The following is a 72,089-nucleotide window of genomic DNA, read 5'->3' as shown; positions in this document are numbered from 1 at the left end:
AGGCGGATCCAGAGATTCCAGGACCGTGGGACAAGGTGGCACTGGGGCTAGAGGCCGGTGGCTTCCGCACCAACGGTGACAACGAGACACACACAGAGGGTTGAACAAACGGCTGTCTTCATCCTGAGGTTAAGGCGGAACGCAAGGTTAAGGCGGAACGCAACAGAACGCAAGGTCATGAGTGTCCAAGACATACGACCGCAGGTCAGATGAGACGACAACAAAGTCGATCATCGACCTACGGCCTAGGGTGTCCTGGTGCCACGTGCACTGATGGACACCCTTATGCTTTAACATGGTGTTCGTTATGGACAAACTGTGACTAGCACAGAACTCCAATAACTGAACACCACTCGGGTTCAGATCAGGGGGGCCGTTCCTCCCAATCACACCCCTCCAGGTGTCACTGTCGTTGCCCACGTGGGCGTTGAAGTCCCCCAGTAGAACAATAGAGTCCCCAGTCGGAAGCACTTTCCAGCACCCCTCCCAGAGACTCCAAGAAGGTCGGGTACTCTGCACTGCCGTTCGGCCCGTAGGCACAAACAACAGTGAGAGACCTATCCCCGACCCGTAGGCGCAGGGAAACGACCCTCTCGTTCACCGGGGTAAACTCCAACACATGGCGGCAGAGCTGGGGAGCTATGAGCAAACCCACACCAGCCCGCCGCCTCTCACCATGGGCAACTCCAGAGTGGTGAAGAGTCCATCCTCTCTCAAGGAGTGTGGTTCCAGAGCCCAAGCCGTGCGTAGAGGTGATCCCGACTACCTCTAATCGGAACCTCTCAACCTCACGCACTAACTCAGGCTCCTTCCCCGCCAGCGAGGTGACATTCCACATCCCTAGAGCTAGTTTCCATGTCCAGAGATCGGGTTGCCTAGGCCCATGCCTTCGACTGCCGCCCGATCCTCTTCGCACCGGCCCCTTATGGTCCCTCCTGTGGTAGGTGAGCCCACGGGAGGGCGGCCCCACGTCGCCCGTTCGGGCTGAGCCCGGCCGGGCCCCATGGAAGGCGCTCGCATACGAGCCCCAACCCCGGGCCTGGCTCCAGGGTGGGGCCCCGGCTGCATCATACCGGGCGACGTCACGGTACTCATAATGTTGTTCTTCATTAAGGGGGGTTTGAACCGCTCTTAGTCTGACCCGTCGCCTAAGACCTGTTTGCCTTGGGAGACCCTACCCGGGGCATATAGCCCCAGACAACATAGCTCCTAGGGTCACTCGAAAAATAAAACATCATTTCGACAGTATTTATTACATAGAAAAAGGGGTGTGGTAAGATGCTGCCATCTGTCACATGTCAATCAAACACATTCCCTTTGTTCTTATCACACAAGTCAAATGCTATCTTCCCCCACCTTATACTTCCTGCCATAATGTTTACTGTTGTGTTTACCCAAAGGGGCCAACTGACCTCACTGCCCCCTGTTGTGTATCTTCTCCTATCCTGTCCTAAAACCCATTGATCTGCATCTACCCCCATCCTGCTGGAGCTTCATGTTTACCTCAACACCTCATACTTCCTTTCCCACAGCACAACCAACATTCCTTTTCTCATTTAAACAGTTGGTCAGTCGTCTAATCAGTTAGAATACATTATTAAAGAAATTTCCACAACAGAACGCAAGGTCATGAGTTACATTTCTGGGCTGCTCATTCTGGTGCATGTGTGCTTTAGTGGCACCTCCCTGTGCAACAGTGTGGTTTAAGTTAGTGTTCTGGGTAGGTGTCATGCACTGGCAAATTTTTCTGCCAATTTCTTTGTATTCTGCAAGCATTTTATGCATGTCTGTGTTTGCTCCAGGTACAGTCCCCTAAACACCCCCGGGGTCAGGTGCAACATGTGAAGCCTGATCAGTGTTATCAGTAGTGGGTGGATGAAACACATGTGTTGTAAGGTGAGTGTCTGTATCACCATCAGATGTACATACAGCAATGCAAATCTGTTTTGCTGATTTTACAGTCTCTTGTAATGACAACAGTTCACCCATACCTTGGTCCTCAGCCTCGAACAAAGATTTATTTAACATGAATGCGTTGATGTACTCGAAACAAACCTCACTGTCCTCCATGTCGAGTTCAGATGAGTCTTTTCCTCGTACTGGCCCTATGACTTTGGCGATGCGAAACAGTTCATCAGCAGGTAGCGTGATCAGGTCTTTTCTGATGTCCCACACCAAGTGTTTCCTCGTACAATCAGCCATGACGTCGCTCTCTGACCGAAGCCGCCTTAACCTCAGGATGAAGACAGCCGTTTGTTCAACCCTCTGTGTGTGTCTCGTTGTCACCGTTGGTGCGGAAGCCACCGGCCTCTAGCCCCAGTGCCACCTTGTCCCACGGTCCTGGAATCTCTGGATCCGCCTCCTAGCGTCACGTGGAGTGGATCCCGGAACGAGCCCCCAAGAATCTGTTGCAGGCCCCGGCTCAGGAGACCCAGCTGACAGATTACTGTTATCTGTAAAACAGGATTCAAAGAAAAGGAATGAGAGTCGCGTCTGCTCTTTCACAGCTCCGCTGCAGATATGAGAGAGCATGCGCAGTTCATTGTTCCGTTCGCGACTCTCCAGTCAGAATGTCAAAATAAAAGTCCAATTTTTTTGTATCTATACATTCGTTAATTTGCGTTTCAACATTGAATAAAGAAAGTAGTGTAATTATTTACCTTGACAATTTACATACTGAGAAAAGGGGAAAAAAACACAATTGTATACATACTTTGTGTGTATCACAATAACGTGACCAGAAGTGTTTCACATCACATCACAACATTGTTCTGAAGCAGTGAGTGTCGAACAGATCAGAACAGTATTGAGTGTGAGTGCTGAGCAGTTCATCATTAAGTTTTGCTAATTGTTTCTTGTTTTGCTTTTATCTGACCCTTTAATTTACTAAGTAAACTTTTACTCAGAACTGCACTTGCTTCCTGTGCAACTGACTGACATTTATTCCCGGTGCTGAGCTAGGTATCACAGTTCTGTTGAGTGCGGAATTGTAGCTAATTTCAGGAGAGAGGAACCAATACTAATAACCAAAATGTTTTTGTTTGCTGGATTTCAGCTCACTTTTTGACTCCAGATTTCTCTGGGTAATGTTGTTGTTACACTACAGTATTTAAGAATGAGAACAAGAGCAGTTATCGCACATCACCACTTAAAACCGATATTCCCCATGCCTACTGAGGTCTAAAGATGACATCTCTCTCAGTGTATTTGAGGGAAATTAGTGATGTAGGAAGTCAGGTTTTCCATGAACAGAATCAGAATTTTTTATGTTGGATAGCAACTACAAACACCGCACACTGAAACCAAAACATTTCCTCCAACACTAGCAACATTACTTGTTCAACAGCGTCATGTTAGATACAATGGTCAGTGAGTTTATACACCTACTGGCCAGTGGTCTAGCCAAAGCGCATCATGTTTATAGGTGCAGTGAAGTCCAAGCAACAGTCGGAAACAGTTGGAATCTGTGTAATATAATATATGCCTCATGAAAACAGCACCTGAATCCTATTTAGCATAACTTCACATGCTGAAGGCAATACTGAAGGGTAGATCTGGAAATAACCTGAAACTGAAGATGGCTGCAGTACATGTATTTTAATGTATTTATTTCTTTATACAGGGGAAACCAGCTGAGATCAAGGTCTCAAACCAACAATAAAAACATGAATACGATTTGAAAACTGAAATAAAAACAATAAAAAATTGCAAGTACAATTCACTGACACTTTTTCTAAATGTGCTATGGACACAGATATCCTTCAGCCTAAGGTCATCCTGTAGATCATTCCAAGTTTGAGGGGCAATGAAGGACAATGATGTTGTCAAGTCAAATGTATTTATAAAGCACATTTAAAAACAACTTATGTCGACCAAAGTGCTGTACAGTCAAAACATATAGCCAACTAAACATATTTTTAGAACATGACAAACATAAACAGAACTTCCTACCCATTGGCAGACTCAAATGCTTGTACCTATCATAGACTTGTTGCGATTGTGTTTGATAAGAGCTGTTTTTTAATTTAAGCACATTGAATTCCTTCGATGTAGGAATTGTGCTATATAAATAAACTTGCTTGCTTAATTTTGGAGGTAAGATTCTGCAGGATGGCTTTATAAACAATAACAGTGTCTTGCCATCCTGGAATGCTTGGAATCCCTACAAACAGCAGTGTACAAAAGACAGTGGTGTGTATAAAATCTTGCCCCAATTATAAAACGTAGAGCAACATGATTTAATGTATATCACCATAATCTAACACTGACATAAAAGTGACATGAACAATTTCATTTCTATGTTGAGATGACAAGCATGCTTAATTTATATAAAAGAACCCAATTCTTACAAAACTTACATTTTTTTACCAACTCAGTAATGTGGGTTTTAGAAGAGAGTTTATCTAACCAATACTTTTTGGTAAGATAAGATATTTTTCAATGGGTTGCAGACTTTTCAATTATTGAATGCAAAGGATATGTGAACAAGTGCTAAACATGCTTTATTGTACGTAATTTGTATCTGTCCAAATATCGAGAATGTGTACAAAGCTTGCTGTCATTGCTGAATCTGACCTTCAAATTAAGCTGTCAGTTGGCATTTTAACCACATAATTTTATGATTCTTGGACTTCACTGATTTTAACTTGTGATGCATGTTGTTGAATGTGATGTTCCTTTGTTTTAAAGATGGTGTTAACACAAATATTTAGATATAGTCTGATCTGTCAAGTCAAGTCCTAATTTTAATGCCATATATTTTTGAATGCAAACATTCTGTAGTTAAACAGTAAAGGATAGGAGTCTTATCTTTGCTCAACTAGCTTGTGACAGTATCATCACCCTGTAGTTAGAGTGAATCATTGTCTTTGTGTGACCACTGCACAGAAACAGAAACAGGTAGGGGCTAAACACAGGTGAAAGGAATATACTGATTAACTGAAACAAGAACAGGAAAGACCATACAAGGACAAGATAAGTCAAGGACAAACAGAAAACACAAAGTGGAACGGTCCCCTCAGGCTGGGACCGTTACAAAAATGTGCATACCTGAGCATACCAGACCTGGGGACAAAGACATTCCCAATCAAAATCAATTATAAAAGGGGCAGGGGGCTTTTGGGTGGTGTATGTTCTAAGAATGTGTACACTTGAAATGCATCAGCTTTTAATGCATTTAAAAGCTTATTCATTTCAAGTTTTAATGTAGCATGTCATTACAAAAGTGACCATGTTATAAAGTGATTAGTGATTGAAAAAAAACATCTTGGTGGTTTAAGCTTTTAAAAAAGAAAGTATGTAATGTGCATGTGCAAACTTGCAAACCCTTGAAAAGCAAACTACAGACACTGTGGGTGAAGCAACAGGTCATTACAAGTCACACTGTCATTTATACTTTTCATTAACACATTTCCAGATCAGCTGCACAACCAGGTGGACAGGAAAAGCCAGGTGGTCTGTGGGCAGTGAAAGCAGGAACACAAACGGTCCATGCGCAACTAGTCCAAGGGCTCAGGTCTTCCTAGGTTTCAACAAGACACAAGAACATTTAGAGAGAGCATTTCTTGGATCCAAAAGGATACCTCAGTATATTATTTTTGTATAGTGGTTGAAATAATTATCGCAAACCCGGTTGTCAAGGGAGAGACTAATTCAATTATTTATGCAGCATTAGATAGGGTTGTTCATGAGGTTAAGGACCTGGTCTTCCTTACACAACCTCAATGTCATCTCACTCAATCACTTCTCACTGTAATGCCAGTTACAAGCTGATATATACATTGAAGGGTGTGCCTACCTAGCAAAGATCAGGTTTCAAAGACAGTAACCCCCATGCCAAATGGTCAATGTAAACATTCCTGTGGTTATCAGAGCGCAACCTACAGAGAGATAATCTAAACAGAGAGGTTTATGTTGTTCTCATTATCTAGGCAAATTCACTTCCAATGAAATGTACATTCATGTAATTGTTAATGCTCAGATTCACTCCCCCATATCAAATGTTTAAAGAAAAACATTACATGTTTTGATAGTACAATTAAATTCCTAATGAAAAGAAAAGGCCCATACACGTATGTTACAAATGACTAAGATGAAACACAAAAGGAGTATCTGACCAATCAGGTCTTATTGTTCCTCAAATGAAAATGAATGAACAAGACAATTGACACACCACACTCCGCCACATAACCCAATGTATGACAATCATCAATCCCGTCCCCACCTCAGATTATAATGGTCAAGAAATATTTTATCAGTGTTAATGGTGTGCACCAGAAAATCAGACTGAACATGACATCATGATTAAAACATTTCCCCCAAAGTCCATTGAACAATCTAAACCGCACCTTGTCTGTATCATGATCCATGCAACAATATCATACAAAAGACTTATGCATATCCTGTTGTACCTGTGAAAGATTCTACCTTTAAAATAGGGAAAACATCTACCTTTGACAGGGACCACCTATAATAGGGAACAATTCACTGTCCAAACATACTATGATAGTCGTCATAATGTAGATCAGTAAGCATCATCACAAAATACGCAGAAGTCCCAATATTGGGATTGTCATCGTACAGCGTTTCCCACCTGTCTTGCGAGGAACAAACCTTCATACATATGAAATCACCATATCAGTTCATTTAGGAAAATCTTAGATTGTAAGTAAAGATGTTAGTTTCCAATCAAGTGTTCTTAAGTTCTTGTCTTCAGTTTTCTTTGTCTTGTATCAGTGATGAAAGTTCCAAAATCAGTTATTGCAGTCAGTGTGATGTGGACCCAGCAAATTGCCTGGTTGTCCTAACAAGTCAGTGTAGGTGTATAATGGAACAGTGAGTTTCCAACACTTCACTAATTCAAGATTAACACCACAACAGTGTCTTCCTCTGTGTTGAGACCATGTGACCTTTACTCTGACTGGTAGTATGTGGAGCCCTTCAGGACTCAGGTGGATTCTCCTCGAATCACACTGTCGATGATTCCTCTAGAAATAGAGTTTGAAGCCAAGTGATCTGACCCTGGCATCGTTCTGCGAGTGGTCAGGAGGATTTGGAACAGATTCAACCAGTTTAGTTGTAGAAATCCTTCTTGAACATGTTGCTGGTACTCACACACTCAGTTGTCTGTGTCCAGTCAGTGACGTGATGTATTATCAGAAAAGGGGTTATGATGTCCTGATCTGTTGAAAGTATAACTGCAAAACAACGATTAGTGTGGTTCAACAGTCCATCAGACTTTCATCCACTGTGTATGGTTCCGTCAACTCCCAACAATGAAAACAATAGATCAGTCCTGAAAACGTGTGCATCTCAGAGGTTCCATCATCAGAGTAAAGCATACACCCTATTCAGACAAGTTTCTATAAAAGTCTATGTCCAAGTTCCTTTTCCATCCAGAACTGGCTTGGTTGATGTTTGACTCCTTGTGCAATATTAATGCCCAATAGCAGCTAGCAGTGGAATAAGATTGTCAGACTTGACTTTGCTTAGCCAAATCAGAAATGGTTAGATCTAATCTATTCAACAATTAAAATGTTAGACCTTAAATCAAACAAAACAATTTCCAAATAAACCAATTATAAACATCCTTTAATTGGAGAATGTAAAACATAACAGGTGCCAATGCTCCGTTATAACAATGTTAACAGGAAAAAGTAATTTTTTTACGTAACTCCTTACAAAGCATGTGAGCGGAGTTGAGCGGGAGCGGGCGGATTTTAGACAGAGCGCAGAGCGGCATTTTTAAAAGGCCGGAGCGAGCGCCCTATTTCCCAATCTGCTCAAACGCGAGTCTAAGCATGCTCAGTCGGGCCTGACCCAGAATCCATCTGTTTCTTGTAAAGTCATCAACACACAGTACAGTAGACAGTAGACATAATGGAGTTCAAAAAGTACTTTAAAAAAGAAAATGAGAAGTCATACAGGTGTAGTATTAAAATAAAACGAACTAACAATGATAATGTGGTACAAGAAAACAAATGTGGAGACATCGTTTTTGTAAGTAAAGATTCATTTTGGAATCTGAAAAGACACATCTCTCGAAAACACGAAAGTGTGCTACGTGAACACACTTGGAAGACAGCAAAAGGTTAGCAAATTGAATACTTAACTTGTAACAAAGTTTAAATTAAATATAGTGTAATATTCAAACAAATTTGTTTTGTCATTCAAGTAGGCCTAATGGCCTAATGGCGAAGCAAATGCGTTGAGCGCTGAGCGATAATGAGCGGAGTGGCCTGATGTGGCTTTGAGTGGGGGAGCGGAGGGGTGAACAGTTCCGTGAGCGATGAGCTGAGATTCTCACCGCTCCACTCCGCTCATGTGCTCTGACTCTTTATAAATACCTATTTGATTTGCCTTGAGCACAAAGCTCAACTCTTTCCAATCATAATCAATTATCATATCATACATCCCCCCTGCCTTCATTAAGTCAATGGAAAGTGACACCATGAGTGAATGCCGAACAATGACAAATACAGACACAGGTTGCGCCATCCTGAACCCGCACTGGCCATCTTTTCAGGACGGACAGGATGGATCTATAATCCATTTGATAAGGAGTTGCATCCTGTATATTCATCAAAACAAAGCGAACATGTTAAAAAACACAAACATTCACTAACACCATTAAAGACATCAATGTGCAACACGGTCGCTTGTGCGAAAGAATTATAAACTATATAACCTATTAACTAATTTGTCTAACATAACTAAACAGGTCTCAAATTTGACTTTACCACAGTACCATCACATAGGTCTGCGAAATTGGCTATCCTGCATATATAATATCCCGTAGTTTCTTGGCACAAGCCTAACTAAATTGTTTGGCCCCCTAGGGGAGTGAAAAACCCCAGCCCATGTGCAGTGGTCTACCTGTTGCAACCACCAAGGCGATTGTATTAGCATAGCTTCAGCACACAAATTTAACATTTTTACAGGCCACGGCCAAACTACCTCATGGCAAACATAAACATTGTCTTGATTAACCTCCTAAATTTAGGGAATTCACAAACTTAGATTAATTTTTATTCCAAATAGTGGTTGTCAGCCAAACTCTAAATCACAACGTTTGTGCATTTTCTTTGTTCTATCATCAACAATGGGGGATGACTTTAGGTCTCTATCCTCACATCAGTTGGTTTCAAAATCATAAATTTCAACATTAAAGCTACTGAGAGGAAAATATATTTAGCTTTCACTTAATGTTTGATTATCCGAAAACTGAATATGCTTGCTCGGAGCTGTGGCCGTAAGGTCTTTGGTGCCTGTCGAGGCGGCAATCCCCGAACCCGGTGGTGGACACCGGAAGTAAGGGATGCCGTCAAGCTGAAGAAGGAGTCCTATCAGGCCTGGTTGGCTTGTGGGACTCCTGAGGCAGCTGACGGGTACCGACAGGCCAAGCGGACTGCAGCCCGGGTGGTTGTGGAGGCAAAAACTCGGGCCTGGGAGGAGTTCGGTGAGTCCATGGAGAAGGACTATCGGCTGGCCTCGAAGAGATTCTGGCAAACCATCCGGCGCCTCAGGAGAGGGAAACAGTGCCCTACCAACGCTGTTTACAGTAGAGGTGGGCAGCTGTTGACCTCAACTGAGGATGTCGTCGGGTGGTGGAAGGAGTACTTCGAGGATCTCCTCAATCCCGCTGTCACGTCTTCCATTGAGGAAGCAGAGGATGAGGGCTCAGAGGTGGACTCGTCCATCACCCGGGCTGAAGTCACTGAGGTGGTCAAGAAACTCCTCGGTGGCAAGGCACCGGGGGTGGATGAGATCCGCCCTGAGTACCTCAAGTCTCTGGATGTTGTGGGGCTGTCTTGGTTGACACGCCTGTGCAACATCGTGTGGCGGTCGGGGACAGTGCCTCTGGGATGGCTGAGCGGGGTGGTGGTCCCTCTTTTTAAGAAGGGGGACCGGAGGGTGTGTTCCAACTATAGGGGGATCACACTTCTCAGCCTCCCCGGGAAAGTCTATGCCAGAATTCTGGAGAGGAGAATACGGCCGATAGTAGAACCTCGGATTCAGGAGGAACAGTGTGGTTTTCGTCCGGGCCGTGGAACACTGGACCAGTTCGTAATTTTTATGGACAGAATTTCTAGGCGCAGCCAGGGGCCGGAGGGTGTCAGGTTTGGGGACCACACAATTTCATCTCTGCTCTTTGCAGATGATGTTGTCGTGTTGGCCCCTTCTAACCAGGACCTTCAGCATGCACTGGGACAGTTTGCAGCTGAGTGTGAAGCGGTGGGGATGAAAATCAGCACCTCCAAATCCGAGGCCATGGTCCTCAGTCGGAAAAGGGTGGCTTGCCCACTTCAGGTTGGTGGAGAGTGCCTGCCTCAAGTGGAGGAGTTTAAGTATCTAGGGGTCCTGTTCACAAGTGAGGGAAGGATGGAACGGGAGATTGACAGACGGATCGGTGCAGCTTCTGCAGTAATGCAGTCGATATATCGGTCTGTCGTGGTGAAGAAAGAGCTGAGCCGCAAGGCGAAGCTCTCGATTTACCAGTCAATCTACGTTCCTACTCTCACCTATGGTCATGAGCTTTGGGTCATGACCGAAAGGACAAGATCCTGGATACAGGCGGCTGAAATGAGCTTTCTCCGCAGGGTGGCTGGGCGATCCCTTAGAGATAGGGTGAGAATCTCGGTCACCCGGGAGGAGCTCAGAGTAGAGCCGCTGCTCCTCCACATCGAGAGGGGTCAGCTGAGGTGGCTTGGGCATCTGTTTCGGATGCCTCTGGAACACCTTCCTGGAAAGGTGTTCCGGTCCCGTCCCACCGGGAGGAGACCCCGGGGAAGACCTAGGACACGCTGGAGGGACTATGTCTCCCGGCTGGCCTGGGAACGCCTCGGTGTCCCCCCGGAAGAGGTAGAGGAAGTGTCTGGGGAGAGGGAAGTGTGGGCATCCCTGCTTAGACTGCTGCCCCCGCGACCCGGCCCTGGATAAGCGGAAGAAGATGGATGGATGGATGAATATGCTTGTGTTGGTAAAATTACCACAGATCAGACCCGACTGAACACTCAAATTTAACCCTTAGTAATAGGTTACTTTGATTTAATGGGAAAGGTTGGTAGGGGCCATCCCAGTGGGTCTGCCCCCCTTCCTGAAGCTCTGAGCTCCACCCATTTATGCCAAGGCAATAAAAAGGCCAAATGTTTGTTTAAAGTAGATGAAATTTGAATTCCCCCATATAAAAAATCTGACATGGTCCTCAGACTATCCTGTCAATTTAGTCGATATCTTTTATTAACTGAAGATTTATATTTATAATCCAACCCATCTAATATTTTTGTAGTTTGCAAAAATGTGCTTATCATTATCTACACAACTCAACATTAGGGTGGAAATTAAGAAAACTCTCAAGAATGGCAATGTAGACAGAAAACAGATATGATGTTGATAAAATCAAGGTACAATAAGTAATCCAAAAGAAACTCTATGTAGGCCTTAAACACTGTTACATCAATACCCTATTTGTTCATTAGTCAATTTACCATTTTAGAATTTAAACTCCATTAACGAGTATCAGGCATTGATTTTAAAAACACAAGTATTATCCCAGTTATCATTGGTAAATACAAATAAGAGAAACTGTATCATGTAACCAAACTCAATTTAGCATTTAAAAAATAGGTCATCTAATTTTGTGGGGAATAAACTTGCTTTGGCTGTTTAACCTTCTTCATAGGCTTTGACTTTTTTGGATTCAAATGCAGTCCTCATGATAGACAGCTTGTCTCTTTAACTTTAGACTATCACCATGAGTATTCTTCATTCTATCATTCTTACAATATATAAGGTGAAAATATTTTTACCTTTTGTAAGAAAACCATGAGACTATTTTACCAGTTTAGAAATCATTGTACCAATTTCCGATTCATCACTAGGTTTCAGACCTTGGTTAAGGCCTACCTACATTGTCGTGAGACCCCCCTTGAGGCCTCACGGTTGTAAACATTATCATCAACGCAATAAATACGTTTGACTCAAAATTGCATAAGGACATGACAAAGCACAACAAAACAGGTTATTTCTTGAATACCTATTAAAACATGTTCAAGCATGACAGAACAAAACAGGCTATTTCGAATGCCTATTAAAACATGTTATATACAATCAAAGTGATTTTCAAACTACATGTAATATTCAATTAAATAAGCTTGGCTATTACAGAGGAAGGTGATCAGGTTTCCTTGATAAGTTCTAGCTTCATTTAATGGTTAGATACGATACATTTTAGGAAATAAACATTCAAGAACTCAGAATCAATGATTATGAAAGCTCACATCAGTTCCTAGTAGCTTCCATGATTCCAGGGTCCTATAAGAGAGACTCCATCTTGAGACTACTGTCGGTCAGCCAGGTGGTCAAACAGAATTAATCTTCATCCATTATGATTGTCTCCTTTGTCTCCTTTCCTGCCTTTAGACTGTTGCCCTTTCTAGGCCATCTTAACTTTCCTTTGTTTTCTCTATTTGTATGTACACTCTCCATCTGTCCATATACAACTTCCTTGAATCCATCTTGTTTAGCCGGAAAACGTAATATTTCTTTCTGTACATTTTGACTCCAGGCATCGTTGTTAATTATCCTTTTCGTTCTTGGTGTCCTATTCACGCCATGATTTTTAAACATGAACGCATCATCATGTTGTATTTGTACAACTGGACTGCATTATATTTTTACTTGTACAAGTCACTGTATAATCGCCCAAAAATACAATATCACACACTAATCCACAAAAGAAAAATTCAGTCTCATTATACTATGGCGACACGAAATACAGTTCAGCATTGAAACACACCGGTCAACGCCCCACTAAATAAAAACGGACAGTCCGCACCCGCAGACAGATTCCGCACGATAAAAACGTGGCCTAGATAAGTTGTCATAGGGCTTGTTTGACTACCTAACACTTTTTGCAATCTTGACATTCAGTTCTATGGTGTAGTTTACAACTCACTGTTCAGTTGTTCTCAGCAACCAGTAACCGGGAAAAAATACTTCTTTCTTGTGATTGCAAATCGAGCCCCTAAGCTCTCCAGCCGATGTTCAGTAGAATCCTTAAAACTTGTCCATCCGGTTCATGGCACCATCGTGTTAGAAATCAGCTGTTTCATATAGTGGTTGAAATAATTGTTGTCAAGGGAGTAATTCAATTATTTATTGCAGCATTAGATTGTCTTGTTCATGAGGTTAAGGACCTGGTCTTCCTTACACAACTCAATGTCATCTCACTCAATCACTTCTCACTGTAATGCCAGTTACAAGCTGATATATACATTGAAGGGTGTGTCTACCTAGCAAAGATCAAGTTTCCAAGACAGTAACCCCCATGCCAAATGATCAATGTAAACATTCCTGTGGTTATCAGAGCGCAACCTACAGAGAGATAATCTAAACAGAGAGGTTTATGTTGTTCTCATTATCTAGGCACATTCACTTCCAATGAAACATACAGTTTCATATTGTATTTGTTAACACTCAGATTCCACACAACATAAACAATTGGGACTGAGACAGAACACATTGACCCTAGTCCCCTAGCACAAAACTAGTGCAGCATAAAACTAGGGACTAAGGTGGGTGGGGGGTTTGGAGAAACCGTGGCCCCATCTGAAGATAAGTCCAGAGAGGGCCAACCAGGACGGAACTCTCTCACTCAGGGAGAGCAGTGTCAAGGTAGTGTGAGAGCAGTCAGGGTTATGTTGCTCTTCATCCACTAAAGCACTTGATATAACTTTGTGAACTAACGATAATCTATGTGTAAAACAACTGTGCTGTCACAAAAAAATATTAATAATTAGGGAACCTCAGTTGGTTGTGGTACATGATGTACATTTTCTGGGATAGATTTCTGTAGTATGTTTTCAAGCTTATCTTTTCTAAAATGTTTTTCACCTCTGCTAACACACATTTCTTGAAGTAATAACTTTAAAACACAATATTGATTGAAGTCCTGACTTCTTACACAAAAGGAAGAACTGTCTCTCAATACCCACTGCAAACTGCTGCATCACAAAATATTGCAAGTGGTACAAGACAAATTAACTATATTTGAAGCGATATTTGCTTGAAATAAGTAAAATCGTCTGCCAATGGAACAAGAAAAATAACACAATATTCAAGGCATATTTTCAAAAAACAAGCGGAATAATCTAGCTTGTTGAAAAAAAAAACATTTTAAGGATGGTAAGTATTTTCACTGGATTGTGACTTGTGGTGCATGGTGTTAACACCATTTATTTTAAAGATGGTGTTAACACAAATATTTAGATATAGTCTGATCTGTCAAGTCAAGGCTTAATTTTAATGCCATGTATATTTGAATGCAAACATTCTGTAGTTAAACAGTAAAGGATAGGAGTCTTATCTTTGCCCAACTAGCGACGGTATCTTCACCCTGTAGTTATCTTCAATTTTTTTTACCAACTCAGTAATGTGGGTTTTAAAAGAGAATTTATCTAACCAATACAAGATATTTTTCTACGGGTTGCAGACTTTTCAATTATTGCATGCAAAGGATATGTGAACAAGTGCTAAACATGCTTTATTGTATGTAATTTGTATCTGTCCAAATATCAAGAATGTGTACAAAGCTTGCTGTCATTGCTGAATTTGATCCTCAAATAAAGCTGTCAGTCGGCATTTTAACCACATAATTTTATGATTCTTGGACTTCACTGGATTTTAACTTGTGGTGCATGTTGTTGAATGTGATGTTCATTTGTTTTAAAGATGGTGTTAACACAAATAGTCTGATCTGTCAAGTCAAGGCCTCATTTTAATGCCATATATATTTGAATGCAAACATTCTGTAGTTAAACAGTAAAGGATAGGTGTCTTATCTTTGCTCAACTAGCTAGTGACAGTATCTTCACCCTGTAGTTAGAGTGAATCATTGTCTTTGTGTGAGTGAGAGAGAGAAACCCTGTGACAAGGCAAACACCGAAATGTGCATACCTGAGCATACCAGACCTGGGAGACAAAGACATTCCCAATCAAAATCAATTATAAAAGGGGCAGGGGGCTTTTGGGTGGTGTACTGTATGTTCTATGAATGTGTACACTTGAAATGCATTCATGATTCATTTCAAGTTTTAATGTAGCATTTCATTACAAAATCACCATGTTATAAAGTCAGTGATTGAAAAAAAACATCTTGGTGGGTTAAGCTTTTAAAAAAGAAAGTATGTAATATGCATGTGCAAACTTGCAAGCACATGAAAAGCAAACTACAGACACTGTGGGTGAAGCAACAGGTCATTACAAGTCACACTGTCATTTATACTTTTCATTAACACATTTCCAGATCAGCTGCACAACCAGGTGGACAGGAAAAGCCAGGTGGTCTGTGGGCAGTGAAAGCAGGAACACTGGAACACAAACGGTCCCTGTACAAACAAGAATTTGGACATGCGCAACTAGTCCAAGGGCTCAGGTCTTCCTAGGTTTCAACAAGACACAAGAACATTTAGAGAGAGCATTCCATGGATCCAAAAGGATACCTCCAAAATATTATTAAATCTGACCCTAGTCAGCAATCACATAAACAAATGCAAAATAAACAATTGGGACTGAGACAGAACACATTGACCCTAGTCCCCTGACACAAAACTGGTGCATCGTAAAACTAGGGACTAAGGTGGGTGGGGGGTTTGGAGACATCGTGGCCCCATCTGAAGATATGTCCAGAGGGCCAACCAAGACGGAACTCTCTCACTCAGGGAGAGCAGTGTCAAGGTAGTGTGAGAGCAGTCAGGGTTATATTCCTCTCCTTCCACTAAAGCACTTGATAAAACTTTGTGAACTAATGATTATCAACTGTGCTGTCACAAAAAAAAATAAAAAAAATAGGCAACCTCAGTTGGTTGTGGTACATGACATGTACATTTTCTGGGATACATTTCTGTTGTAGATTTTCAAGCTTATCTTTTCTAAAATGTTTTTTTCCCCTCTGCTAACACACATTTCTTGATGTAATAACTTTAAAACACCATATTGACTGAAGTCCTGACTTCTCACACAAAAGGAAGAACTGTCTCTCAATACCCACTGCAAACTGCTGCATCATGAAATATTGCAAGTAGAACAAGACAATTTGACTATATTTGAGGAGATATTTGCTTGAAATAAGTAATATCGTCTGCCAATGGAACAAGAAGAATTACACAATATTCAAGGCATATTTTCAAAAAACAGGCGGTATAATCTAGCTTGTTAAAAACAATATACCACATAAGGATGGTAGGGTTTTTAACCTGAAAATAAGATAAATATACTTGATAAGCCATATATTTTCCTGGTCGGAATGCATATACAACAATTGGAACTTGCCTGTCTGAATGAAGCGCCCATTTCATAAAATGAAAACAATTATCGAATATGTAATAGAAAATAATAAATAAAAATAATAAACACCAAATTGCACTAAATACAGTAGGACAAACATATAGCCAGTGCATTGATCATATAGAACTTGCTTTATTTATTTTTGAATAAATAGTGATAAAAGTGTCAAATGTCAGTCATTGGCTGGGGTGAATTAAAATGAAGGGCAGCCAGATTAAGTGTATACTTTAAGGTTAATCAGAGTTGCCAGATTATAGTTTGTTTTGGTCTCTGTCAGATTCCTGCTGGACAAGGTGTTTGTTATATTCCCCATTTAAACTTTCTCTGCGCTCTGTTTATCAGTTTGCATTGAAGTGTAAACTCAAGCTCGCTTTAGACAATTACATCACAATTCCCCCCAACCAAAATCCCCATAGCTAAAACTATTCAAAACCAGTTTGTTAAGGGAAGAGGAAGAGAAAAGTCATGTTTATGTTTAAATTCAGTCTTGCGGCAGGATTCTACATAATGCCCCTTTAAGTATATTAGACGTCTTTTTACATTTTAGACCCTTCTTAAAGGTGCTTCTCTCTTGTTGGGCAATTTATTTTGATTGTGCTTGTCTGATATGTTTATGTTTTAAGATTGGGTTTTGTGTGTCTTGCCTCAGGGACTCTCAAACTCACACAGACAATGATCCACTGTAAATACAGGTTAGACTATCCTGCCACTACCTGGTTTAGCAAACACAAGAATCCACTCCCTTAAATGACGTACTGTGTCCCTTAAATGTTCCTAATGCCCTGATCAAGCATTGACATGTGATAGCGGACACCCCCTTAGCTTAGTGTTGGAGGTGTAACTGCATTCTGTCATATCAGTGAGCAATTGGAACCATTGTCCAGAAGCTCCACCCATTTGACTGGTGTTAAGAGTTTAGAATGAGAAAGGGTAAGCTTTGATGAAATGAAAAACACAGCACATGATACAAAGTATTTCTGTCATTCTGGTCAAAGTTTAGTTTACATATCTTGTTTCAGTGTTTCAGTTTTGTCTAAATAAAACTGCTTGCAGCCAAGCTGTTTTATTTCAGTTCCAACCTTTCTGACACTGACTAAATAAATGCTATTTGAGTGCTGGCTAACTTCGGATTGCACATTGCCAAGGTGTACATGCAGTTCAATTATTAATATAAAGTAATATAAGAGATATTTTAAAATAATCATATGAATGGGTTATGTTAACTTAAAATGATGTACTATGTATGTGTAAATTATGTAATTTAACAATTCACTATGTATTAGGTGATAGTATTCTCACAAATAGTTGCAAATCATTGTTAGGTAATACACAATGGGAAAAGTTCTGAGGAAATTAAGAGGAATTCCTGACATGTAGGATCAGCAACAGGATTCTGGGCTGACCTCCTAAAGGCAATAGGGGTTTTCCTAGTCATGGGTGTGGCTTGTCATGGTCGAGCTGTATATAATAATAAGAGGTGTGGATTGGGTCCTGAGGAGTATAGCAGCATACAGTGATCGTCACATCTTGCTACAGGGCAGGCAAGACTACTCTTCTGTCTGACACTGGATTCTTACATATCCAGGAAGCCTAGTAAGTACAACTTTGCTCAAATGGGTTAGACATACATTGACTGTTGTTTTCAGGCTACTGCTAGTGAGTTTCAGCTGAAGAATGGTCTTAAAAAGCTGTCAGACCACAATTGAAACTGCACATGTAAGTGGCTTTGGTTTAAATTACTTTTTAATTTGAATTTCATAGAGGCAATGTGTAAATAAACACAAAAAACTACATGGCTATTAAAAGCAAGAAATAGCATTCTCAGACGCATCACGCTTGACCATTCTGTAACGTTTTTTTGAAAATGTGCTCAACTATCTGTGCCAGATAAGGCACTCAAGACTTGAATCAGAACTCTAAATAAACACATACAGGTTTAAGAAACCATATTATTAGACCATAGGTACAGTAGTCATCTTCAAATAAAACATAACAACTTAACATGTTAATTCAAAAGCAGTTAATAATGTTATACAAAAGCAGGGACAATGCTCCATTATATAACAAAGTTCTCTTTGAAGTTTACAAGCTCTGCATTGTTAAAGGTTCATCGCCTTGCTGCTGGCCAAAGCTGATTACCTTATCTCAGTCCCCAGTCTTTATGGCAGATGGTGGTTTAGACTGACACTTTATCATTATATTTCTTTGGGTGCAATGTAATCCACATAATTAAAGGGTGTTTGCTCAGAGGTAGAAGTTTCCTGTGTGCACAATAATTTGAGTGACTTTGCATGGTATGCTTGGTATGGTGGATGGGGAGACAAGAGGGTTTGTCACACATTAAATAAAAAGTCCAGGCTATCATCTGATATCTCTGTCAATGATTGCAGTAAAAAAGAAAAACAAGAATTATACATTTTGTCTTATACTGCATTGTTGCAAAACCTGAAACTAAAAATAGTAGTACAGAAATGTGTAATTTGCTGGCACATGGACATTTTCTGTAATATTTGTTTTTCTGGATTGCAAAAGTAAAACCAGGATTGTGTTCATAAGATTTGCTCCAGAAACGTTTTAAACTGTTTTGCAACAGCCATACATTTTGAAGCCTAGAAGTCTTAGATTTAAAGTCTAGAAAGTGATCTCCTGTTTCAGTCCACTTTCTTGTTTGTGCCTAATAAACACAAATTAGGTTTGTTGTTTTTCTGTCAAAAAAGTAAGAACAATGGTTGAGGGTTTTAGAGTTGGATTACATGACAGCCTCAATTTAGGTAACAGGGAATAGTCAATTCTGCAGCTGTGCATTCCAAACTTCATACACAGTGTGTATGTACCAAAACAATGAACAAATAAAGATATCACTGACATGCTTGGCTAAAGAAAAACATGTTTATGGCGTGATGAGCTCACACAATAAAATTGTATTGAATTAAAGAACAAAGCTTAAATTAAGAACAGGCAATTTTACAAACCAATAGGACAAATATACAGCCAGTGCATTGATCATATAGAACGTGCTTTGTTTATTTATAAGGAGTAATGTGTGATGAAATTGTCAAACGTCAGTCATTGGCTGGGGTGAACTGACAGTCAAATTCATTGTATACTTCAGGAGTAATCAGGGTTGCCAGATAAGTGTGTTTTGGTCAGAGACGTTCCTGATGGGTAAGCTGTTTATGCTTTTTCATTCAAACGGGTTGAAATTTGTTTGTAATGTTATTGATACCTATTTTGACCACTGGGTAAGATGTTGCTTAAACATTTTGTCAAGATACAGTATAGAACATTTCTAACTAAGCAATTTTTCTGGCTGCTATCATGCCAACTGCTTGTGGGGCCAAACAAGTTGGCCTTGCATGACAGCTTGGAGGCAAGAGTACAAACAAATCTCGGGCTAGGTTTGCCTGGCAACCCGCACTCATTGCTCCAGCCTGGGAAGGCAATAGTATTGCATTAAATGAGCTGTCAGGAATGACACTTCCCAACTTTAACTCAGTGAAATTATCTAAGTGAAGCGCACCATCCTTATACTGCAGTGGGTCAAGTCAGGCAGAGGTTTTTTTGTACTCTGGGGTAATTATAAAAAAATTGTCAGTGGGTCAATAGTGCCCTTTAGCAATTGCTGTCAATTGCGGGCGTCCGGACTGACCCAACAACTAAATGCATGCATGAAACGAAATCAACAGCATTCCAAAATAAAAAGACTATTGTTCCTTGGTTGCTAAATAATTTGCTTACGGCAAAGACAGAAGCTATTATTCTCTCCACTATTGAGCTCTGCCTCCCCTCAATTAAGCTTTGGGCATTTTCTGGATTTAATCCAATTGGAGGCATTTTCATTTGAAGACTCAATTCTTAACACACTGAATGCACAATTATTAGGCAAATCGTATTCCTCAAGATTTATTTTATTGAACAAACACAATGCTCTCAGTCTATCCAAAATATCACTGAACATTAAACCTGAATGTTTAATGTTTAAGGAAAAATATTTTTGATCTTTCTCAGGGGAATACATAAGTGTGCACAATTATTAGGCAAAAATAGTGTGCACAATTATTAGGAAACTAAATTACAAAAAATATTTCTCCAACTCACTTGTTTATTCTACATTTTTAGAGTAAGTGCAACAAATAATAAACACAAAATGAAAATTAAATAACATTTCTGGCCTTTCAAAAATATTCAGTGACCGATATCGCCACCCTTCTTTTCAATAACTGCCATGAGCCTTCCATCCATGCAGTCTCTCAGTTTCTTGATCTGCTCATGATCAACTTTCGCTGAAGCAGCAACCACAGCCTTCCAAATGCTGTTCAAAGAGGTTTATTGTCTTCCCTGACTGTAAATCTCACGTTGTAGAAGGGTCCACAAGTTCTCAATTGGATTTAAGTCAGGGGCCAGGTCATTATTTGGGCATCTTTGATGCGTGGAGTACTTGGATGCATGTGATGGAGCATTGTCCTGCATAAAGAACATGACCTTCTTGAATGCTGAAGACTTCTTCCTGTACTACTGCTTGAAGAAAGTATCTTCCAGAAACTGGCAGTAGGTATGGGAGTTGAGTTTCAGTCCATCTTCAACCCAAAAAGGTCCAACATCCTTAATGATAGCAGCCCATAACAGTACCCTCCTTCACCTTGCTGGCGCCTGACTTGAAGTGGTGCCCTGTGTCCATTAGTGATGGCCACAGGCCCATCCATCTGGTCCATCAAGGGTCACTCATTTAATCTGTCCATAAAACCTTAGAAAAATCTCTCTTCAGATATTTCTTTGTCCAATCTATACGTTTCAACGTGTGAATCTTATTCAGTGGTGGTCTTCCTTCAGCCTTCTTGACCTTGCCCATGTCTCTTAACACTTGACACCTTGTACTTCCGGACACTCTAGGAAGGTTGCAGTTCTGGAATATAGTGGCACTGGGGGATAATGGGTTCCTTGTAGCTTCACGTTTACCATTCCAGGTCTCAATCCGCGGATGGAACGCTCTGTGCTCATTTGCATGAATATTAATGAAAATCAAATCGCCATAATCGTCCGGTTTCAATGGTATATTTTATATAGCCACCTTCATGAAGCGTTCCGTGTTTAGTTTGGGTTGTCCGTGTATAGTTGAGCTGTGGAAACCACAGCCTGCAGGAAGAAAACTTTTCACCAGGCAACGACATCTTAGAAAGGCTAATGTGTAGACAAGACTATAGGGATTACAAGGGTGTACATCAGTATATATGATGTATTGAACCGTAATACATAGTTTGTATTATAAATATGATATAAAAATGTTCTTCTGTCAACATAGTACGAGGATGAAGTCCAAACTTCAGTAGGGATCTCGTGCTGCCATCTGGTGGCCGTTCTGCGTCATTACATGTAAAAAGAAGTGATATACATTCATTCTTATTTCTTTTTTTCTTATTTCTCAAGTTTATATGGTTTGGAGTTGGAAAATGTGCATATAAATAATAATACGATCAGAATACTCACTTGCCTAATAAATCTGACCGCAGTGTATACAATGTATGCAAGAGTATATCTAAATCTCCCGAAATAATACTCAAGGCAACCCCCCCTCAAGAGATGATCTCCTGATGCAACATTATCTAAAATGCTTTATAGCTTTTATGATTTTGATTAAAATTTAAAAAAAACAAGATAAACATTGATAGGTTCATCACAATAGAGAGACATTAAAAGAGAATTTCAATTTGGGATTTATTTAACCCCTCCATGAACTGCCACCTTAACATAGTGGAGGGGTTTGAGTACCTGAGTGACCCTAGGAGCTATGTTGTCTGGGGCTATATGCCCCTGGTAGGGTCTCCCAAGGCAAACAGGTCCTAGGCGATGGGTCAGACTAAGAGCGGCTCGTACGCGAGCGCCTGGTGGCCGGGCCTTTCCCCATGGGGCCCAGCCGGGCTCAGCCCAAAGGAACGACGTGGGGCCGCCTTCCTATGGGCTCACCAACCACAGGAGGGACCATAAGGGGCCAGTGCGGAGAGGATCGGGCGGCAGTCGACGGCGGGGGCCTAGACAACCCGATCCCTGGACACGGAAACTACCTCTAGGGACGTGGAACGTCACCTCGCTGGCAGGAAAGGAGCCTGAGATCGTGCGGGAGGTTGAGAGGTTCCGACTAGAGGAAGTCAGGATCACCTCTACGCACGGCTTGGGCTCTGGAACCACACTCCTTGAGAGAGGATGGACTCTTCACCACTCTGGAGTTGCCCATGGTGAGAGGCGACGGGTTGGTGTGGGTTTGCTTATAGCTCCCCAGCTCTGCCGCCATGTGTTGGTGTTTACCCCGGTGAACGAGAGGGTCGTTCCCCTGCGCCTACGGGTCGGGGATAGGTCTCTCACTGTTGTTTGTGCCTATGGGCCGAACGGCAGTGCATAATACCCGACCTTCTTGGAGTCTCTGGGAGGGGTGCTGGAAAGTGCTCCGACTGGGGACTCTATCGTTCTACAACGCCCATGTGGGCAACGACAGTGACACCTGGAGGGCCATGATTGGGAGGAACAGCCCCCCTGATCTGAACCTGAGCGGTGTTCAGTTATTGGACTTCTGTGCTAGTCACAGTCTGTCCATAACGAACACCATGTTCGTTAAGGGTGTCCATCAGTGCCCGTGGCACCAGGACACCTTAGGCCGCAGGTCGATGATCGACTTTGTTGTCGTTTCATCTGACCTGCGGCCGTATGTCTTGGACACTCGGGTGAAGAGAAGGGCGGAGCTGTCAACTGATCACCACCTGGTGGTGAGTTGGATCCGATGGCGGGGGAGGAAGCTGGACAGACTCGGCAGGCCCAAGCGTACTGTAAGGGTCTGCTGGGAACGCCTGGCCGAGTCTCCTGTCAGAGAGATCTTTAACTCCCACCTCCGGCAGAGCTTCGACTGGATCCCGAGGGAGGCTGGAGATATTGAGTCCGAGTGGACCATGTTCTCCACCGCCATTGTCGAAACGGCCGCTCGGAGCTGTGGCCGTAAGGTCTCTGGTGCCTGTCGAGGCGGCAATCCCCGAACCCGGTGGTGGACACCGGAAGTAAGGGATGCTGTCAAGCTGAAGAAGGAGTCCTATCAGGCCTGGTTGGCTTGTGGGACTCCTGAGGCAGCTGACGGGTACCGATAGGCCAAGCGGACTGCAGCCCGAGTGGTTGTGGAGGCAAAAACTCGGACCTGGGAGGAGTTCGGTGAGGCCAGGGAGAAGGACTATCGGCTGGCCTCGAAGAGATTCTGGCAAACCGTCCGGCGCCTCAGGAGAGGGAAACAGTGCCCTACCAATGCTGTTTACAGTAGAGGTGGGCAGCTGTTGACCTCAACTGGGGATGTCGTCAGGCGGTGGAAGGAGTACTTCGAGGATCTCCTCAATCCCGCCGTCATGTCTTCCATTGAGGAAGCAGAGGATGAGGGCTCAGAGGTGGACTCGTCCATCACCCGGGCTGAAGTCACAGAGGTAGTCAAGAAACTCCTTGGTGGCAAGGCACCGGGGGTGGATGAGATCCGCCCTGAGTACCTCAAGTTTTCAGCACCTTTTTGGTTTTCGTCAGGGCCGTGGAACACTGGACCAGCTCTATACCCTCTACGGGGTGTTGGAGGGTTCATGGGAGTTTGCCCAACCAATCCACATTTGTTTTGTGGATTTGGAGAAGGCATTCGACTGTGTCCCTCGCGGCATCCTGTGGAGAGTGCTTCGGGAATATGTGGTCCTGGGTCCTTTTCTAAGCGCTGTCAGGTCCCTGTAAGACCGAAGCAGGAGCTTGGTCTGCATTGCTGGCAGTAAGTCAGACTTGTTCCCAGTAAATGTTGGACTTTGTCGCCGGTTCAGTGTTAGTGTTGGCCCCTTCAAACCAGGACCTTCAGCATCCACTGGGACGGTTTGCAGCCGAGTGTGAAGCAGTGGGGATGAGAATCAATACCTCCAAATCCGAGGCCATGGTCCTCAGTTGGAAAAGGGTCGCTTGCCCACTTCAAGTGGAGGAGTTTAAGCATCTAGGGGTCTTGTTCACGAGTGAGGGAAGGATGGAACGGGAGATTGACAGACGGATCGGTGCAGCTTCTGCAGTAATGCGGTCGATGTATCGGTCTGTCGTGGTGAAGAATGAGCTGAGCCGCAAGGCGAAGCTCTCGATTTTCCGGTCAGTCTACGTCCCTACTCTCACCTATGGTCATGAGCTTTGGGTCATGACTGAAAGGACAAGATCCCGGATACAGGTGGCCGAAATGAGCTTTCTCCACAGGGTGGCTGGGCGATCCCTTAGAGATAGGGTGAGAAGCTTGGTCACTCGGGAGGAGCTCAGAGTAGAGCCGCTGCTCCTCCACATCGAGAGAGGTCAGCTGAGGTGGCCTGGGCATCTGTTCCGGATGCCTCCTGGACGCCTTCCCGGGAAGGTGTTCCTGGCCCGTCCCACCAGGAGGAGACCCCGGGGAAGACCTAGGACTATGTCTCCCAGCTGGCCTGGGAACGCCTCAGTGTCCCCCAGAAGAGCTGGAGGAAGTGTCTAGGGACAGGGAAGTCTGGGCATCTCTGCTTAGACTGCTGCCCCCACGACCCGGCCCCGGATAAGCGGTAGATGATGGATGGATTTATTTATTGGCAAGTCAAAAACATAGGCTACTGTATACACTCTGTGCCAATGGCCACAATTTTCCACAAATTCGCACACCACTTAGCCTCACTATTGACATAGAAAAGCAGTTCCTTCCAAACAAGATCATTGTTTTGGCCTTTTCCACTGATCGTCCTCGACAATGTCTGCTATTTCCCTCCTCCATCACCTCACCTTCTCTCTTTTGTTTATCTTGCCTTCCCAAAGCTTGGGTGTATCTTTCCATTTTCTTCTGTGTAACTCAAGAAAGGAAACTCAGTATTAATCACTGTAAAGGAATGTCTTTCCCAAATAAAATTTCAACCCTTGTAATTGATGAAATTAAGAACACGTTCAATCAAATAAACAATATCTTCCTTTTTGTGAATGTTAATTTTAAATGTTTTATTTAACCAGGTTTCAATAACAAACTGGCCAAATGAATTTCATTGCAAGATGACAAAACCACATCAACAACGTAAAACACTCAAACATAAATCTAAATAAACAAAGAAACACTATATAGGTAATAGATCATAATAAATATAAATAATAGACATTACATTTCCATAAATACAGTGCATTGATCATATAGAATTTGCTTTGTTAATTTTTAAATGAGTAAGGTGTGATAAAAATAGCTGTGTCCTAATCACTTTGATACTAGGAAATCAAATTAGCTAATAAGTATTCAATTAACATAGCTGGGTTCAAAGCTATACAGTGGATACTTCAGCTACACAGCAGCCAAGCGAGCTTGCTCAGACAATACAAGACATATCACCATAGTTTAGATATCTAGACTGACTACTGCAGTTACTTCCCGGAATAACAAAGGCAAAGAAAGACCTGTGCGCAAACATCTTTGCTAAAGGAAAGATTTTATGAAACCAAGATCTCTAAGTCTCTGCCTGGCATCACTTCAAAACACAGTCATCATGACTGCATTCATGCAAACAGGTGTGGATCTTGAATTCTGCAAAATTTTAGCTTTACAATGTATTTTTAGCAGTTCACTACTTTTAATGAAAAAGAACACTAAAAAGAACATCAAAAAAATACAGAGGACCTGACCTTGGTGTCCTCAATGGTGGGAGGTACCTGAGTGTATGACGTCAAAATTACTTTTTAAATATAGAAATATTTAGCCTACATTTATAACTGTCATCACCACTGCTGTGTAAATAAATAAATCCACCATTCAGCCTACGCCAGCCTGCCTCCTGTTGAATCTTTGTCCTTACTAGTGCGAGGGTCCTTATTTTAAAGCTAATAACAATCTACAGTATAGTGAAATGTTGTGATCATATGAGGCATATACTACGAAGCAAGTTATTCATGCCAAGAATTTCTTTTCATTAGCTGGCTTCACTAAGCCTAACAACCATAATTCTGCATAAGTTGTGTCACGACGGTGGTTATTAATTTATTAAATCAACCTAGGTTTTCCCAATCTAGCGACGAGCGGATTTACATAAAAGGGGCGGTATTTGCACCATATGACCAATTGCAGACATGGACAAGTCTACCACAGCTTCATATTTAATTCAAGAGGAGAAAACAATCATTTTCGAGAAATATGAAGAATAAAACTATATAAAATCAACACAGTTGCTACTGCCAAAAGCAGTAAGGAAAGCTGGCAAAATATTGCAGACTGTATTAAGGCATAAGTTAAAAGGCTTATCAGTGTCACTGCTCTATCATTAAGGCACATCTAGATCTGACTATAATTACATTTGTGCATTCCATTAATGTCCTCCTTAAATACATTTTTCTGCATTCTTTCAGTTGCAGCTAAAGGATTATTAGGAACACCATACTAATACTGTGTTTGACCCCCTTTCGCCTTCAGAACTGTCTTAATTCTACGCGGCATTGATTCAACAAGGTGCTGAAAGCATTCTTTAGAAATGTTGGCCCATATTGATAGGATAGCATCTTGCAGTTGATGGAGATTTGTGGGATGCACATCCAGGGCACGAAGCTCCCGTTCCACTACATCCCAAACATGCTCTATTGGGTTGAGATCTGGTGACTGTGGGGGCCATTTCAGTACAGTGAACTCATTGTCATGTTCAAGAAACCAATTTGAAATGATTCGAGCTTTGTGACATGGTGCATTATCCTGCTGGAAGTAGCCATCAGAGGATGGGTACATGGTGGTCATAAAGGGATGGACATGGTCAGAAACAATGCTCAGGTAGGCCATGGCATTTAAACGATGCCCAATTGGCACTAAGGGGCCTAAAGTGTGCCAAGAAAACATCCCCCACACCATTACACCACTACCACCAGCCTGCACAGTGGTAACAGGGCATGACGGATCCATGTTCTCATTCTGTTTATGCCAAATTCTGACTCTACCATCTGAATGTCTCAACAGAAATCGAGACTCATCAGACCATGCAACATTCTTTCAGTCTTCAACTGTCCAATTTTGGTGAGCTCGTGCAAATTGTAGCCTCTTTTTCCTATTTGTAGTGGAGATGAGTGGTACCCGGTGGGGTCTTCTGCTGTTGTAGCCCATCCGCCTCAAGGTTGTGCGTGTTGTGGCTTCACAAATGCTTTGCTGCATACCTCGATTGTAATGAGTGGTTATTTCAGTCAAAGTTGCTCTTCTATCAGCATGAATCAGTCGGCCCATTCTCCTCTGACCTCTAGCATCAACAAGGCATTTTCGCCCACAGGACTGCCGCATACTGGATGTTTTTCCCTTTTCACACCATTCTTTGTAAACCCTAGAAATGGTTGTGAGTGCAAATCCCAGTAACTGAGCAGATTGTGAAATACTCAGACCGGCCCGTCTGGCACCAACAACCATGCCATGCTCAAAATTGCTTAAATCACCTTTCTTTCCCATTCTGACATTCAGTTTGGAATTCAGGAGATTGTCTTGACCAGGACCACACCCCTAAATGCATTGAAGCAACTGCCATGTGATTGGTTGATTAGATAATTGCATTAATGAGAAATTGAACAGGTGTTCCTAATAATCCTTTAGGTGAGTGTATATAGCACTCCTAGTGAATGCTTAACTCTTTTGGAGAGAATTGTGTCACTTAACAGAATAATATGACTCAGGGATTGAAATTGATAAAATATTTGTTTTTTTAATCAGGATGTGTACATAGGTTTTACAGTTTCCTGAATTTCAGGGTTAAGTCTCCATCTTCTCAAAAGATAGGGATAAAAACAAATTATTGTAATGCTTGTTCCAATACTTTGTATTACCTATCTTTTGCTACTCTTGGTACATTTATCAAAAGGACACAGAACCAGGCACAAGCACAGGTAAGGCTCAACCTGTGCAGTGCACATGCCCCTTTGCTATATAGTGCCCTGTCTATCTATGTGAGCCTGCAAATCACTTGATCCATTTTTCCAGTTTTAGCACATGCCTGCCAAAAGGCCTGTTCACAGCCCTGCAAAGAACCCTAAACACCTTTATTACAAGGAATTATTTTAAATAGCAATCTTACCGTTAAACTCTTCAGACATAGTAACACTTCAGTAACATGTCTGTAGTGACAACTGATAACCTTTCAGACATTTAAAAAGAGTGGCGCATTAGATTCGGTTGATCCTTCCAGACATGAGAATTCTTAGAATGTTAATATTGTTTTCCTGACAACAATAAACTTTATAGATTGATGTACCCACATCTTGTTTTTCTTCCTTTTGTTTATTGTAGGGTAGCAACATGCCTTTAATTTCTACGAAATATTGCGTCAAGCCACATTACAAATGAACCATAATGTACTTTTTAAGAGATCGGTCTGCAAACAGGTAGAGAGAGAGACAGCCTGTGCTAATGTAGCTCAAGATTATTTGATTGACAGTTCTGGTTGCTTAAGTGACGGACGTTAGTCCAGCTTCAGATCCGGTGCCAGCGCACAATCTGACCAAAGATATAAACTGTCTGTCTCCTGGATTTGACCAATGTACGGAGTTCCATCTCTACGATCTGTGTCACACACAAATGTTCTGAATGCTGATTTGCTGATTCTCTACACATGCCCCACTCCATATTTACTGTTACTATGACTAGCGACGGGAGACAGATTGGGTGAAATGTGAAAATGTTGAAACATCTTGCTAGATGTTTGCTTTCCAGGTATGAAAAGGAAATCATTGTGTTCAAGAAACTATGAAGTAGCACAGTGCATTGCTAAACATGGGAAACCAATTACTTATGAGGAATATGTCAACGTTTTCTCAGGAGTTTGAAGTCTTGATAAACTCAAACCAAACCAGGCCCAGCTGCGGTATAAAGTGACTGAGGGGGCAGATAAAATCAGCAAGGGGGCTAATTTTTCTTTTGCAACTAACATCATCTCTACATTAAACTTAAACTGACACCGGGCCGGTCTCAAAAGTACTGTAGTGTTAAAAAATGCACCTGTGTTTAGTGTGGCTCTTGACAAGATTGTAGATGTAAAATATAATTAATGTCTAGCAACTGTTACAACATCTCGATAAATCCAACTGATCAAAAGAACGTCCATAAATCAAACCCAATATTGAGCGTCTTTACTAAACAAAATCCAGGTAGGCCAGGTGAAGACAGTCAAGCTGCAAGCTGTCAACTTGCCTATTGTCTACGTCAAAGTAACTGGTGTATTAAACACATTATTCTCAGATGTACATACATGAAGACTTCAAATACATTAAAATAATGGTAAAAAATATAGTTGCAAGCAACGATGGGACAGGGTTCTCCTATATGGCAAGGATAGTGAAATAGGTCAGCAGTTACAAGCTGGAATGGCCAGACATGGTCAGACACTGTGACACTAATTATTTATATTGATTCATTGTACCCTAGTGAATAATTCTTGAAAGCCATGTTCCACATCACCAAGTCTAGTTTTTCTGTTATAAGGCAATTTGCATAACCGTATTTGGCTTGCAGGGTATTGAACAGGAACCAATGGAGTGGGGAGATCAAAAGGTGCTGATGGCTATACCTTCTATTTTCCCCAATGAATTAACATTATATGGATTCTTTATACCCTAGAGAGTAATTCTCGAATGTCATGTTTTACCTCACAATGTCTAGTTTTTTTGTTATAAGGCAATTTGCACAGACCACATTCAGGTATAGAGTCTTTCTTTAGAGCCAATGGAGTATGTGTCTAAGAAAGTGTTGCTTGCTATACTCTCTATTTTCCCCCACAAATGGACACTTTATTTGGATTTTTTATACCCTGCTGAGTAAATCTTGAAAGCCATGTTACACCACACAATGTGTAGTTAATTTATTATAAGGGAATTTGCAACGGCTTGCACTGAAGCCAATGGTTAGTGGCTAAGTATGTACTGCTGGCTAAACCCTCTAATTTCCCCCATGAATTGACACTTTATATGGATTCCTTATACCCTAGTGAGCAATTCTTGTTGGCAGTGTTCCACCCCACAATGTCTAATTTGTATGTTATAAAGAAATGTGCCTAGGCCAAATTCAGGTATAGAGTCTTGCACTGGAACCAATGGAGTGGGTGATTAAGAATGTGCTGCTAACTATGCGCTATATCTTCCTCCATGAATTGACACTATATGGATTCTTTATATCCTAGTGAGTGATTCTTGAAATCCATGTTCCACTTCACAACACCTAGACTTTTGTTATAAGGCAAGTTGCATAGCTATGTTAGGCTTACAGTGTATTGAATTGGAGCCAATGGAGTGGGTGACTAAGAAAGTGTTGCTGACTATACCCTTTTTCCCCCCATGAATTGACACTTTATATGGATTCTTTATATCCTAGTGAGTAATTTTCAAATGTCATGTTCTACCTCACAATGTCTACTTTTCTTATAAGATCATTTGTATAGGCCAAATTCAGCCATAGAGTCTTGCACTAGAGCCAATGTAGTAGGTGTCTAAAAAAGTGCTGCTGGCTATACCCTCTATTTTCCTCCATGAAATGACACTTTATATGGGTTCTTTATACCCTAGTGAGTAACTCTCGAATGCCATGTTCCACCTCATTCCACACATACTGATATATTTCAAGTGTTTATTTCTTTTAATTGTGATGATTATAACTGACAACTAATGAAAACCCCAAATTCAGTATCTCAGAAAATTTGAATATTGTGAAAAGGTTCAATATTGAAGATACCTGGTGCCACACTCTAATCAGCTAATTAACCCAAAACACCTGCAAAGGCCTTTAAATGGTCTCTCAGTCTAGTTCTGTAGGCAACACAATCATGGGGAAGACTGCTGACTTGACAGCTGTCCAAAAGACGACCATTGACACCTTGCACAAGGAGGGCAAGACACAAAAGATCATTGCTAAAGAAGCTGGCTGTTCACATAGCTCTGTGTCCAAGCACATTAATAGAGAGGCAAAGGGAAGGAAAAGATGTGGTAGAAAAAAGTGTACAAGCAATAGGGATAACCACACCCTGGAGAGTAGGGGTGGAGCCGAACCCGAATACGGTATTCGGAAAGGCACAAAAAATTTTTTTTTACAAATACTTATTTCAAACAAATACTTAAAAAAATATTTGTATTCGGGAACAAGAAAACCGTTATATCAAAAAGCTGCGTTTTCTCATGAGACCACAGTACATGCCCGGATGAAAAGAATAAAAGCGGTAACTGACACAGGCTGCTCCACACATCTCCATTCTCCACACAGCAACAGAGAGTGCTCGGCTGAGCGAAAAAACTTAACTGCGTCACAATTTTGTTAAATAGATTTTTGTACCTTAAGTGGGTTCCAAAGGCAATTTATAACTTTCAGGAAGCGGAGTTTGATCGGGATATTATATATTATATACAAATAAAGATACAAATACTGGCTGCTTTGCACACCCCTACTGGAGAGGATTGTGAAACAAAACCCATTCAAAAATGTGGGGGAGATTCACAAAGAGTGGACTGCAGCTGGAGTCAGTGCTTCAAGAACCACCACGCACAGACGTATGCAAGACATGGGTTTCAGCTGTTGCATTCCTTGTGTCAAGCCACTCTTGAACAAGACACAGTGTCAGAAGCGTCTCGCCTGGGCTAAAGACAAAAAGGACTGGACTGCTGCTGAGTTATGTTCTCTGATGAAAGTACATTTTGCATTTCCTTTGGAAATCAAGGTCCCAGAGTCTGGAGGAAGAGAGGAGAGGCACAGAATCCACATTGGTTGAAGTCCAGTGTAAAGTTTCCACAGTCAGTGATGGTTTGGGGTGCCATGTCATCTGCTGGTGTTGGTCCACTGTGTTTTCTGAGGTCCAAGGTCAACGCAGCAGTCTACCAGGAAGTTTTAGAGCACTTTATGCTTCCTGCTGCTGACCAACTTTATGGAGATGCAGATTTCATTTTCCAACAGGACTTGGCACCTGCACACAGTGCCAAAGCTACCAGTACCTGGTTTAAGGACCATGGTATCCCTGTTCTTAATTGGCCAGTAAACTCGTCTGACCTTAACCCTACAGAAAATCTATGGGGTATTGTGAAGAGGAAGAAGCGATACGCCAGACCCAACAATGCAGAAGAGCTGAAGGCCACTATCAGAGCAACCTGGGCTCTCATAACACCTGAGCAGTGCCACAGACTGATCGACTCCATGCCACGCCGCATTGCTGCAGTAATTCAGGCAAAAGGAGCCCCAACTAAGTATTGAGTGCTGTACATGCTCATACTTTTCATGTTCATACTTTTCAGTTGGCCGACATTTCTAAAAATCTTTTTTTTGGTATTGGTCTTAAGTAATATTCAAATTTTCAGAGATACTGAATTTGGGATTTTCATTAGTTGTCAGTTATAATCATCATAATTAAAATAAATAAACATTTGAAATATATCAGTCTGTGTTTAATGAATGAATATAATATACAAGTTTCACTTTTTGAATGGAATTAATGAAATGAATCAACTTTTTGATGATATTCAAATTTTATGACCAGCACCTGTATTTGGATTCTCTATAATCTAGTGCGTAATTCTCAAAAACAATGTTCCACATCACAACGTCTAGGTTTTTTGTGATAAGACAATTCCCTTTGGCAAAATTCAGTTATAGTCTTTCACTCGAGCAAATGGAGTGGTTGGCTAAGAAAGTGCTGCTGGTGTAATATACATTGAGATAGACAGATACCCTATAGAAGTTGATCAATAGTGTAAGCATAGGCAAATAATCTGGCAGGGGACAATCATATATGTATGTGTATGGTCATACAAACTTCTCACTGAACAGTAACTCTCTAAGGCCACAGACAAAAACACTGGCAATGGATTTTAAGGCAATTTTATAGTGGTCATTAGAGTAAGCATAAAGAGTTAATTTCAGAGTGGAATTGGCATAATTTTGGAAAAAATTCATGTGATGCCCCTTGTGAGGAATCGCGTCGGCTGTCTTTGTGAATAATATCCCTGGTCTGTATTTTCATTGTGCTATAGTTCATGCATCCATAAGTTCATGCATCCATAAATTTTACACTGGTCAGACATTTTGTCCACCATCTTGTAATATATCTCTTATTCCTTACAACCCTATAGGGAGGCACATATGTGACACATGTACACCAACAGTGAGGTCAATTGGATTACCGGTTGATTTTCAAGTAATTTTTATAGTAGTCATTAGAGTTAGCATAAAGGGCTAACATTGTGAAGTCATAATTCAGTCATCTATAGACATAAAAACTAGTTTCATTATCAGCCCTGTTCTGAAGTACGGCTTGGCATCTGGAAAATTACTGGCAAATAAATCTGATGTATTGTTCAGGAGAAGAAGAGTTTTAAAGGCATTTATTAGCATTAGCTCGTATTGAAAATTGTCAGATTTCTGTCAGCTGCCGTTTCGCTGTCTTTTGAGATATCAGCAAACAAATGCACATGATGTTATATGGGGTAGTGTAAGCAGGCACAATGAATATGAACTGTATAGGTTATTGTTCCATAAAGCAATGCAGACATTAATATTTATCTATGACCACCTGTGTGCCAAAGGGCATGTGAATCTGACTTTGCAAAAGTTGAAATATTTAGTAGGTTTTGGCAAATTTCCACTGTACAGAAAAATCCAAGATGGGGGATTGCATGGGTTCCTGAGGCTTTTTTTTCCTCATGAGAAATTAGCCTTGTACACAAAGATGCAGCATTATAGAAGTAACTTAAATACATGTCTGGTCTGAGGTCCTGTGAGCTCTGAATCAAGTTTTCTTGAAGGACTTATTTTGCTCTGTTCATCTTTCTCTGAATCCTAAACTGTCTCCCAGTCACCATCACAAGATTCTCCCACCACCATTTTTTACCGTAAGGATGGTGTTTGTCAGATGATAAGCAGTACCTTGTATTCGCCAGACATAGCATATGGTATTGAAGCCTAACTGTTGGATTTTTGTCTCATCAGACAAGATAATCTCTTCAGACAGCATGTCATATACAATTTACTAAGGAATGGCTTCCTTCTAGCCACTCAACCATAAAGACCTGATTAATGGAGTGCTGCAGAAATGGCTATCATTCTGGCAGGTTCTCCCATCTCATGGGAGAAAATCTCAAGCTCTGTAAGTGTCCATTGGTTTGTTACATAATCTCTTAAACTTTGTGATTGGTTCACCCAAGCGGCATCTTGATTAAGGACATCACAGTTTGAGCGAGGTACAAAAAAATGCAGTCTAAGGATTACTGCCTCTTTAATACACTGCTCAAAATAATTAAAGGAACTCATAATCATCACAGTATAACACTAAGTCAATACTGATTCACAAAGCATAAGTGATTGTGAATCAATGTCACCTGTTTTGGTCAAATGAAAGTGACAACAGGTGCACTGGAGAGGAAACAGCAAGACAATCCCCAAAAAAGGAATGGTTTTGTAGGTGGTGGCCACAGACAATTGCTCTTTGCTTAACTTTCCTGACGGATTCTTCTCTAGTTTTGGGTTTTGCTAGTGTCCTTGTCACTACTGGTAGCATGAGGTGGTACCTGCAGCCCATTCAGGTTGCACAGGCAGTCCTGCTCTTCCAGGATGGCACATCCATACGTGCTGTCACAAGAAGGTTTGCTGTGTCTCCCAGTACAGTCAAGAGCATGCAGGAGATGCCAGGACACGGGCCATTAAATGAGGAGAGCTGGACAGGGCCTTAGAAGGGCATCAACCCAGCAGCAGGACCAGTATCTACTCTTTTGTGTGAGGAGGAACAGAAGGAACACTGCCTGAGCCCTACAAAATGAGCGCCAGCGGGCTACTGGTGTGCATGTTTCTGATCAAACTGTCAGAAACAGATTTCATGTGTATTGGCATGAGGGCCCGAGGTTGTTGTGGAAATTCTTGAACTGATGTATTCTTGGTCCTATGCATGTATGAATGAGTTACTAGTTAAAGTACTGAGTACCCATGTTTAGATAGATAGAGGAGCGTGAGAGAGGGGTTCTGGTATTTGTCCTAGGGGGGCATCCTTGACCGGCACCAGTAGATTATAGGGTTAATCGTAAATCTGCCTATCATGTTGTTTGTCCAGATGCTGTGAGTCTTCTACAGTTGAAAAGGTTACCCATGTGGGGGAGGATAGCATGCCCCTTTTGGTAAACACAACAGTAAACATTATGGCAGGAAGGATAAAGTGGGAGGACAGCCCGCCCTTTGGGTAAAACCTATGTGACACAAGACAGATGGCTAACAACTTACCACACCCCTTTTTGCATGTGATATATACTGTTGAATGAGCTATATTGAGTCAGAGACTCCTCGGACGATTATGTTGGTAGGCGTTTGACGCGTCTCTCTTATTTGCAAATAATATTAAAATGGTTAACTTGTGCTTAGAGAATTTCGTCTCTGTACTTCCTTATTTAAGAGTGTCCATCGATAGAATTACCATCACATGGCCCACTAGTAGGACATGTGCTCACAGCTCAACACTGTGGAGCTCGATTGGCATTAGCCAGAGAATTGGTAGGTCCACCATCAGTGGCCTGTTCTCTTCACAGATGAGAGCATGTTCACACTGAGCACATTTGTCAGACCTGAAAAAGTCTGGGGACGCCGTGATGAACGTTATGCGGACAGCAACATCATCCAGTATGATCAGTTTGGCGGTGGGTCAGCAATGTTCAGGGAAGGCATATCGTAAGAGGGTCACACAGACCTGCACAGATGTTCTAGCCAGTGGTACCCTGACTGCTCTTATTTACCAGAATGAAATCCTTAAACCCATCGTCAGACCATATACTGGTGCAGTGGGGCCTGGATTCCTTCTGGTGCAGGACAATGCCCGGCCTTATGTGGGATGTTCTTGGATACGTTATTGAAAAAGTTATTGATGCCATTGACTGGCCCTCACATTCCCCAGAACAGAATCCTATTGAGAACCTCAGGGATGTTATGTATCGGTGCATCCAACGCCACCAAGTAGCGCAAGTTTTTGCCCCACTGTATATAGCTGTAGAGGAAGTACTTTAGTAGTGATCAATTGCTGAAAACAAATTACCATCATTCTTTTTGAAAACCTTCTATACAGTTATGCTCATAAGTTTACATACTGTACCCTGGTAGAAATTGTGAAATTTTGGCATTGATTTAGAAAGACTGATCATGCAATTTATTTATTTTTTATTCAAGGATAGTGATCATATGAAGCCATTTATTATCACATAGTTGTTTGTCTCCTTTTTAAATCGTAATGATAACCGAAATCACCCAAATGATAAAAAGTTTACATACCCTTGAATGTTTGGTCTTGTTAAGACACACTAGGTGATACACAAAGATGAAAATGGCAATTAAAGGTGAATTTCCCACACCTGTGGCTTTCTGAATTGCAATTAGTGTCTGTGTATAAATAGTAAATTAGTTTGTTAGCTCTCACAATGATGCACTGAGCTGGCTAGATACTGAGCCATAGGGAGCAGAAAATAACTGTCAAAAGACCTGCATAACAAGGTAATGGAACTTTATAAAAATGGAAAAGGATATAAAAAGATATCCAAATGCCAGTCAGTACTGTTCCATCCCTTAAGAAGTGGAAAATTACCAAGCCAAGGGTAGGTAGACCAAGAAAGATTTCAGCCAAAACTGTCAGAAGCATTGTTAGGGATACAAAGAAAAACCCACAGGTAACCTCCAGAGAAATACAGGTTGCTCTGGAAAAAGACAGTGTGGTTGTTTCAAGGAGCACAATACGACGATACTTGAACAAAAATGAGCTGCATGGTTGAGTTGCCAGAAAGAAGCCTTTACTGCACCAATGCCACAAATAATCCCTGTTACAATATGCCCGACAACAACTTGACACCCCTCACAGCTTCTGGCACACTGCAATTTGGAGTGATGAGACCAAAATAGAGCTTTATGGTCACAACCACAAGCGCTAAGTTTGCAGAGGGGTCAACAAGGCTTATAGTGAACAGAATACCATCCCCACTGTGAAGCACGATGGTGGCTCACTGATATTTTTGGGGTGTGTGAGTTTTAAAGGCACAGGGAATCTTGTGAATATTGATGGCAAGCATGTTATCAGAAAATACTGGTAGACAATTTGCCTTCTTCTGCACAGATGCTGCGCAAGGGACGCTCTTGGACTTTCCAGCACGACATTGACCCTAAGCAAAAGGCCAAGGTGACCCTCCAGTGGTTACAGCAGAAAAAGGTGAAGGTTCTGGAGTGCCCATCACAGTCTCCTGACCTTAATATCATAGAGCCACTCTGGGGAGATCTCAACTGTGCGGTTCATACAAGACGACCAAAGACTTTGCATGACCTGTAGGCATTTTGCCAAGACGAATGGGCAGCTATACCACCTGCAAGAATTTTGGGCCTCATAGACAACTATGACAAAAGACTGTACGCTGTCATTGATGCTAAAGGGGGCAATAAACAGTATTAAGAACAAAGGGTATGCAGACTTTTGAACAGGGGTCAGATACTTTTTTTCTTTGTTGCCATGCTTTGTTTTATGATTGTACCATTCTGTTATGACCTACAGTTGAATGTGAATCCCATAAGAATTAAAAGATGTGTTTTGCCTGCTCATTCATGTTTTCTTTACAAATGGTACATATATTACCAATTCTCCTACGGTATGCAAAAGTATATATATATAAAGTATATACACTCACCTAAAGGATTATTAGGAACTCCTGTTCAATTTCTCATTAATGCAATTATCTAATCAACCAATCACATGGCAGTTGCTTCAATGCATTTAGGGGTGTGGTCCTGGTCAAGACAATCTCCTGAACTCCAAACTGAATGTCAGAATGGGAAAGAAAGGTGATTTAAGCAATTCTGAGCGTGGCATGGTTGTTGGTGCCAGACGGGCCGGTCTGAGTATTTCACAATCTGCTCAGTTACTGGGAATTTCTAGGGTTTACAAAGAATGGTGTGAAAAGGGAAAAACATCCAGTATGTGGCAGTCCTGTGGGCAAAAATGCCTTGTTGATGCTAGAGGTCAGAGGAGAATGGGCCGACTGATTCAAGCTGATAGAAGAGCAACTTTGACTGAAATAACCACTCATTACAACCGAGGTATGCAGCAAAGCATTTGTGAAGCCACAACACGCACAACCTTGAGGCGGATGGGCTACAACAGCAGAAGACCCCACCGGGTACCACTCATCTCCACTACAAATAGGAAAAAGAGGCTACAATTTGCACGAGCTCACCAAAATTGGACAGTTGAAGACTGGAAGAATGTTGCCTGGTCTGATGAGTCTCGATTTCTGTTGAGACATTCAGATGGTAGAGTCAGAATTTGGCGTAAACAGAATGAGAACATGGATCCATCATGCCTTGTTACCACTGTGCAGGCTGCTGGTGGTGGTGTAATGGTGTGGGGGATGTTTTCTTGGCACACTTTAGCCCCCTTAGTGCCAATTGGGCATCGTTTAAATTCCACGGCCTACCTGAGCATAGTTTCTGACCATGTCCATTCCTTTATGACCACCATGTACCCATCCTCTGACGGCTACTTCTAGCAGGATAATGCACCATGTCACAAAGCTCGAATCATTTCAAATTGGTTTCTTGAACATGACAATGAGTTCACTGTACTGAAATGGCCCCCACAGTCACCAGATCTCAACCCAATAGAGCATCTTTGGGATGTGGTGGAACGGGAGCTCCGTGCCTTGGATGTGCATCCTACAAATCTCCATCAACTGCAAGATGCTATCCTATCAATATGGGCCAACATTTCTAAAGAATGCTTTCAGCACCTTGTTGAATCAATGCCACGTAGAATTAAGGCAGTTCTGAAGGCGAAAGGGGGTCAAACACAATATTAGTATGGTGTTCCACATGCTGAATGTGGTGGCTTTATGTTTGGTTTGAAAGTGATATCAGTAGCCTGCTATTAAAGAACAGTTTTCAGTAAAATATAATTTCAGTGTTATTGAGGATTTAACTTAATCAACAAAAAGCTTTGATTTGTAAGTCCTTCAGATTCATACTTAATATTTAAATATTCTCTTTGTTTTTACACAGGTTTAAAAGCCAAGATGGAGTCAATCAGTAAAGATTTGGAAGGGAAGGCAAATGACCATGAACAAGGTAGTGGCGCAGTGGCTGGAGTCTTCTTGGAGATGACTAATGAGAAGTTGACAATATATCAAGCCATGAAGAAACGTCTACTGGAGCCAGGCACAGCATTGGCCTTGTTGGAAGCCCAGGCTGCCACAGAGGGAATTGCAGACCTGATCAACAAGAAGAACCTTTCAGTAGAAGAAGCTGTCAAGGAAGGAATTGTTGGACCTGAGATGAGAGAAAAACTTCTTGTTGCAGAAAGAGCCATTAATGGTTACACAGATCCATATACCAATGAAAAAATATCTCTGTTCAAAGCCATACAAAAAGATGTAATTCCAAAAGATTATGGATTCCGGCTGCTTGAGGCTCAAATATCCACAAAAGGCGTGTTTGACCCTGTTGAAAGGAAATATATTTCAGTGGATATAGCAATTGAGAAGGGACACTATGACAAGGATTTACTTACTGACCAGATTGAGGAGCTGAAAGTGTTCTATGATCCAAACTCACAAAAAAATCTCAACTACCCAAATCTGATTGACCAATGCATAATAGATTCTGACACTAACTTTCGGCTGCTTCCCATCCAAATTACCTTCAAAGGCCTGCGCAGGGGGGTGTCCTCCACTGAGCTCCTGAAGTCAAAAATTATTGACGCAGAGACCTATAACGACTTACAGAAAGGCAAAACAACCACTCAGGATGTGATGCTCATGGAAACAGTCAAAGAGTACCTAGAAGGGAAAGGGAGTATCGCTGGAGTAGCTATTCTTTCGTCCAATCAAAGAATGAGCATCTATCAAGCAATGAAGCAGGGAATTCTTATGCCTGGAACAGCTTTGATTCTTCTTGAGGCACAAGCTGCAACTGGATTCATGATTGACCCTGTTCTAAACAAGAAATTCAGTGTGGATGAGGCTATCAAAAACAAACTGGTGGGCCCTGAATATCATGCCAAATTGCTCTCAGCTGAGCGGGGAGTCACAGGATACAAAGACCCCTACACAAGTAAAACAATATCCCTGTTTCAGGCACTTTCAAAATACTTAATTGTTAAGGAGCATGGGATTCGCTTACTGGAAGCTCAGATTGCTACAGGAGGAATAATTGACCCAATCAACAGTCACAGACTTCCTGTGGATGTGGCTTACAATCGTGGTTTTTTTGATAAAGACATGAATGCAATACTTGAAGACTCAGGAGATGACACAAAAGGATTCTTTGATCCAAACACAAAGGAAAATCTGACATATCTTCAGTTGATGGAAAGATGCGTCATCGATCCAGCCACTGGACTCTGCCTGCTTCCCCTTCTGGGACAGTCTGATGGGCAAAATCATAGTTTTATCAACTATCAGACCAAACTTAACTTCAAAGAAGTCACAGTGAGGGTTTCTTGTGGAAAGTACATGGGAATGTCTGTTTCCCTTTGGGAATTGCTGATGTCAGAATACTTTGACGAACATCTGAGGCAAGACATAATTCATCAATACACACAAGGACACCTTACAATGACGATGCTCATGAAAAAAATTATGGGGGTTATAGAGCAATCATTAAAAACAACTATGGTCATCTTCAAAGGAATCCGTGAGACTGTGACAGCAAAGCAGCTAATGGAAGCAGATATAATTAGCGAGAAAGTCCTGGAGGAACTCAATGAGGGGAAGACAACAGTGAAGGAGATCACAGAGGATGAAACAGTTCATATGTACTTACAAGGAAAAGAAAGCATTGCAGGTGTTTTGCTTCCTGATTCTCAGATAATGACAATATACCAAGCAAAACGAAAGGGAAAACTGATGCCTGGAACTGCACTGATTCTACTGGAAGCTCAAGCAGCAACAGGATTCATCATTGACCCTATTGCCAATAGAAAGTTTTCAGTTAATGAGGCGGTGAAAGCAAACATTCTGGGGCCTGAGCTTACTGAAAAGCTGAAATCAGCAGAGAAAGCAGTGACTGGTTACAAAGATCCATACACCGGCAAAACCATCTCCCTGTTTCAAGCTATGCAGAAAGACCTCATCTTGAAAGACCATGGAATTCGTCTGCTGGAAGCACAGATCGCCACTGGAGGGATCATTGATCCTGTTAACAGCCATCGTATTCCTGTCCATATAGCTTACAAAAGGGGATACTTCAATGAGGAAATGAATAACATTCTTGATGATCCCAGTGATGACACTAAAGGATTCTTTGACCCCAACACTTATGAGAATCTTACATACATGCAGCTCATGGCCAGGTGTGTTACTGATCCCAGCACAGGCCTTTGTCTCCTGCCCCTCAAAGACAAAAGTAACAGAGTTATTATTCAAGATCACATAAAGGAGACCTTCCAAGCTACAAATGTTAGAGTTAAATATGGCAGGTTCAGTTTCAAGCAAGTAACACTCTGGGATCTTATCAACTCTGAATATCTGTGTGAAGACAAAAGGCAGGAACTATTCAAGTTGTACAAGTCAAAGATGATCACAATCGAGGAAATTGTGTCAGTTGTCTTAGAAATCATTGAACACAAAGAGATAAATCAGCAAGCTGGTCTTAACTTTCAAGGTCTAAGGGGGAATGTTTCCATTGTAGACCTTTTGAAGTTAGAAATTGTGGATGAAAAGACATATCAAAGTTTGATTGAGGGGAAACTGACCAACAAGGATATAATTAGTATAGACACAGTGAGATCTTATCTGAGGGGAAACAGCTGTGTTGCCGGGGTGGTACTTCAACAATCCAATCAAAAAATGAGCATCTATGAGGCCAAGAAAAAGGGAATGTTGACCCCTGGTACTGCCCTGTCTCTTCTGGAAGCTCAAGCTGCTACAGGCTTCATCATTGACCCTGTTCAGAACCTTAAGCTGACAGTGGACCAGGCTCTGAAAGATGAAATAATTGGCCCAGAACTGTACGAAAAGCTGCTGTCAGCAGAGAAGGCAGTAATTGGCTATACAGACCCCTACACTGGTAAAAAGATCTCACTCTTCCAAGCCATGAAAAAAGATCTGATTGTGCAGCAGCATGGTATTCGTTTACTTGAAGCCCAAATTGCAACAGGCGGCATCATTGATCACCTGAAGTGTATTCATTTGCCCCTTGAAGTTGCATACAGAGAAGGATACTTTGATGCTGAGCTTAATCAGATTCTGACCAATCCCAGTGATGATACCAAGGGTTTCTTTGACCCAAGGACACAAGCAAACTTGACCTACATGGAAATGATGGAACAGTGTATAAAAGACCCAGAGACAGGTTTATTCCTTTTGCCACTAATGGAGAAAACACAGGAGAAAACCAAGACAATTTATTCAGATGCAGAAATAAAACAAGAATTTGAAAAGACAACTATTGACATGTCAGTGGGGCAATACTCAGGAATGTCGGTTTCTCTTTGGGAATTAATTCACTCTGGATACTTCACTGATGAACAAAGACTCCAATTCCTTGATAATTACAGAACAAAGAAGATCACCATTGAAATATTCATGAATTTGGTAATTTCCACCATGACAAAAATTGAGAAAAACAAAACTCAGAAAACAACAATGGGTCTGAGAAAGCCTGTCACTGCACAACAACTATTGGAATCAAACATAATTGACACAAGTACCTTCAAGAGACTGGAGGAAGGAAAAGAAACTATTGAACAGGTGACCCAACTAGAATCAGTTAAACAATTTCTAAGGGGTACAGGAAGTGTTGCTGGCATCCAGATTCTTACATCCAAAAAAATTATGAGCATTTATGAGGCAATGACCATAGGTTTGCTTACACCTGGTACTGCAATTGCACTGCTTGAGGCTCAGGCTGCAACAGGATTTGTCATTGACCCAATCAAAAACAAATATCTAACTGTTGATGATGCTGCAAAAGAACAACTGATTGGACTAGAAATACATGAAAAACTGCTCTCAGCTGAACGAGCTGTCACTGGTTATCTAGATCCATACACTGATGCAACCATATCATTATTTGAAGCCATGAAAAAAGAACTGATTGAGAAAAGTCATGGGATACGTCTGTTAGAAGCTCAAATTGCAACAGGTGGAATAATTGATCCAGTCAACAGCCACAGGATCCCTGTTCATGTTGCAAAGCAAAAGGGCTACTTAGATGAAGAAACAAATGAAATAATGTCCAATGACACAAAAGGATTCTTTGACCCCAACACAAAAGAAAATATTACATACCTTCAGCTAATACAAAGGTGTGAAAAGGATTCTCAAACAGGACTTTTACTTTTAACAATACATGGAGAAAATGGATGTAACTTTCATACAGATGGTCAAACAGAGCAAGCGTTCAAAGACAAAACTGTAGTCATCAATGTAGGTAGATTTGAAGGGAAAAAGGCATCACTATGGGATGTGTTACTCTCTGAGTACATTTCAAAATTAAAAAGAGAGCAGCTCTTCAAGCAATACAAGACAAGTGCTTTAACAATGGAAGAGATAATAGAAATAGTAATCACAATAATAGAAGAAGTGACTTCAAAACAAAAAAGCTTCAAAGGTCTTAGGAAGCAGGTTTCAGCTAGTGAGCTGTATGAGTCAAAAATAATCTCAAAGGAACTTTTCTCTCAAATTATTCATGGAGAGGTTACTGAAGAAACTGTTAACAAAATGGAATCAATTCAAAAGTATTTGGGGTCAACAAACTGCATTGCAGGAGTAAGAATTGAATCAACCAAGGAGATAATGAGCATCCACCAAGCCAAATCCAAAGGTCTTCTGACTCCTGGAACCTCTCTGGTATTGCTGGAGGCTCAGGCTGCCACAGGATTTGTCATTGACCCAGTGAAGAACAAGAAGCTCTCTGTAGAAGAGGCAGCAGCTCAAGGTCTGGTTGGGAGCGAGTGGAAGAACAAACTGCTTTCAGCAGAGAGGGCAGTTACTGGGTACAAAGATCCATACACAGGAAACACCATCAGCTTGTTCCAGGCTTTGAAAAAGGACCTTATTGTTAAAGACCATGGAATTCGCCTTCTTGAGGCTCAGATTGCAACCGGTGGTATCATTGATCCGGTGTACAGTCACAGAGTGCCTGTGGAGGTTGCCTACCAGAGAGGATACTTTGATGAGGAAATGAACAAGGTCCTCGAAGATCCTGACGATGACACCAAGGGCTTTTTTGACCCCAACACACAAGAGAACCTGACCTACCTGCAGCTTGTGGAGAGGTGTGTGAGGGACCCAGATACTGGTCTTAGTTTACTTGTTATTGTCAAGAAAGGAGAGTTTTACTTCTTCATCGATGAGCAAACCAAGACCATTCTGAAGTCCATGACAACAACTAAGGCCGGAGGCAAATTCCAAGGACAGACAGTGTCTCTTTGGGATCTCCTCTACTCAAAATACATCACAGAGGAGGAAAGGAGAGAGATTGTGCAGCAGTATAAATCTGGAGCAATCACTATTCAACGCTTCATGGAGATTTTACTGTCAATCATTCAGCAAAAGACCAGCCCTACAACAAGTCCTGTTACCACATGCACACAACCCGAGACAAAGTCTGAAACAAAGACAATTACCACAATTACCACAGAAACAGCCTTTCATGGTATCAGGAAGAATGTCACTGCTGGAGAACTGCTTGAATCAAAAATTATTGACAAGAAACTCTATGAAGATCTCAATGCCGGAAAAGTCACAGTGACTCAAGTGAGTGAAATGGACTCAGTACGCAAGTACTTGGAGGGATCAAACTGCATTGCAGGTATATATGTTCCATCCTCCAAACAAACCATGAGCATTTATGAGGCCAAATCCAAAGGTCTTCTGACTCCTGGAACCTCTCTGGTATTGCTGGAGGCTCAGGCTGCCACAGGATTTGTCATTGACCCAGTGAAGAACAAGAAGCTCTCTGTAGAAGAGGCAGCAGCTCAAGGTCTGGTTGGGAGCGAGTGGAAGAACAAACTGCTTTCAGCAGAGAGGGCAGTTACTGGGTACAAAGATCCATACACAGGAAACACCATCAGCTTGTTCCAGGCTTTGAAAAAGGACCTTATTGTTAAAGACCATGGAATTCGCCTTCTTGAGGCTCAGATTGCAACCGGTGGTATCATTGATCCGGTGTACAGTCACAGAGTGCCTGTGGAGGTTGCCTACCAGAGAGGATACTTTGATGAGGAAATGAACAAGGTCCTCGAAGATCCTGACGATGACACCAAGGGCTTTTTTGACCCCAACACACAAGAGAACCTGACCTATCCTGCAGCTTGTGGAGAGGTGTGTGAGGGACCCAGATACTGGTCTTAGTTTACTTGTTATTGTCAAGAAAGGAGAGTTTTACTTCTTCATCGATGAGCAAACCAAGACCATTCTGAAGTCCATGACAACAACTAAGGCCGGAGGCAAATTCCAAGGACAGACAGTGTCTCTTTGGGATCTCCTCTACTCAAAATACATCACAGAGGAGGAAAGGAGAGAGATTGTGCAGCAGTATAAATCTGGAGCAATCACTATTCAACGCTTCATGGAGATTTTACTGTCAATCATTCAGCAAAAGACCAGCCCTACAACAAGTCCTGTTACCACATGCACACAACCCGAGACAAAGTCTGAAACAAAGACAATTACCACAATTACCACAGAAACAGCCTTTCATGGTATCAGGAAGAATGTCACTGCTGGAGAACTGCTTGAATCAAAAATTATTGACAAGAAACTCTATGAAGATCTCAATGCCGGAAAAGTCACAGTGACTCAAGTGAGTGAAATGGACTCAGTACGCAAGTACTTGGAGGGATCAAACTGCATTGCAGGTATATATGTTCCATCCTCCAAACAAACCATGAGCATTTATGAGGCCAAATCCAAAGGTCTTCTGACTCCTGGAACCTCTCTGGTATTGCTGGAGGCTCAGGCTGCCACAGGATTTGTCATTGACCCAGTGAAGAACAAGAAGCTCTCTGTAGAAGAGGCAGCAGCTCAAGGTCTGGTTGGGAGCGAGTGGAAGAACAAACTGCTTTCAGCAGAGAGGGCAGTTACTGGGTACAAAGATCCATACACAGGAAACACCATCAGCTTGTTCCAGGCTTTGAAAAAGGACCTTATTGTTAAAGACCATGGAATTCGCCTTCTTGAGGCTCAGATTGCAACCGGTGGTATCATTGATCCGGTGTACAGTCACAGAGTGCCTGTGGAGGTTGCCTACCAGAGAGGATACTTTGATGAGGAAATGAACAAGGTCCTCGAAGATCCTGACGATGACACCAAGGGCTTTTTTGACCCCAACACACAAGAGAACCTGACCTACCTGCAGCTTGTGGAGAGGTGTGTGAGGGACCCAGATACTGGTCTTAGTTTACTTGTTATTGTCAAGAAAGGAGAGTTTTACTTCTTCATCGATGAGCAAACCAAGACCATTCTGAAGTCCATGACAACAACTAAGGCCGGAGGCAAATTCCAAGGACAGACAGTGTCTCTTTGGGATCTCCTCTACTCAAAATACATCACAGAGGAGGAAAGGAGAGAGATTGTGCAGCAGTATAAATCTGGAGCAATCACTATTCAACGCTTCATGGAGATTTTACTGTCAATCATTCAGCAAAAGACCAGCCCTACAACAAGTCCTGTTACCACATGCACACAACCCGAGACAAAGTCTGAAACAAAGACAATTACCACAATTACCACAGAAACAGCCTTTCATGGTATCAGGAAGAATGTCACTGCTGGAGAACTGCTTGAATCAAAAATTATTGACAAGAAACTCTATGAAGATCTCAATGCCGGAAAAGTCACAGTGACTCAAGTGAGTGAAATGGACTCAGTACGCAAGTACTTGGAGGGATCAAACTGCATTGCAGGTATATATGTTCCATCCTCCAAACAAACCATGAGCATTTATGAGGCCAAATCCAAAGGTCTTCTGACTCCTGGAACCTCTCTGGTATTGCTGGAGGCTCAGGCTGCCACAGGATTTGTCATTGACCCAGTGAAGAACAAGAAGCTCTCTGTAGAAGAGGCAGCAGCTCAAGGTCTGGTTGGGAGCGAGTGGAAGAACAAACTGCTTTCAGCAGAGAGGGCAGTTACTGGGTACAAAGATCCATACACAGGAAACACCATCAGCTTGTTCCAGGCTTTGAAAAAGGACCTTATTGTTAAAGACCATGGAATTCGCCTTCTTGAGGCTCAGATTGCAACCGGTGGTATCATTGATCCGGTGTACAGTCACAGAGTGCCTGTGGAGGTTGCCTACCAGAGAGGATACTTTGATGAGGAAATGAACAAGGTCCTCGAAGATCCTGACGATGACACCAAGGGCTTTTTTGACCCCAACACACAAGAGAACCTGACCTACCTGCAGCTTGTGGAGAGGTGTGTGAGGGACCCAGATACTGGTCTTAGTTTACTTGTTATTGTCAAGAAAGGAGAGTTTTACTTCTTCATCGATGAGCAAACCAAGACCATTCTGAAGTCCATGACAACAACTAAGGCCGGAGGCAAATTCCAAGGACAGACAGTGTCTCTTTGGGATCTCCTCTACTCAAAATACATCACAGAGGAGGAAAGGAGAGAGATTGTGCAGCAGTATAAATCTGGAGCAATCACTATTCAACGCTTCATGGAGATTTTACTGTCAATCATTCAGCAAAAGACCAGCCCTACAACAAGTCCTGTTACCACATGCACACAACCCGAGACAAAGTCTGAAACAAAGACAATTACCACAATTACCACAGAAACAGCCTTTCATGGTATCAGGAAGAATGTCACTGCTGGAGAACTGCTTGAATCAAAAATTATTGACAAGAAACTCTATGAAGATCTCAATGCCGGAAAAGTCACAGTGACTCAAGTGAGTGAAATGGACTCAGTACGCAAGTACTTGGAGGGATCAAACTGCATTGCAGGTATATATGTTCCATCCTCCAAACAAACCATGAGCATTTATGAGGCCAAATCCAAAGGTCTTCTGACTCCTGGAACCTCTCTGGTATTGCTGGAGGCTCAGGCTGCCACAGGATTTGTCATTGACCCAGTGAAGAACAAGAAGCTCTCTGTAGAAGAGGCAGCAGCTCAAGGTCTGGTTGGGAGCGAGTGGAAGAACAAACTGCTTTCAGCAGAGAGGGCAGTTACTGGGTACAAAGATCCATACACAGGAAACACCATCAGCTTGTTCCAGGCTTTGAAAAAGGACCTTATTGTTAAAGACCATGGAATTCGCCTTCTTGAGGCTCAGATTGCAACCGGTGGTATCATTGATCCGGTGTACAGTCACAGAGTGCCTGTGGAGGTTGCCTACCAGAGAGGATACTTTGATGAGGAAATGAACAAGGTCCTCGAAGATCCTGACGATGACACCAAGGGCTTTTTTGACCCCAACACACAAGAGAACCTGACCTACCTGCAGCTTGTGGAGAGGTGTGTGAGGGACCCAGATACTGGTCTTAGTTTACTTGTTATTGTCAAGAAAGGAGAGTTTTACTTCTTCATCGATGAGCAAACCAAGACCATTCTGAAGTCCATGACAACAACTAAGGCCGGAGGCAAATTCCAAGGACAGACAGTGTCTCTTTGGGATCTCCTCTACTCAAAATACATCACAGAGGAGGAAAGGAGAGAGATTGTGCAGCAGTATAAATCTGGAGCAATCACTATTCAACGCTTCATGGAGATTTTACTGTCAATCATTCAGCAAAAGACCAGCCCTACAACAAGTCCTGTTACCACATGCACACAACCCGAGACAAAGTCTGAAACAAAGACAATTACCACAATTACCACAGAAACAGCCTTTCATGGTATCAGGAAGAATGTCACTGCTGGAGAACTGCTTGAATCAAAAATTATTGACAAGAAACTCTATGAAGATCTCAATGCCGGAAAAGTCACAGTGACTCAAGTGAGTGAAATGGACTCAGTACGCAAGTACTTGGAGGGATCAAACTGCATTGCAGGTATATATGTTCCATCCTCCAAACAAACCATGAGCATTTATGAGGCCAAATCCAAAGGTCTTCTGACTCCTGGAACCTCTCTGGTATTGCTGGAGGCTCAGGCTGCCACAGGATTTGTCATTGACCCAGTGAAGAACAAGAAGCTCTCTGTAGAAGAGGCAGCAGCTCAAGGTCTGGTTGGGAGCGAGTGGAAGAACAAACTGCTTTCAGCAGAGAGGGCAGTTACTGGGTACAAAGATCCATACACAGGAAACACCATCAGCTTGTTCCAGGCTTTGAAAAAGGACCTTATTGTTAAAGACCATGGAATTCGCCTTCTTGAGGCTCAGATTGCAACCGGTGGTATCATTGATCCGGTGTACAGTCACAGAGTGCCTGTGGAGGTTGCCTACCAGAGAGGATACTTTGATGAGGAAATGAACAAGGTCCTCGAAGATCCTGACGATGACACCAAGGGCTTTTTTGACCCCAACACACAAGAGAACCTGACCTACCTGCAGCTTGTGGAGAGGTGTGTGAGGGACCCAGATACTGGTCTTAGTTTACTTGTTATTGTCAAGAAAGGAGAGTTTTACTTCTTCATCGATGAGCAAACCAAGACCATTCTGAAGTCCATGACAACAACTAAGGCCGGAGGCAAATTCCAAGGACAGACAGTGTCTCTTTGGGATCTCCTCTACTCAAAATACATCACAGAGGAGGAAAGGAGAGAGATTGTGCAGCAGTATAAATCTGGAGCAATCACTATTCAACGCTTCATGGAGATTTTACTGTCAATCATTCAGCAAAAGACCAGCCCTACAACAAGTCCTGTTACCACATGCACACAACCCGAGACAAAGTCTGAAACAAAGACAATTACCACAATTACCACAGAAACAGCCTTTCATGGTATCAGGAAGAATGTCACTGCTGGAGAACTGCTTGAATCAAAAATTATTGACAAGAAACTCTATGAAGATCTCAATGCCGGAAAAGTCACAGTGACTCAAGTGAGTGAAATGGACTCAGTACGCAAGTACTTGGAGGGATCAAACTGCATTGCAGGTATATATGTTCCATCCTCCAAACAAACCATGAGCATTTATGAGGCCAAATCCAAAGGTCTTCTGACTCCTGGAACCTCTCTGGTATTGCTGGAGGCTCAGGCTGCCACAGGATTTGTCATTGACCCAGTGAAGAACAAGAAGCTCTCTGTAGAAGAGGCAGCAGCTCAAGGTCTGGTTGGGAGCGAGTGGAAGAACAAACTGCTTTCAGCAGAGAGGGCAGTTACTGGGTACAAAGATCCATACACAGGAAACACCATCAGCTTGTTCCAGGCTTTGAAAAAGGACCTTATTGTTAAAGACCATGGAATTCGCCTTCTTGAGGCTCAGATTGCAACCGGTGGTATCATTGATCCGGTGTACAGTCACAGAGTGCCTGTGGAGGTTGCCTACCAGAGAGGATACTTTGATGAGGAAATGAACAAGGTCCTCGAAGATCCTGACGATGACACCAAGGGCTTTTTTGACCCCAACACACAAGAGAACCTGACCTACCTGCAGCTTGTGGAGAGGTGTGTGAGGGACCCAGATACTGGTCTTAGTTTACTTGTTATTGTCAAGAAAGGAGAGTTTTACTTCTTCATCGATGAGCAAACCAAGACCATTCTGAAGTCCATGACAACAACTAAGGCCGGAGGCAAATTCCAAGGACAGACAGTGTCTCTTTGGGATCTCCTCTACTCAAAATACATCACAGAGGAGGAAAGGAGAGAGATTGTGCAGCAGTATAAATCTGGAGCAATCACTATTCAACGCTTCATGGAGATTTTACTGTCAATCATTCAGCAAAAGACCAGCCCTACAACAAGTCCTGTTACCACATGCACACAACCCGAGACAAAGTCTGAAACAAAGACAATTACCACAATTACCACAGAAACAGCCTTTCATGGTATCAGGAAGAATGTCACTGCTGGAGAACTGCTTGAATCAAAAATTATTGACAAGAAACTCTATGAAGATCTCAATGCCGGAAAAGTCACAGTGACTCAAGTGAGTGAAATGGACTCAGTACGCAAGTACTTGGAGGGATCAAACTGCATTGCAGGTATATATGTTCCATCCTCCAAACAAACCATGAGCATTTATGAGGCCAAATCCAAAGGTCTTCTGACTCCTGGAACCTCTCTGGTATTGCTGGAGGCTCAGGCTGCCACAGGATTTGTCATTGACCCAGTGAAGAACAAGAAGCTCTCTGTAGAAGAGGCAGCAGCTCAAGGTCTGGTTGGGAGCGAGTGGAAGAACAAACTGCTTTCAGCAGAGAGGGCAGTTACTGGGTACAAAGATCCATACACAGGAAACACCATCAGCTTGTTCCAGGCTTTGAAAAAGGACCTTATTGTTAAAGACCATGGAATTCGCCTTCTTGAGGCTCAGATTGCAACCGGTGGTATCATTGATCCGGTGTACAGTCACAGAGTGCCTGTGGAGGTTGCCTACCAGAGAGGATACTTTGATGAGGAAATGAACAAGGTCCTCGAAGATCCTGACGATGACACCAAGGGCTTTTTTGACCCCAACACACAAGAGAACCTGACCTACCTGCAGCTTGTGGAGAGGTGTGTGAGGGACCCAGATACTGGTCTTAGTTTACTTGTTATTGTCAAGAAAGGAGAGTTTTACTTCTTCATCGATGAGCAAACCAAGACCATTCTGAAGTCCATGACAACAACTAAGGCCGGAGGCAAATTCCAAGGACAGACAGTGTCTCTTTGGGATCTCCTCTACTCAAAATACATCACAGAGGAGGAAAGGAGAGAGATTGTGCAGCAGTATAAATCTGGAGCAATCACTATTCAACGCTTCATGGAGATTTTACTGTCAATCATTCAGCAAAAGACCAGCCCTACAACAAGTCCTGTTACCACATGCACACAACCCGAGACAAAGTCTGAAACAAAGACAATTACCACAATTACCACAGAAACAGCCTTTCATGGTATCAGGAAGAATGTCACTGCTGGAGAACTGCTTGAATCAAAAATTATTGACAAGAAACTCTATGAAGATCTCAATGCCGGAAAAGTCACAGTGACTCAAGTGAGTGAAATGGACTCAGTACGCAAGTACTTGGAGGGATCAAACTGCATTGCAGGTATATATGTTCCATCCTCCAAACAAACCATGAGCATTTATGAGGCCAAATCCAAAGGTCTTCTGACTCCTGGAACCTCTCTGGTATTGCTGGAGGCTCAGGCTGCCACAGGATTTGTCATTGACCCAGTGAAGAACAAGAAGCTCTCTGTAGAAGAGGCAGCAGCTCAAGGTCTGGTTGGGAGCGAGTGGAAGAACAAACTGCTTTCAGCAGAGAGGGCAGTTACTGGGTACAAAGATCCATACACAGGAAACACCATCAGCTTGTTCCAGGCTTTGAAAAAGGACCTTATTGTTAAAGACCATGGAATTCGCCTTCTTGAGGCTCAGATTGCAACCGGTGGTATCATTGATCCGGTGTACAGTCACAGAGTGCCTGTGGAGGTTGCCTACCAGAGAGGATACTTTGATGAGGAAATGAACAAGGTCCTCGAAGATCCTGACGATGACACCAAGGGCTTTTTTGACCCCAACACACAAGAGAACCTGACCTACCTGCAGCTTGTGGAGAGGTGTGTGAGGGACCCAGATACTGGTCTTAGTTTACTTGTTATTGTCAAGAAAGGAGAGTTTTACTTCTTCATCGATGAGCAAACCAAGACCATTCTGAAGTCCATGACAACAACTAAGGCCGGAGGCAAATTCCAAGGACAGACAGTGTCTCTTTGGGATCTCCTCTACTCAAAATACATCACAGAGGAGGAAAGGAGAGAGATTGTGCAGCAGTATAAATCTGGAGCAATCACTATTCAACGCTTCATGGAGATTTTACTGTCAATCATTCAGCAAAAGACCAGCCCTACAACAAGTCCTGTTACCACATGCACACAACCCGAGACAAAGTCTGAAACAAAGACAATTACCACAATTACCACAGAAACAGCCTTTCATGGTATCAGGAAGAATGTCACTGCTGGAGAACTGCTTGAATCAAAAATTATTGACAAGAAACTCTATGAAGATCTCAATGCCGGAAAAGTCACAGTGACTCAAGTGAGTGAAATGGACTCAGTACGCAAGTACTTGGAGGGATCAAACTGCATTGCAGGTATATATGTTCCATCCTCCAAACAAACCATGAGCATTTATGAGGCCAAATCCAAAGGTCTTCTGACTCCTGGAACCTCTCTGGTATTGCTGGAGGCTCAGGCTGCCACAGGATTTGTCATTGACCCAGTGAAGAACAAGAAGCTCTCTGTAGAAGAGGCAGCAGCTCAAGGTCTGGTTGGGAGCGAGTGGAAGAACAAACTGCTTTCAGCAGAGAGGGCAGTTACTGGGTACAAAGATCCATACACAGGAAACACCATCAGCTTGTTCCAGGCTTTGAAAAAGGACCTTATTGTTAAAGACCATGGAATTCGCCTTCTTGAGGCTCAGATTGCAACCGGTGGTATCATTGATCCGGTGTACAGTCACAGAGTGCCTGTGGAGGTTGCCTACCAGAGAGGATACTTTGATGAGGAAATGAACAAGGTCCTCGAAGATCCTGACGATGACACCAAGGGCTTTTTTGACCCCAACACACAAGAGAACCTGACCTACCTGCAGCTTGTGGAGAGGTGTGTGAGGGACCCAGATACTGGTCTTAGTTTACTTGTTATTGTCAAGAAAGGAGAGTTTTACTTCTTCATCGATGAGCAAACCAAGACCATTCTGAAGTCCATGACAACAACTAAGGCCGGAGGCAAATTCCAAGGACAGACAGTGTCTCTTTGGGATCTCCTCTACTCAAAATACATCACAGAGGAGGAAAGGAGAGAGATTGTGCAGCAGTATAAATCTGGAGCAATCACTATTCAACGCTTCATGGAGATTTTACTGTCAATCATTCAGCAAAAGACCAGCCCTACAACAAGTCCTGTTACCACATGCACACAACCCGAGACAAAGTCTGAAACAAAGACAATTACCACAATTACCACAGAAACAGCCTTTCATGGTATCAGGAAGAATGTCACTGCTGGAGAACTGCTTGAATCAAAAATTATTGACAAGAAACTCTATGAAGATCTCAATGCCGGAAAAGTCACAGTGACTCAAGTGAGTGAAATGGACTCAGTACGCAAGTACTTGGAGGGATCAAACTGCATTGCAGGTATATATGTTCCATCCTCCAAACAAACCATGAGCATTTATGAGGCCAAATCCAAAGGTCTTCTGACTCCTGGAACCTCTCTGGTATTGCTGGAGGCTCAGGCTGCCACAGGATTTGTCATTGACCCAGTGAAGAACAAGAAGCTCTCTGTAGAAGAGGCAGCAGCTCAAGGTCTGGTTGGGAGCGAGTGGAAGAACAAACTGCTTTCAGCAGAGAGGGCAGTTACTGGGTACAAAGATCCATACACAGGAAACACCATCAGCTTGTTCCAGGCTTTGAAAAAGGACCTTATTGTTAAAGACCATGGAATTCGCCTTCTTGAGGCTCAGATTGCAACCGGTGGTATCATTGATCCGGTGTACAGTCACAGAGTGCCTGTGGAGGTTGCCTACCAGAGAGGATACTTTGATGAGGAAATGAACAAGGTCCTCGAAGATCCTGACGATGACACCAAGGGCTTTTTTGACCCCAACACACAAGAGAACCTGACCTACCTGCAGCTTGTGGAGAGGTGTGTGAGGGACCCAGATACTGGTCTTAGTTTACTTGTTATTGTCAAGAAAGGAGAGTTTTACTTCTTCATCGATGAGCAAACCAAGACCATTCTGAAGTCCATGACAACAACTAAGGCCGGAGGCAAATTCCAAGGACAGACAGTGTCTCTTTGGGATCTCCTCTACTCAAAATACATCACAGAGGAGGAAAGGAGAGAGATTGTGCAGCAGTATAAATCTGGAGCAATCACTATTCAACGCTTCATGGAGATTTTACTGTCAATCATTCAGCAAAAGACCAGCCCTACAACAAGTCCTGTTACCACATGCACACAACCCGAGACAAAGTCTGAAACAAAGACAATTACCACAATTACCACAGAAACAGCCTTTCATGGTATCAGGAAGAATGTCACTGCTGGAGAACTGCTTGAATCAAAAATTATTGACAAGAAACTCTATGAAGATCTCAATGCCGGAAAAGTCACAGTGACTCAAGTGAGTGAAATGGACTCAGTACGCAAGTACTTGGAGGGATCAAACTGCATTGCAGGTATATATGTTCCATCCTCCAAACAAACCATGAGCATTTATGAGGCCAAATCCAAAGGTCTTCTGACTCCTGGAACCTCTCTGGTATTGCTGGAGGCTCAGGCTGCCACAGGATTTGTCATTGACCCAGTGAAGAACAAGAAGCTCTCTGTAGAAGAGGCAGCAGCTCAAGGTCTGGTTGGGAGCGAGTGGAAGAACAAACTGCTTTCAGCAGAGAGGGCAGTTACTGGGTACAAAGATCCATACACAGGAAACACCATCAGCTTGTTCCAGGCTTTGAAAAAGGACCTTATTGTTAAAGACCATGGAATTCGCCTTCTTGAGGCTCAGATTGCAACCGGTGGTATCATTGATCCGGTGTACAGTCACAGAGTGCCTGTGGAGGTTGCCTACCAGAGAGGATACTTTGATGAGGAAATGAACAAGGTCCTCGAAGATCCTGACGATGACACCAAGGGCTTTTTTGACCCCAACACACAAGAGAACCTGACCTACCTGCAGCTTGTGGAGAGGTGTGTGAGGGACCCAGATACTGGTCTTAGTTTACTTGTTATTGTCAAGAAAGGAGAGTTTTACTTCTTCATCGATGAGCAAACCAAGACCATTCTGAAGTCCATGACAACAACTAAGGCCGGAGGCAAATTCCAAGGACAGACAGTGTCTCTTTGGGATCTCCTCTACTCAAAATACATCACAGAGGAGGAAAGGAGAGAGATTGTGCAGCAGTATAAATCTGGAGCAATCACTATTCAACGCTTCATGGAGATTTTACTGTCAATCATTCAGCAAAAGACCAGCCCTACAACAAGTCCTGTTACCACATGCACACAACCCGAGACAAAGTCTGAAACAAAGACAATTACCACAATTACCACAGAAACAGCCTTTCATGGTATCAGGAAGAATGTCACTGCTGGAGAACTGCTTGAATCAAAAATTATTGACAAGAAACTCTATGAAGATCTCAATGCCGGAAAAGTCACAGTGACTCAAGTGAGTGAAATGGACTCAGTACGCAAGTACTTGGAGGGATCAAACTGCATTGCAGGTATATATGTTCCATCCTCCAAACAAACCATGAGCATTTATGAGGCCAAATCCAAAGGTCTTCTGACTCCTGGAACCTCTCTGGTATTGCTGGAGGCTCAGGCTGCCACAGGATTTGTCATTGACCCAGTGAAGAACAAGAAGCTCTCTGTAGAAGAGGCAGCAGCTCAAGGTCTGGTTGGGAGCGAGTGGAAGAACAAACTGCTTTCAGCAGAGAGGGCAGTTACTGGGTACAAAGATCCATACACAGGAAACACCATCAGCTTGTTCCAGGCTTTGAAAAAGGACCTTATTGTTAAAGACCATGGAATTCGCCTTCTTGAGGCTCAGATTGCAACCGGTGGTATCATTGATCCGGTGTACAGTCACAGAGTGCCTGTGGAGGTTGCCTACCAGAGAGGATACTTTGATGAGGAAATGAACAAGGTCCTCGAAGATCCTGACGATGACACCAAGGGCTTTTTTGACCCCAACACACAAGAGAACCTGACCTACCTGCAGCTTGTGGAGAGGTGTGTGAGGGACCCAGATACTGGTCTTAGTTTACTTGTTATTGTCAAGAAAGGAGAGTTTTACTTCTTCATCGATGAGCAAACCAAGACCATTCTGAAGTCCATGACAACAACTAAGGCCGGAGGCAAATTCCAAGGACAGACAGTGTCTCTTTGGGATCTCCTCTACTCAAAATACATCACAGAGGAGGAAAGGAGAGAGATTGTGCAGCAGTATAAATCTGGAGCAATCACTATTCAACGCTTCATGGAGATTTTACTGTCAATCATTCAGCAAAAGACCAGCCCTACAACAAGTCCTGTTACCACATGCACACAACCCGAGACAAAGTCTGAAACAAAGACAATTACCACAATTACCACAGAAACAGCCTTTCATGGTATCAGGAAGAATGTCACTGCTGGAGAACTGCTTGAATCAAAAATTATTGACAAGAAACTCTATGAAGATCTCAATGCCGGAAAAGTCACAGTGACTCAAGTGAGTGAAATGGACTCAGTACGCAAGTACTTGGAGGGATCAAACTGCATTGCAGGTATATATGTTCCATCCTCCAAACAAACCATGAGCATTTATGAGGCCAAATCCAAAGGTCTTCTGACTCCTGGAACCTCTCTGGTATTGCTGGAGGCTCAGGCTGCCACAGGATTTGTCATTGACCCAGTGAAGAACAAGAAGCTCTCTGTAGAAGAGGCAGCAGCTCAAGGTCTGGTTGGGAGCGAGTGGAAGAACAAACTGCTTTCAGCAGAGAGGGCAGTTACTGGGTACAAAGATCCATACACAGGAAACACCATCAGCTTGTTCCAGGCTTTGAAAAAGGACCTTATTGTTAAAGACCATGGAATTCGCCTTCTTGAGGCTCAGATTGCAACCGGTGGTATCATTGATCCGGTGTACAGTCACAGAGTGCCTGTGGAGGTTGCCTACCAGAGAGGATACTTTGATGAGGAAATGAACAAGGTCCTCGAAGATCCTGACGATGACACCAAGGGCTTTTTTGACCCCAACACACAAGAGAACCTGACCTACCTGCAGCTTGTGGAGAGGTGTGTGAGGGACCCAGATACTGGTCTTAGTTTACTTGTTATTGTCAAGAAAGGAGAGTTTTACTTCTTCATCGATGAGCAAACCAAGACCATTCTGAAGTCCATGACAACAACTAAGGCCGGAGGCAAATTCCAAGGACAGACAGTGTCTCTTTGGGATCTCCTCTACTCAAAATACATCACAGAGGAGGAAAGGAGAGAGATTGTGCAGCAGTATAAATCTGGAGCAATCACTATTCAACGCTTCATGGAGATTTTACTGTCAATCATTCAGCAAAAGACCAGCCCTACAACAAGTCCTGTTACCACATGCACACAACCCGAGACAAAGTCTGAAACAAAGACAATTACCACAATTACCACAGAAACAGCCTTTCATGGTATCAGGAAGAATGTCACTGCTGGAGAACTGCTTGAATCAAAAATTATTGACAAGAAACTCTATGAAGATCTCAATGCCGGAAAAGTCACAGTGACTCAAGTGAGTGAAATGGACTCAGTACGCAAGTACTTGGAGGGATCAAACTGCATTGCAGGTATATATGTTCCATCCTCCAAACAAACCATGAGCATTTATGAGGCCAAATCCAAAGGTCTTCTGACTCCTGGAACCTCTCTGGTATTGCTGGAGGCTCAGGCTGCCACAGGATTTGTCATTGACCCAGTGAAGAACAAGAAGCTCTCTGTAGAAGAGGCAGCAGCTCAAGGTCTGGTTGGGAGCGAGTGGAAGAACAAACTGCTTTCAGCAGAGAGGGCAGTTACTGGGTACAAAGATCCATACACAGGAAACACCATCAGCTTGTTCCAGGCTTTGAAAAAGGACCTTATTGTTAAAGACCATGGAATTCGCCTTCTTGAGGCTCAGATTGCAACCGGTGGTATCATTGATCCGGTGTACAGTCACAGAGTGCCTGTGGAGGTTGCCTACCAGAGAGGATACTTTGATGAGGAAATGAACAAGGTCCTCGAAGATCCTGACGATGACACCAAGGGCTTTTTTGACCCCAACACACAAGAGAACCTGACCTACCTGCAGCTTGTGGAGAGGTGTGTGAGGGACCCAGATACTGGTCTTAGTTTACTTGTTATTGTCAAGAAAGGAGAGTTTTACTTCTTCATCGATGAGCAAACCAAGACCATTCTGAAGTCCATGACAACAACTAAGGCCGGAGGCAAATTCCAAGGACAGACAGTGTCTCTTTGGGATCTCCTCTACTCAAAATACATCACAGAGGAGGAAAGGAGAGAGATTGTGCAGCAGTATAAATCTGGAGCAATCACTATTCAACGCTTCATGGAGATTTTACTGTCAATCATTCAGCAAAAGACCAGCCCTACAACAAGTCCTGTTACCACATGCACACAACCCGAGACAAAGTCTGAAACAAAGACAATTACCACAATTACCACAGAAACAGCCTTTCATGGTATCAGGAAGAATGTCACTGCTGGAGAACTGCTTGAATCAAAAATTATTGACAAGAAACTCTATGAAGATCTCAATGCCGGAAAAGTCACAGTGACTCAAGTGAGTGAAATGGACTCAGTACGCAAGTACTTGGAGGGATCAAACTGCATTGCAGGTATATATGTTCCATCCTCCAAACAAACCATGAGCATTTATGAGGCCAAATCCAAAGGTCTTCTGACTCCTGGAACCTCTCTGGTATTGCTGGAGGCTCAGGCTGCCACAGGATTTGTCATTGACCCAGTGAAGAACAAGAAGCTCTCTGTAGAAGAGGCAGCAGCTCAAGGTCTGGTTGGGAGCGAGTGGAAGAACAAACTGCTTTCAGCAGAGAGGGCAGTTACTGGGTACAAAGATCCATACACAGGAAACACCATCAGCTTGTTCCAGGCTTTGAAAAAGGACCTTATTGTTAAAGACCATGGAATTCGCCTTCTTGAGGCTCAGATTGCAACCGGTGGTATCATTGATCCGGTGTACAGTCACAGAGTGCCTGTGGAGGTTGCCTACCAGAGAGGATACTTTGATGAGGAAATGAACAAGGTCCTCGAAGATCCTGACGATGACACCAAGGGCTTTTTTGACCCCAACACACAAGAGAACCTGACCTACCTGCAGCTTGTGGAGAGGTGTGTGAGGGACCCAGATACTGGTCTTAGTTTACTTGTTATTGTCAAGAAAGGAGAGTTTTACTTCTTCATCGATGAGCAAACCAAGACCATTCTGAAGTCCATGACAACAACTAAGGCCGGAGGCAAATTCCAAGGACAGACAGTGTCTCTTTGGGATCTCCTCTACTCAAAATACATCACAGAGGAGGAAAGGAGAGAGATTGTGCAGCAGTATAAATCTGGAGCAATCACTATTCAACGCTTCATGGAGATTTTACTGTCAATCATTCAGCAAAAGACCAGCCCTACAACAAGTCCTGTTACCACATGCACACAACCCGAGACAAAGTCTGAAACAAAGACAATTACCACAATTACCACAGAAACAGCCTTTCATGGTATCAGGAAGAATGTCACTGCTGGAGAACTGCTTGAATCAAAAATTATTGACAAGAAACTCTATGAAGATCTCAATGCCGGAAAAGTCACAGTGACTCAAGTGAGTGAAATGGACTCAGTACGCAAGTACTTGGAGGGATCAAACTGCATTGCAGGTATATATGTTCCATCCTCCAAACAAACCATGAGCATTTATGAGGCCAAATCCAAAGGTCTTCTGACTCCTGGAACCTCTCTGGTATTGCTGGAGGCTCAGGCTGCCACAGGATTTGTCATTGACCCAGTGAAGAACAAGAAGCTCTCTGTAGAAGAGGCAGCAGCTCAAGGTCTGGTTGGGAGCGAGTGGAAGAACAAACTGCTTTCAGCAGAGAGGGCAGTTACTGGGTACAAAGATCCATACACAGGAAACACCATCAGCTTGTTCCAGGCTTTGAAAAAGGACCTTATTGTTAAAGACCATGGAATTCGCCTTCTTGAGGCTCAGATTGCAACCGGTGGTATCATTGATCCGGTGTACAGTCACAGAGTGCCTGTGGAGGTTGCCTACCAGAGAGGATACTTTGATGAGGAAATGAACAAGGTCCTCGAAGATCCTGACGATGACACCAAGGGCTTTTTTGACCCCAACACACAAGAGAACCTGACCTACCTGCAGCTTGTGGAGAGGTGTGTGAGGGACCCAGATACTGGACTTAGCTTACTGCCCCTGAAAAAATGAGTTCATTATTTGTGCTGACATCCTACAGTATTTGAACATATTGTGCTACTATTCCTTCTAATTGGACAAAGCAGTTATTGCCATACATTTCTTCAAACATTTCTAAATGTTTTTTTTGACTGAACGTATTTGAATACAACAAATACGATTTCAGTGAAATTAGTCACAAGTATAAGGTTTCAAATATAATGTATCTGAGACTTCTGAAATTATTGTGCCATTCTGATAAGACCTACAGATGAATGTGAATCCCATGAGAAATAAAAGACATGTTTTGCTTGCTCACTCATGTTTTCTTTACAAATGGTACATATATTATCAATTTTCCAAGGATATACAAACTTTTGAGCACAACTGTATCCACCAGTAAGCCCTTCTTTTTTTTACTGGAAGACGCTTTACAAACATTACTTTAAATCCTTAATACACTGTACTATATATAGTCCTAGTTTTTCCATAATTTCTTATTTCTAATAACACTGATATTTCTAATAACACTGACAGTCAAAGATTCAGATTTTGTAAAGAAAGGAAGTCATAATACATTTGTCAGGAAATGTTTATGTCCCTCAAGATCATATTACAATCCTAGCCTGTTTAATTTAGATAAAGAATCAGCTTGTAGTTTAAGAGCCTCCTAAAGCCAAACGTCATTTTAAAATTCTAAATATATATCCCTCCTATGATTTCTCTGGGTTTAAATGTTACATGGGATCTAAATGCTAAATACTGTATAAAACTGATTTTAATAAAAGATGCCAGACGTTTTTCATTTACAAGAAATGCTTTGACAAATGTATTTATATTAACAATATCTCAGTAAATGATGGAACAGTTTTCTGAACAATTCTGATTGCAGCCCTGTATTTCATTTTTCATCAAGCACTGTAAAAAATATACCTACAAGAATTACATTGCAGTTACAGTTGGTTTTACAATACCTTTTTCATAATATATCACAAAATGCACTGGACCTAGTTACCCATCAACAGGTACAATACAGTGCTTATGTGTATGATAAGGTTATTGACTGGATACCCGAAAGCTGACAACTGTTTTCGGAATACGATTATTCAACTATGTTGAGACAATGGAATTTATTAAATGTGTTGTTGTGTGTTTTTTTTAATTTTTATTTTTGTTACTCTCAATGAGTATAGTCACATTATTATTTATTTTTTTACTACGCAGAAAAGCTAATCCACTCTATTGTTCAAGATCAGATTATTGCAATGATCCTCAATCCGGTTACCCTGAAAAGACACCAAATAAATAATCCTGAGTAGATAATTTGATCACATTACTTCAGTACTAGACTCCGCTTTTAAAGTGTTTAAAGTGTTGATAATAACGTTTTACTGATAGCCTACAAAATATTATATGGATCTGCTCCTACACAGCAAATTCCAAAGTGTCAAAATAACTGATAGAGTTATTTATAACACTAGACTGGTGTTTATATTGTCCCAACCTTTGCAGTGTTAATTTAACCCTCCTTAAAATGTTGATAATATAACTCAAATGCAGTGTTGAACTAAATCCATGCATAGTTAAATATTAACTCTCTGAAACAACAGAAAGTGTTATCTACTTGCTACACTGTTGTATAGAGTTACATTTCAACACTGTGAAAACTACAACTATCTCCACTACCGTGTTAACTTAACTCCAATTATACTGAGTTATTTGATTTACACTGAATGGTTTGAAGCAATAGTGATATACAGCAATGTCATTAACATTTCAAACTGATTCAATAATATTCTCCATACTGAACCCCAAGGCCAAAATTAGGAGTTGTTAGAACAGTATTTCAAAAGGATATTCACATTTCAAGGCTATAAGAAGACCATCCAAAATGAAATCCATCATAGACAAGACACCCTTATTTAACTTTTATTACACACTGTGTGACAGGTGTGTGAAATCAGCAAAGATGACAGTGTGGCACAATATAAATATTTCCATCAGAGTTGTATGAAAATTGTTTGTCAAAAGGTTTGTGGTAAAATAAACCATCAACACTCATCATATGAAATGGGCGGGACCTCTCCTCTTTACAATATCCACTGAAATGGTCATCGAAACACAATGTTAGGACATCACAAAGTAGAAAATATGCAGTTATTTTGTAAAATGACATTAATCATTTTATTTGAACACAGGGATATAACACTATATGCCAAAGTAGACAAATAAACCAACATGATAATCATTGCCAAAATCTTTAATCCAGTTGGTGGTGTAGGCATGACAATGTGGACTCAGATCAAGACCCAGACAAATTACGTCTTAATATGTATTGGTCCATGTTCAAAAAAGTTTCCCAGTAAAAAGCCATGTGTAATTGATGTTCCTTCACCATAGTTTTGGTAATGTTTTTGAAGTTCTTAATTGAACATTTGAAAAAGTTATGTTTAGCCTTAAACCTCATGCACCAAAAATGAAGAAGGTGGCCTATTTGTCTGATACAACGAAGATAGTGAACTAGAAAATTGTGTTTAGGTATTAGTCTTTTGTTTGGGAATACTGTCTTGAAAAGTCAGGTGATCTGAAATTAAATTCTTTAGAAAACAAGCCATGCCTTCAGCTACAGAAGGTGAGAAAACAATGTAAACAATATATAAACAAATTTTTTCTTTTAAGGTATCCGTAATTGAAAGCGTGAAGCCGTTCACACAAATCAGTAATCAAGCAAGCAAGTTTATTTATATAGCACAATTCATACATCAAAGCAATTCAATGTGCTTTACAAAGAAAAATATATGAAAGTACAATAACATAAAAACAAATACTCAAATGAATATATCATAATAATAAAAAATACAATAAGAAAACATATAAAGATTAAAAATGGGATTAAAAACATAGGAAGCTATAAGGCTAAACTGTGTGGTTAGGTTTAAATGTTCAGTCATAACCTGGATTAAAAAATGTATACGTTTGGGGCACGTCTACAATCTTCTGGTAGTTTATTCCAGTTGTGTACAGCATAAGTGCTAAACGCAGCTTCTCCATGTTTAGTTTTGACTCTGGGCTCTACTAGCTTACCTATGTTCATGGATCTAAGAGCCCTGCTTGGTTCTGCAAACATATCAGAAACGTATTCGGGTCCTAAACCATTCAGAGATTTATAAACTAAAAGCACCACTTTGAAATCTATTCTGTAACTGACTGAAAGCCAATGCAAAGATTTAAGAACCAGAGTGATGTGTTCTGTTCTCTTGGTCCTGGTTAAGATTCTAGCAGCAGCATTCTGAATGAGCTGCAGTTGTTTGGCAGTCTTTTTCGGGAGTCCAGTTAATCCTTTGGGGTCCAAAAAGGAATCCACAAACTTGGTTGCATGTATTTTATTTTGAGAAATCTTCCTCCAAAATATAATTCTGTGTTGATGAACATTCAACTTATTTAGCTTTTTCATACAGATGACATTAAAAAATTTGGGTTTGATGCCATTGTTAAGCCTCTAGGGGATGATTTTAAATGTTTGGAAAATTATGGTGTTTGTACCTCAGTATTTGATACCCAATTGAAAGGATTAGTTCAGTGCAACATACTGTTGTCGTTTTCTTGTTTAGCAGGGATGCTTTTCAGAATATTTTTTCTGAAGATCAAGCTGCTGTTGTGTTTCATTCTAAAGAACTTCATTCTGAACACTGTGATACTCAACAAGAGATAACCAATAACTGTCATCTACTTTTGGTCTGAAGAGAAATTGCTTGTTTAATACACTTACAGTGGGGAGAACAAGTATTTGATACACTGCCGATTTTGCAGGTTTTCCTACTTATCTAGAGGTCTGTAATTTTTATCATTTTTACCAGAGAGCTGTGTAAGGACATCAGGGATAACATTTTAGACCTGCACAAGGATGGGATGGGCTACAGGACAATAGGCAAGCAGCTTGGTGAGAAGGCCACAACTGTTGGCACACTTATTAGAAAATGGAAGAAGTTCAAGATGACGTCAATCTCCCTCGGTCTGGGGCTCCATGCAAGATCTCACCTTGAGGGGCATCAATGATCATGAGGAAGGTGAGGGATCAGCCCAAAACTACACGGCAGGACCTGGTCAATGACCTGAAAAGAGCTGGGACTACAGTCTCAAAGAAAACCATTACACCGTCATGGATTAAAATCCTGCATCACACGCAATCCTGCTCAAGCCAGGCCCGTCTGAAGTTTGGCAATGACCATCTGGATGATCCAGAGGAGGAATGGGAGAAGGTCATGTGATCTGATGAGATAAAAATATAACTTTTTGGTCTAAACTCCACTCGCCGTGTTTGGAGGAAGAAGAAGGATGAGTACAACCCCAAGAACACCATCCCAACCGTGAAGCATGGAGGTAGAAACATCCTTGGGGATGCTTTTCTGCAATGGGGACAGGACGACTGCACCGTATTGAGGGGAGGATGGATGGGGCCATGTATCGCAAGATCTTGGCCAACAACAACCTCCCTCAGTAAGAGCATTGTAGATGGGTCGTGGCTGGGTCTTCCAGCATGACAACGACCCGAAACACACAGCCAGGGCAACTAAGGAGTGGCTCCATAAGATGCATCTCAAGGGCCTAGCCAGTCTCCAGACCTGAACCCAATAGAAAATCTTTGGAGGGAGCTGAAAGTCCGTATTGCCCAGTGACAGCCCCGAAACCTGAAGGATCTGGAGAAGGTCTGTATGGAGGAGTGGACCAAAATCCCTCCTGCAGTGTGTACAGGAAACCTATGATCTCTGTAATCGCAAACAAAGGTTTCTGTACCAAATATTAAGTTATGCTTTTCTAGTGTATCAAATACTTATGTCATGCAATAAAATGCAAATTAATTACTTAAAAATCATACAATGTGATTTTCTGGATTTTTGTTTTAGATTCCGTCACTCACAGTTGAAGAGTACCTATGATAAAAATTACAGACTTCTACATGGTAAACACTGCCGATTTTGCAGGTATCAAATACTTGTTCTCCCCACTATACATATTACCATATTTGTGACAACTTCGCAGTGGATATAATGCACAACCTTTTGGAAGATGTGGCAAAAAATGAACTAAAACTTGTTTATCAGCACTTGCTTAACACTAAGACAATTACACTTACTATGATACTCAATATATATGGCTGTCGAACCATATGACAACAGCTCAATAGACTCTCTGTGTCACTGTATAGAGCACATAAATACCTGGATGAACCAAAATTGTCTACAATTAAACTAAAATAAGATTATTGTGTTTGGCAACCAAAATTAAAAAACAAGTATTAGTAAAGAACTGGATTCTCAGGCCCTTAAAACCAAAACAGCATTCTATCATCTAAAAAATAACCAAGAGAAGCTCATCCATGCTTTTATCTCTAGTAGGGTTGACTACTGTAATGGCCTCTTAACATCAGCAGATGTTACACAAAAGGCTTTTATAAAGCACCTGGCCTTAAACCCCAAGGAGAAAACAACAGTAGTGTTGAATTTCAGTGGCTAGGAAAAGCTCAGAGGGGTGACCAGTCCTCTTCTAGCTGTGCCAGGTGAACATATTAAGATTACAATTGTAATAATTAATAAATGCATGTGGGCTGAGTCTAGAGTCTATTTAAACTTAGACCAGGTCGGAAGCATGACCAGATGAACAAGGAAAGGGACAACACAGGGGAGGTGTCAGCACAGTGGCAGCTGAAATCGTCATGCATCATCTCAATCTGCAACACAACCAGGAGGATTCTGGACAGGGACAGCAACGGGCCCTCCAAGATATCTTTGTTTCTGAACATTGACTGAATAGTTTTGAGGACAGGCACATAAATGAACTTATATGTAACAGGAATCTGGCTGTATATCCCAGTTGTTCTGTCAGATCTTGCATCAAATCTAACACCTAGAACATATTCTATAGGTTGGACAATATGCCACTTGTCTTCATAGTATCTTTGCCGTTTAGCTTCTATATTACATTTTGTCAATGGATTTTCAATGGAACAGAAAGCTCTGTCAACTGTCTAATGAAGCTCTGATGGAATGTTGCTGAAAACGGGCTCCTTCGTTTTGGTTTGCATGTCAGCAACCAATTCCTCAATTGACTCAACTATGGCCTGAACTGTGCTATGAGCTACTTTTGAAGCTTGTAACTGTGCAGATGCACACATATTCAAGTTAATCTCAGTTCCAGAGGAGCTCTTCTTTATCAATTCTCCACTTTCATCCTCATCACTCAATGCCAAATCATTGACAAAATTATATGGAACAGAAGCACGACTATCACATCCACTGGGTGACTCTGAGAGACCCTCACTCTCGTTTCTACTGCCATCCATCTCAGAAGAATTGGAAGAAACCATGAATTGTCCATGAATTTGAAGTAAATGCTTTTTAAATCCAGAGTAAATTCCAAAGGCTGATGTACATTTAGCCCCCGCACAATGCAAACGCAAAAATCTTCCTGGATACAAGCCAGGATTAAACTTTAGATGGCGACAAATTGAATATGAATTCTGGTGTAAGGTTTTACAAACAAAACATGTAAACATGACTGAAGAACAATGTATTAGTTTGTCAGATTAAGATACCTGGCCCTTAGTTCCCTCACTCTTGCCTTTTCTTTTGTTTTACCAACATCAATGCTGTAAACTGCTGTTTGGATAAAGGTGTAAAACCCATCCTGTGCCTTGTTGTATGATGTTGCGAATACAAAATGTGTTTTAAATAGCTCATCAAATGCTGCAATTGATGTGGCATGAAATATCCTTTTTGTCAATGATGACATTGTACTTCTGGATATAGTTTTTTTGTGTGCTGACGCAAAGCAGGTAGGGCTGAGAAGGTTCCAGACTGGAAAAGAAGATTGAAATGCTTACACCAACCTGTAAAGGCAAAAAAAATAAACATAAAAATATATTAATCTCTTGTAAAAAGGATAAGTGTGAATTGTTAAGAATACATTGTTTTCTTATTAAAATGCACAATTTTTCATATTCTGCAACAGTTCTTTCTATGAGAATGCAGCACTGAGAATGCAGCATTTTAAGATGTGTTATTAAGAAAAACTGTTAACAGATACCTCACCAATGATTTTTGCAGACTTTTTGTGACCCTTTGATGTTGGAGGAATGAGATGCAGCAGCAAGCAGAGTGAAGCAATATCACGGTCCCATCCCAAACAGTTAGTGTTATAAGTATAGGGTCATAAGTATTAAACTGACATGGTAAAATCTCAAAATAACTGAACTTACCACCATCACCTTGACGGTATTAGCGCCTCAACATGGAGACAGGGTCCTAGCGTTTTGGCATCTTTGATGATGTGTGGTCTGAAAAACGTTGGCCATCTGGCTAAGAACTTCCCTGATGTCTCCTCTCTGAAAAGCTTCAGGAAGTCCTGCTCAATCTAACATCAAATGATATGACATACATAGTTGTCAGGTGTTAAACTTTTCTACCCAAGTTTATTCTCACACCATGATTTGCATCACAAAATTAACCAGTTCCTTAAGCAATGTTAATACATTAGTAAGAGCAGCAGTGTGCCATGGTGGGCGTGTTAAGCCTTCAGAAGTGCTGCTATGTCATTAAATCTCATTTTACAATTTTTTAAACTTAGTTAAGAGTTCACAAATAAATGTCCACTCACAAGGCCAGTTATGTCAAGAAATCTGGGGAACGTGTCCAGGACCTCCACAGACTTGTCAGGATCATGGACCAGTTTCTGCCTGTGTTCAAAAGTGGCCTTCATTTTCTCTGAAACTAGTGCTTCATCAGAGGAATGATTCATCACAGCTATTGCTTCTTCACACTCATTATCAGTCAGTTGTTTTACGGCAATAGCTGAGCCTCTTACAGCTTTTGGACCAGCATTGCACTGTTCATCTGCCAACCAAGACCTAGACTGATCAAATAAACTTTGTTGCCCAGTCTTAAGACGCCAAGAAAGGTACCCGGAACCCGACACTGGATCATAGAAGTGTTCCTGTGGAAAGTATAAAAAAAACTGGTAGCATTCAGTTAATTGTTTTGACAAAGCTTTATTAACTGCAGTCCACATGAACAAAAGTACATATCCATGCTTCACCAATGGGTCCTCTAGATATGGGAACAAGGCCACAATACCTTGGGCATAGTTGATTCGTACAGCCTCCGTCTGAAATGATAATAAAACATTCTATTTGGGGGATACTTTTCAAAACATTAAATGAGTAAATGAAGTGCAGAATAAAATTGTGCAAGTAACAATAAGTCTGAAATAATAAACAAGCATAACACAAAAAAATTATACTACATCTGTAGGAACATCAGAAATGCATTGGACCATCATATGCCCCTTGAAACATACCCATGCACCTCCACCATATCAGCAACCAACATATTCACAAGCTGTCGTCTGGTTCCATCTGACAGTGACTTTGTTTTTTGAAAGATTTTCTCCCCCTCGGCTTTGTTTGAAAAACTTCAGTGACCATCTGTGCATATGGAACAAAAAAGCATGCATACCTGAAAGAGATTCACTCAGCAACCCAGCCTGACGTCAAACAGCCATTTGATTAAGTGCTAATCAGAATCAAGACTAATAGAAAAGTTTATCTTAGAACTTGCATAACCAATTTTACAATAAACAAACACTCAATTTGCCTAATAAAACTAATAAATGCTTACATTTTTGTCTGCTTCTTTGCTCCTTCGGTCATCTTTTCCTATTTTCTTGCTTGTGGTCTCACCCTGTCTTTCATTCAGCACGATTGTGGAGGCATCTGAAGGGTAGGATCCTTTTGAGCACACTCAAAATCTTTAAATATATATATTTTTGCTTAAATCTCCCCTATGAACAAAAACTGTAATGTTGATCATTAAAACTTACACTTTCAGATATCTGAAATATAACATGTCTGTGCATCAGTTTACAATTATTTACCATCATTCACAGAGACCTTCAACAAATCCTCTCCTTTATTCAACAGTTTGGAAAAGATGTCCGGGTCCACTTCTGTTATCGAGGAATCTTTGTAAATGACCTCAGTGTCAGGGTGCAGACCAAATTTCTCAATGACTGCAAAGAGTGGCATCGGATATATTAGAGGCTTTGTCACAACTACTCAATGCGTAGTGTTGCACTTGTAAGATCAACATTTACTGGTAAATGTCCAACCTGCTTGGTGGAAAAGCTGGTAATCATAGTTCCCATCACTCTCAGTAACCTTGACATATTTTTGATGTTCTCTGTACTTCACTTTAACAAGCATTCTCTGAACATTTTAATTGACATGATTCTATTTAGGTGATTTCAAATGTTACAATTATAGAGAAAATAAACAATTTATTGCGTTATGAAATGTAAATCTTACCCAAGCTAAAAAAAAGCCACAACAACAGGAGAGTTAATGCAAGAACAATTATCAGCAGAATAAATTCAAAATTTTTTTTCCAGTTATACTGTAAACATAAAACCAAATACAGCTTGTAATAATTTGCCACAATTCTTTAGAGGTTTTGTGAACACTGAGACAGGATACAAGGTGAGGCGACAGTATAGGCACAGTAATAAACATTTGTGTTTCAAAGTAGCTTATAACTTTTAAATGTACATAAACAAATTGCCTATAATCGTTTCCCATCGTTCACCAAAATAAGCTGTTCAAAAATAGTAATTTGTTAGCGAATGACCCATCATTTGCACATTAATGTTATGTTCCGTAAACAGAGCCAAGGTCGTACTATAGGTAAATGTATGCTGGCTCACTGGAAAGATTAAGCTACAAGGATCGGAACTGTGATGGTAATTTCATCGATCAGAACTCTTAAAGGCGGAAGTACAGAGACAAAATTCTCTTGGCATAATTAAGTTTCATTATTTGCAAATAGAGAGACACGTCAAACGCTTACAAACAATCATCCGAGGAGACTCGTATTTATAGAAGAAAAAGGGGTGTGGTAAGACGCTGCCCAACTGTCTTGTCAATAAAACACGTTCCCCTTGTTCCATCACATATCCTGGGCTTCAAACAAAGGGACAGGCTGTCCTCCCTCACATGCGTAACCTTCTCAACTCTTGAGGAGTCACAATGTCTGGACAAACAACAGATAGACACTAAAGGGTTATACAGATTTACTAATTTACGAGTAACCCTCTAATCTGCTGGTGCCCGTCAAGGATGCCCCTAGGGCAAACACCAGATCCCTCTTTACCACGTTCCTTTTCTTATCCAAACATGGGGGCTCGCCATCTTTAACTAGTAACCCATTTATACATGTATAAGACAAAGTATACATCAGTTCAAGAATTTCCACAACAGAACCAAATGTAATTAGAACACCTCAAGTAACACAATTTCACTAGCCCCATCAATTCACCAACCTTATCCGCCACTGAATCAAGAATGCAGGATGCTCTTTTATTTCAAACGTGTCCTATTAAAAACATTGAAAAGGGGAAGTTAACGTTGGTACCTCTAGACGAAAAAAAAAGCTTAAATGTTATTGACCTGTTTTACAACGTAATAAATATTGTCGAATATTTTCAATTTTGCCAAAGTCACATTACTCCGTGAACTACCAAGGCATTGACAGAACCCATTCCCCCCCAATTCCATTGTTAAAATAAAAATATTTTTACCAGATTTGTTAATGGAGTTTAATTTATTTATTCAAGCATTATTTATACTTTTTAAATCAATTGGTCAGAAATAACAAGAAAACAAGCATATTTAATGCAAGCATATATA

General features: G+C 41.7%; 1 protein-coding gene across 1 annotated transcript; it reads left to right on the top strand.

The window, feature by feature from the left end:
- Window positions 1-17,861: 17,861 nt before the first annotated feature.
- Window positions 17,862-61,672, top strand: eppk1 (epiplakin 1). Its single transcript, XM_029122634.2, is given in 3 exon segments — window positions 17,862-17,937; window positions 39,365-45,612; window positions 45,614-61,672. Coding segments are annotated over 2 exon segments (22,008 nt in total). The 5' UTR covers window positions 17,862-17,937; window positions 39,365-39,378; the 3' UTR covers window positions 61,388-61,672.
- Window positions 61,673-72,089: the final 10,417 nt, after the last annotated feature.

This window comes from Esox lucius, chromosome 10, assembly GCF_011004845.1.
Source record: "Esox lucius isolate fEsoLuc1 chromosome 10, fEsoLuc1.pri, whole genome shotgun sequence".
NCBI lineage: Eukaryota > Metazoa > Chordata > Actinopteri > Esociformes > Esocidae > Esox > Esox lucius.
The sequence above is the reverse complement of the archived record's forward strand: the minus strand, read 5'-3'. Positions and strand labels throughout refer to the sequence as shown.